This window comes from Camelina sativa, chromosome 20, assembly GCF_030686135.1.
Source record: "Camelina sativa cultivar CO46 ecotype springtype chromosome 20, ASM3068613v1".
NCBI classification, from domain to species: Eukaryota; Viridiplantae; Streptophyta; class Magnoliopsida; order Brassicales; family Brassicaceae; genus Camelina; species Camelina sativa.
The window spans coordinates 26,998,639-27,051,097 of record NC_141899.1 but is presented as its reverse complement, the minus strand read 5'-3'; the positions used below and the strand labels follow the sequence as shown (position 1 = coordinate 27,051,097).

Here is a 52,459-nt window from a genome sequence, read left to right as displayed (position 1 = left end):
GACATGCTTGATTGTCTCATCTTCTTGTCGACAGCGGGGACATGTAGTATCCATCTGTTTACCACGAGTGATCAATCTTGTCAAAGTAGCAATTGGCCATGAGAGGACTCTCCACATAAAATGTTTGATCTTTGGGAGTATTGGCAACTTCCAAACCTTGTTTTTTAAATCAACCGAGCCATGTGGGATGGTAGGCTGAATTCTTGTGTCAATAGCCAAAAACCAGAACGAACTGAGTAGACCCCCGACGCATTGTAGTCCCATATCAATTTATCTAGTTTTTCTACGCAGGCAAGATGGATAGAGTGAAGATACTCATGATCGGTAGGGTTAACGAGAGCATCTTTTTTGTTTTGTTCCAAGTTCTGGATGATCCGTTCCGTAAAAAAAAGGTTCTCCAGTGGAATGTTTTTGTCAATATGGGCTGTACTTAGAGGGCAAGGTGGATGGGAGCTAATGACGTTATCAACTCCTAAACATGTAGTTTTACCATCACCGACTATGTATCTTGTTCCTTTTTTGATAAGGTTAATGCCAGATAGCAACGATGCCCAGCCGTATGATTGGTTTTCCGCTCCTTTGCATCTAGGACTGAATCATCACGGAAATAACGTGCTTACATAATATGGGCAAACAGGGAGTTAGGAAGTTGTATTAATTTCCAGGCTTGTTTCGCAAGTAAAGCATCATTAAACTTGGTTAAATCTTTAAAACCAAGGCCTCCTTCCTTTTTTGAATATTGAAGCCTCTTCCAAGCTATCTAGGGAATACCTCTTTGACTTAAACCTTTCTCCCACCAGAACTTCATTAATAGAGACTCAATGTCTGAGATCAGTCCTTTGGGTAATTTAAAACAGGACATAGCATAGACTGGCATTGCAAGTGCTACCGACTTTAACATTATCTCTTTTCCTGCAAAAGACTAGGATCTTGTGTTCCATGAGAAAGTGTGGTTTTTAACCCGAGCAATGATGTAGTCAAACATTTTTTTTCTTTCTTCCAAATTATTCTGGTAGGCCTAGATATTTACCACCACCTCCATGATTTGGGATATCCAACATTTGTTTTAAGCAATTTTGAGTATCAGCATATACTCGGGATCTAAAGGTGATCATTGATTTGGTTGTATTTATTTTTTGGCTCGAATAATATTCATAAACATTGAAAACGACCTTGAGTGCTTGACAATTCCTCTTGTTTGCTTGGCAAAAGAAGAGGGAGTCATTTGCAAACTCCAGATGTGTAATGCTTGGAACTCCATTACCGATTCTAATTCCCCTTATATCTCCATCTGTAGCTCTGGATGTAATGAGATGACTAAGGACATCTGAACAAAGAATGAAGAGATATTGATATGCTCAAATTTACCCTAGAGCTACTCTCTCAAATTAAGAGGTCAATGTAGTATTTAGGGATCGAATCCACAAGAACTCTAGACTCACACAATAGATTTAATAATCTTTTAATTATGCTAAACCAAAATTGTAATTTAAATAGCAATGCAAAAACAGAAAATAAGAGAGTTGTAAATCAATAGGAACAAATGCTAGAGCTAGGGAAATTCTCATGAAATCATGGAAAATCAGATCAATTAATTAAGTAAGCAGGATTCAATAATTAAGCACCGTTCTTGAATTCTAAACACAATTATAAAATAAATCAGTTCTCACTGCAAATATTATCTAAGTTTAAAGAAACAATTACTGAAATGTTATCCAAAAGTTGGTTTATTATTCATATCTATAAATCTTTTGAAAATTACTAGAATGTTTAGTGTCTTGGTTGTAATTACAATTTAACCCTTGGGTTTTGTTTTTCAAATTTGAGTAAAAAATTAAAAAAAAATACACATCAACAAATTAAAATACACATCAGATATGATTTAACACATCATTATGCATTTTTCTTAGATCCACAGTTTTGTTTTCTCTTGTTTATATCAACAGTTTCCACTGTTCATAACCAAAAAAAAACCTCTCTCTTCTCGCCGAAACTAGCGATACTCTATTTTTGTCCACTCTCTCGCCGTCAAACAAATCGTATTAAAACCTGAAACCCTAGATAAGATGAGATCAGAGAACAGATCAAACACTGAGTCCACCGTCAGAATTAGAATCATCGTCGCCGACTATTGAACCAGACGTGCCGGACCTTATTTGCCAGCTCGATAATGTTCAAGGAATGGTCGATGCACTCACTTGCGTACGATGGAAACGCCACCAGGTATCTCCCTTCTTTGGATAAATCCATCTAGGGTTTTTTTAATTTCATCGATCGTCCCTTCACTGATCTCTCTGTGAAAACTGTGCGAATCCAGGATGCATTAGTGGAGTTATATGAACACGGAATAGTATTAATCGTGGAGGAATCAGGTTGTCTTCAAGCCAAGGTTTATCTTCAACGCGAGGTATCGATTTCTCAGTTCCCCCAAAAAAAAATTCGATTTCACCATGTTTGTCAAATTGTGGAATCTGAAATGTTTTGAGGTTTAATCGGAGAAAGCTATTCACGAAATACGAGTATGGGTCTCAAGGGAGACCGAGATTTGGAATTAGCTTAGGTCTTTTTGTGGATTGCTTGAACACGTTTTCATCACCTGGACATTCGAATACTATAGAGATGAAGTATCCGGGTCCTGATATGGAGCTTCTTCTCAAGTATGAACTTATGATCCTCTGCTTTTGTTATTTCAGAAATATCTGATGCTAATTTCACTTCCAGTTTTGTGAATATTACTGATTGAGTTAGCTGATGTGTGTGTGTGTGTGTATGTTAGATCTGTGGATACACTAAACGCTTGCATCTACTCTGAGATAAGAACGAGAATCCCAGAAACCGTCACATGGGACTATAACTTTGAGCAGGCAGGAAGTGTGCCACTTACTTTTACCGTTAAGGTTGTAGTAACATAGTTTAGTATTGCTGTTCACTGAACATTTTTATATCCTCTTTCGCAGATAGACTTCATTACATTTGATATATCCTCTTTCGCAGATAGACTTCATGTATTATGCCAACACAGATCTTCTCCTTGCCTTTCATTGTGATACCGTAGTCTCCTACGGGTAACAATGAACTCAATTCATTCTAGTTGATCAAAAGAAGCTTTACTAATCAAGAATTGTAGCCAGGTTGTGTCAATTCTTCATATATTCATAGAGAGAATGAGAGAGAGAGAGAGACACTGACGTTAGGGCTATGAGAAGGAGAAGAGGCAGTGTCTTCAAGATCATGATGACGACCAAAAGGAATCTCTCTATTTCTTGTCCTCTTGATGTTCATGGAATAATTAGACCCTTCTTGCTTAGACACGTGGAGAGTCTTCTTAGTGGCGACAAACGACGCTGCGTCGGAGATGGAGGAAGAGCTGCAATCTCCGGCTTGCACTATGCTTGAAGAAGCCTCGAAGAAATCCTCAAAGTACATAGTCCAGCTGCTTTCCTCCGGAGTTTGGTCGCCTGAAAACGCCGTTGTTTCATGTTTGCTCATAATGAAAGCATTGTTCATTGAACTCTCCATGAATAATTTGGAAGAGAAAAAGAGAGAAGGAAGAAATGAGATGAGAGTTCTCTTTGTATTGTTAGTTGATTTGTGATTGAATCGTTTTACAGTATATTTGTTAATATGTTAATCACAGCTATATTTGCTGTTGTTGCCTTCAGAAACTTGTATTTGTACCTATTAGTTGTGTGCCTATACAACATTAATTTAACTTTTTACTCTAGGGATCCTAAATTGCCTCCATATATCATCATCATGCTAGTTGTGCTTGTATAGAGTATGTATAAAACTATAAATTAATTAAGAAACACAGCTTATACAAATTGCCATCTTTCTATATAACATTGAATTGACCATATGATACACATTAAATTGAGGCCATATGATACATATCTCTGTGTATTATTAAATAAACATATATGTTATGGCTGAGTTATTTATTTCGTACGGCTGAGTTATGTACTTTGTATGGCTGAGTTATGTACTTGGTACGGCTTCGTTTGGTCTTTCGTGTCGTGCCTCGATATTACAAAAAGTATTGTTGGGAAAACCCAACAATAATTTTGTGCCTGCTCAGATCCACACGCGTAATAAATTTATAAAGTTAGTTTTTTCACAATATATTATACAAAATAATTAAAAAACTGAATTCAAAATTCAAATAAAAAATAAAAAAATTCCGACGAAGTGACTAAGTGATAGCTGAGTTATTGACTTACACGGCTGACTTATGAAATATTTGTAAATTTATATTATTAAAACTCAATATTTAAATGTACAATTGAAATAAGAATATTACAATTATTATAATCAATAAAAAGTAATAATTATAGAAAATATCGATTTTTACACATTCTCACCAGAATGTGTTAAACATACAACACATGACGTTTAGGGGTTAAGGTTAGGGTTGGGGTTTAGGGTTTGAGATGTAGGGTTTAGATGAGTAACATTTTTTGTTTTTTGGTTTTGGTTCTAATGTGTTCTAATGTATTTGGTTTAAGGTGGTAAATGGATATACTAATATTATTACCATTTGAATATATTTTTAAAAAATCAAAACAAAATTTGGTTATTTCCGGTTATGGGTCGGTTAGATTAAAATATAACCATAAATAACTCAAAATATATTGTAATTAAGTAGATTAGCCTAATATAACCAAAAGTAAGCCGAATATAACCGAAATTAACCAAACATACCAATTCAAAAATACCAAATTGGAAAAATTATTTTTTTCGGTTCGGTTCAGTTTGGTCGGTTATTTAGTCATTCTAATTTGAGGGTTGGCTGAGTTATGGTAAAGTTATGGCTGAGTTATGCAACGGATATATTAATTTATTATATACCTTCTCGAAAATACAAAAAGTGTTGTTGGGGAGACACAAACAATAATTATGTTTATTGTTAAGAACCACACACGTAATAAATGAGATTTTAGCGATTTTTTATTTAAAAGGAATTCAAAATTTGAATTTGAATTTTTTTAATTTTTTTAATAAAAGTATTTCTCAAACAATTGACTGATATGGCTGAGTTATCGACATAAACGGCTGACTTATGAAATATTTGTAAATTAGAATTATTATAACTCAAAATTAAAATATAGAATGAAAAAATGAATATTACAATCATTATAAGCAATAAAAAGTAATAATTATAGACAAAGATTGATTTTTACACAGTCTGATCAAAATGTGTAAAACATTCAAAACATGACATTTAGGGGTTAGGGTTAGGGTTAGGGTTTGAGGTGTAGGGTTCATATTTCCAACATTATGGGTTTTAATATAACAATTTGGTTTTGGTTATATTGTGTTTGGTTTAAAGTGGTAATTTGGATATACTAATATGATAACCATTTGAAAATTTAAAAAATTTTGAAATTACTTTTTGGTTATTTCCGGTTATGGGTCGGTTAGTTGAATATATAACCATAAATAATCCAAATGTTACCCAAATTAGGTCGATTAACATAATATAACCGATAGCAAGCCGAATATAATCGTAATTAACCGAAAAATAATGGAAAAAAGAGTTTTCGGTTCGGTTCGGTTTGGTAGGTTATTTAGTCATTCTAATTTGAGGGTTGGCTGAGTTATGGCTGAGTTATCGTTTAGGGTCTTCTCAATAATATGAAAACGTATTCTTCTTTCATGGGTCTTTGTTCTGTCAGATAACTAATAAGTATTAAAACGTCTCTCGATATTACAAAAAGTGTTGATAGGGAAGCGCGAAAAATCACTAATTCTGTGCCTGCTCAAATCCACACGCATAATAAATTCATAAAGTGAGCTTTTTATCACAAGATATTATTGCAAATAATTAAATAATTATTATTCGAATTTAGAATTTTATTTTTCTAAAAGTATTAAAACGTCTCTCGATATTACAAAAAGTGTTGTTAGGGAAACGCAAAAAATCACTAATTCTGTGATGCTCAAATCCACACGGGTAATAAATTCATAAAGTGAGCTTTTTATCACAAAATATTATTGCAAATAATTAAATAATTATTATTCGAATTTAGAATTTTATATTCCTAAAAGTATTTCTCTAACAATTGAATATTAAAATTATTATAACTCAAAATTTAAATTTAGAATGGAAATATGTCTATTATTAGGTTAACTGATGGTTTCCCGCCAAAATATCAATTTACGGCTGAGTTATGAAAAACGGAAAAACGAAAGGTCATGTGACGGCTGAGTTATAGTGAGTTATGGCTTAGTTATCACAAGAAACAATCTGAAAGTAAATGGATGATATATATGACTTTACGGCTGAGTTATAATATTTAGGGGAAAACGAAAGGTTATGTGACGGCTGAGTTATAGTGAGTTATGGCTGAGTTATCACAAGAAAAATCTGAAAGTAAATAGAAGATATATATGACTTTACGGCTGAGTTATAATATTTACAGGAAAACGAAAAGTCATGTGACGGCTGAGTTATAGTGAGTTATGGCTGAGTTATCAAAAAAATTATTTTTTTCGTTTTTATTTAATTCATATATCAAGAAAAAATAATTTTTACTGTTTTTCTTTTATTTAATAACTTTTTTAATTAGTTATTTTATATCTCCTAAATTATTATTTTTTATTATCATTTGAAATGAAAATAGACATAGACCTAAATTTTATTCAAAAATGTTACCAATCACTAACAAAACTAATTTTTTTGAAGTTGAGTTTGAATAATCATGTGTTATGGTTGATGTACAAGTTTGAGGTATATCCTTTGTAAAATTGTTAACTCAAAAGATTATTCAACATCATGGAAATTTTTATGAGTTAAAGATGTGGTAAGGTTAGTTATCTATTTTTTTAATTAAAAAAACGAAAATTCTGCTATATAATACAAAAAATATTTTTTCGTTTTTATTTATTTCATATATAAAGAAAAATATTTTTTACTGTTTTTCTTTTATTTAATAACTTTTTTAATTAGTTATTTTATTTCTCCTATTTGAGTTGAGTTATCAATTTTTTTTAATTAAAAAAACGAAAATTCATCTATATAATACAAAAAATTATTTTTTCGTTTTTATTTAATTTATATAGTAAAAAAATAATTTTTACTGTTTTTCTTTTATTTAATAACTTTTTTAAATTAATTATTTTATTTCTCCTAAATTATTATTTTTATTATCATTTGAAATGAAAATAGACATAGACCTAAATTTTATTCAAAAATGTTACCAATCACTAACAAAACTAATTTTTTTTAAGTTGAATTTGAATAATCATGTGTTATGGTTGATGTACAAGTTTGAGGTATATCATTTGTAAAATTGTTAACTCAAAAGATTATTCAACATCATGGAAATTTTCATGAGTTAAAGATGTGGTAAGTTGAGTTATCTATTTTTTTTAATTAAAAAAAACGAAAATTCAGTTATATAATACAAAAAAATTATTTTTTTCGTTTTTATTTGATTCATAGATCAAGAAAAATAATTTTTACTGTTTTTTTAATAACTTTTTTAATTAGTTATTTTATTTCTCCTAAATTATTATTTTTTATTATCATTTGAAATGAAAATAGACATAGACCTAAATCTGATAAGATTTTAAATATTATGGCATGCATGTAGTTAATTTTTTAATTTGCAATGTAACAAAGAAGTTTAGTTAACAATGTAACTCAGCCACAACATGAAAAACATTACAGTAATTAAAAAGCAAAAAAAATTGCTACCAAACTCAGCCGTATCGTTTGATAAGTCAGCCGTAACTGAATAACATTCTAGTAATTAATCTTTTGCTAATAAGTCAGCCGTCAAATGGCTCAGTTGTCAATAAGTCAGCCTGTGACAGCTGAGTTATAGTTTTTTTACCATAACTCATCCGTAACAGCATCTCATAAGTCAGCCGTTTTTCATAACTCAGCCAGGCGGAAAATGGTAATTCAGTTGTGTCGTAGTGATAACTCAGCCAAAATTTTGACAACTCAGCCGTGTCGTTGTGATAACTCAGCCAAAATTTTGACAACTCAACCATCGGGTGAAAACTCAGCCGTAACTACAGCTGAGTTATGCGCATAACTCAACCAGATTTAATAAGTCAGCCGTAACCCTTGGCTGACTTATGAGCATAACTCAGCCAGATTTTCATAAGTCAGTCATCCGCTCTTACTCAAATGTTTTTCCGATAACTCAGCCATACCATACCTATAACTCAGACGCAACATACTCTGTAACGCGTTATGGCTGAGTTATGGTTACACGTCAGCGATTTCTGACGTGGCGTCTGACGTGGCAATGGTATTTTTGTAATAACGTTTTTTCCGGTAACATAAAACAGGGGCACGCTGGGTATTTTGAAAATACCCGAAACATTCTAGTAATAAAAAAGTTTTTTTGTAGATTATGGTAATATTGAAACGACCGACCTTTTTTTTTTAATAATAAATAATAATAATATAATAAATAAACTACAACTAGTGGTCCCATACCCACTAGCCACCTAACCACCACACACTCAACAGCGGAAATAACCAACCAATATTCAATAATATTTCAATAATAAAATATAACCATAATTCCAACGTCAACAATATCCAAACATCAAGAATCAAAGAACCAGCAACCTAGCAATGTTCTAATGACCCAACTCTAGCAACCTAGCAATGCCAGACAACATCAAACCGAGTCCCTAGAACATCCTCCTCTTCATTGCCGGGATTCCACGATCACACTTTGCCTTTACCTGCACCACAAACACAAATTGCAATGCATGAGTATTTTATAAACACTCAGTAAGGCAATCCTCCCATCTACTGGGCTATACACACAAGCAATAGAGTATCTTTAACCATCAAACAACAAGCAATAAACAACAATCGACCAACCAGGACAGTGCATCGACCGATGCCACACATGCATCGATCGACTCACCAAGGGGTTGCATCGACCGATACAGAAGCTGCATCGACCGATGCAAGTGTAACTTGCATCGACCGATACCCAATCTGCATCGACCGACGCATGCTCGACGCACACGAAAAACCCTAGAGTTTTTACGCGCCGTCCTCGCACTTGCATCGACCGACGCAAGATATGCATCGACCGATGCATCGTCGAGCACCGTGTTTTCCCCAAAGCTTCTCGCCGGATCTTCGTTCCTGAAACCACAAAACTCGATCCCAAGCCACAAGAAAGCTTCCTAACGTCCATAACAATGATCTAAACAGCCTAACAACACCAAACAAGCAGATTAAAGGGTTCTCTAGCTTAGATCAGCAATGGTCCTGCACTTACCTTTGCCAAGACGAATCTGAACCATAAAGAAGCAAGAAAACGCTCCTAGGAAGCTCCTATCACGATCCCAGCTACAGATCTCTATAGGAACGCCCCAAATCTCCAAGAAAACACCAAGAACTTTCAAGAACTCTTTTCTCTCCTTTCTTTCTCTCAAAAATCGGCTATCCACGACTAATGAGACCAAAAACACGACTTAAGGGTTTTCCTTCCCTTTTGTCCAAAACGCAGAGAATTGCACTTGCATCAACCGATGCACCATCTGCATAGACCGATGCAACTCCCAAACCGGGATTCCGGTTCACGGATGTTACAAATATTAACTAAAATGAGTAACATTTGAGTAATTCACCCAAGTTTAAAACCAGAAAATCCAAATCTCTTTGCAAAATTCAAGTTAAAAACCAGCAATAAAATCAGGTTTAGATAAGTTCACAAAATCACTAATCCAAATCTCTTTGCAAAAAATAATTTTGCTCACCAAAGGTCTTATCAGGAAAATCAATTATATTCTCATATCAATCAATAATCCTAAGATCTAAATCCAGATGACTAATCAAAGATCTTGCATTAAAAACAACCTATGGTGAAGAATAAGAAAGATAATGAATCCTAAATTAACAGATCTAACAATCCATGAAATCCCTAATGAGAAACCCTAAACCTAACAAGTAGATCTACTCAGACATAATCAATGAAACACAAAACATCTTCTGAATAAATTGCATTAAGAAATAGATTACAGAAGAAGTAAAGGAGTTCTGAATCTTCTCTCCAAAAGCTCTCTAAAAATCTCTCAGGGTTTTGCTCTCAAAAGTTGCAGGGAAAAATAAAGCTTAGGTCTAAAACAATGACCAAAAATCCTATTTATATTCCTAAAAACGTCCAGGGACTAATGATGCAAATATGGAAAACTCTGGGGCCGATTTGTAAATCTTCAAAACTGTTGGGAAAACTTCCAATTTCTTCTTTGGCTCTGCATCGACCGATGCTGATGTTGTGTCGATCGATGCATCCTCTGAATTCGCCTCCCAACTTCGTAGCTCAGCCTCAATGCTTGATTAAGCTCCAAATCTTCCTATTTAGCTCCATTATCCTACAAAGACTCAAAAAAACTCTAAAAATACCAAAAAGATTCTATAGATAAGACTTATATCATGGCTAAAGACACCTAAAAACCATGATATATTAGATATAGCGATAAAGGATCCCCTTGTCGAATGCCACGTTCTGGTTTAATATTTCAATGAGAGACTCCATTGATCAAAACAATGTATTTGTCAGAACGAACCAATGCCATTATCCAGCTTATCCATTTCTCACAAAAACCAAACAGCCTCAATGTTGTTTCCAAGAAATTTTACTCAACCCGGTATGACATTGTCTTGAATTATCCTTCCTGGAATGAAAGCCGCTTGAGCATCAGAGACTATCTCATTTAAATGAATCTTTAAATGTTTCACCAAACATTTTGAATAATTTTATAAAGAACATTGCAAAGTGCAATATGTCTATAGTAGGAAAGAGTCGAAGGATTTGTGATTTTTGAGATCATACAAATGTTAGTATGATTTTTGTCTGGTATTAGAAAGGATGTTTCAAAAAAGGATATGACTTCTTTGACCACATCTCTCCCAACAATATCCCAACATTGTTTGTAAAATCTAGCTGTTAAGTCATCTGGTCATGGTGCTCTATCATCTCCAATTTGGCATATATGGCATCATAAATTTCTTCATCGGTAAAGTCTCGGGTAATGTCTTCATTGATGGTGTGGGTGACAGTCCGTTTAAGGTATGGCAGGCGAGAAAAAAGAGTTAGCAAAAGTGACATTTGTTATAAAGATTGGTACCGTACATGACATAATTGATAAAATTCTCAACGTTTTAAACAAGGCAATAAAAGATATTATGTAGGAGACATAGTGACACTGGCCTCCAAAGGGAAGTGTTGTGAAAGTCAACAAAAGAGACAACGCAAAAACTCATGGTTCAAATCGTTTGTTGTTTATTGTTTTGTGTGAAGCCCACCATTACTATGCACATAGTAAATTGTTTATTTACTTCTATATAAACGATCGAATTCATTTGTTGTAAACCACAAAAATATTGCAAACTTCAATTATAAAGAAGTAAAAATTCTCTCTAGTTTTTCTTTTATTATTCAGTATCCCGATCTTTCTGCGGGTATAAATTTTCCTCATCATAAACAACAAATAAACACGAGATTTTTCTGTATGCCTATTTGAGTTGTTAAGAATATTACAGAACAATATTCAGTTTATAAAGGAGATATATACAGAAATAAATGTATTTTTTGCTTCCAAAGTTATATATTTGCTAAAATTTGATTTTCTTAATTTGGGTTATCGTGTTTATAAATGTTATCTTCGTCATAAGTATAATTGAGAATGTAATCTTTTGTTTCTCAAAATCCCTCGATTTACATTCAACTATCATAAAGATGTATTAAAATATTAAAATAAGTTTTGAGCATTTATTCTCGATCTCTTAAATGATGGTGTCATGCTGTGTATGGCAATAAGCGTAAATAAATTTGATCGATTAATATAGTTCCATTAATTGAGTTAAGTAGAAATGTTATTTTAAGAAAATCTGTAGGGGTTAATTAAGTAGAAATGTTATTTTAGGAAAATATGTAGGGGTTAATGTTGCAAAAAAAAAATTAAATAAGATAAACTTCAAGGGCATAAACCAAAATGTACTTCAAAAATGTTAATATAGATACTGTAATTGAGAAAAATTTATACCCGCAGAAAGATCGGGATACTGAATAATAAAAGAAAAACTAGAGAGAATTTTTACTTCTTTATAATTGAAGTTTGCAATATTTTTGTGGTTTACAACAAATGAATTCGATCGTTTATATAGAAGTAAATAAACAATTTACTATGTGCATAGTAATGGTGGGCTTCACACAAAACAATAAACAACAAACGATTTGAACCATGAGTTTTTGCGTTGTCTCTTTTGTTGACTTTCATAACACTTCCCTTTGGAGGCCAGTGTCACTATGTCTCCTACATAATATCTTTTATTGCCTTGTTTAAAACGTTGAGAATTTTATCAATTATGTCATGTACGGTACCAATCTTTATAACAAATGTCACTTTTGCTAACTCTTTTTTCTCGCCTGCCATACCTTAAACGGACTGTCACCCACACCATCAATGAAGACATTACCCGAGACTTTACCGATGAAGAAATTTATGATGCCATATATGCCAAATTGGAGATGATAGAGCACCATGACCAGATGACTTAACAGCTAGATTTTACAAACAATGTTGGGATATTGTTGGGAGAGATGTGGTCAAAGAAGTCATATCCTTTTTTGAAACATCCTTTCTAATACCAGACAAAAATCATACTAACATTTGTATGATCTCAAAAATCACAAATCCTTCGACTCTTTCCTACTATAGACATATTGCACTTTGCAATGTTCTTTATAAAATTATTCAAAATGTTTGGTGAAACATTTAAAGATTCATTTAAATGAGATAGTCTCTGATGCTCAAGCGGCTTTCATTCCAGGAAGGATAATTCAAGACAATGTCATACCGGGTTGAGTAAAATTTCTTGGAAACAACATTGAGGCTGTTTGGTTTTTGTGAGAAATGGATAAGCTGGATAATGGCATTGGTTCGTTCTGACAAATACATTGTTTTGATCAATGGAGTCTCTCATTGAAATATTAAACCAGAACGTGGCATTCGACAAGGGGATCCTTTATCGCTATATCTAATATATCATGGTTTTTAGGTGTCTTTAGCCATGAATAAGTCTTATCTATAGAATCTTTTTGGTATTTTTAGAGTTTTTTGAGTCTTTGTAGGATAATGGAGCTAAATAGGAAGATTTGGAGCTTAATCAAGCATTGAGGCTGAGCTACGAAGTTGGGAGGCGAAATCAGAGGATGCATCGATCGACACAACATCAGCATCACTCGATGCAGAGCCAAAGAAGAAATTGGAAGTTTTCCCAACAGTTTTGAAGATTTACAAATCGGCCCCAGAGTTTTCCATATTTGCATCATTAGTCCCTGGACGTTTTTAGGAATATAAATAGGATTTTTGGTCATTGTTTTTGACCTAAGCTTTATTTTTCCCTGCAACTTTTGAGAGCAAAACCCTGAGAGATTTTTAGAGAGCTTTTGGAGAGAAGATTCAGAACTCCTTTACTTCTTCTGTAATCTCTTTCTTAATGCAATTTATTCAGAAGATGTTTTGTGTTTCATTGATTATGTCTGAGTAGATCTACTTGTTAGGTTTAGGGTTTCTCATTAGGGATTTCATGGATTGTTAGATCTGTTAATTTAGGATTCATTATCTTTCTTGTTCTTCACCATAGGTTGTTTTTAATGCAAGATCTTTGATTAGTCATCTGGATTTAGATCTTAGGATTATTGATTGATATGAGAATATAATTGATTTTCCTGATAAGACCTTTGGTGAGCAAAATTATTTTTTGCAAAGAGATTTGGATTAGTGATTTTGTGAATTTATCTAAACCTGATTTTATTGCTGGTTTTTAACTTGAATTTTGCAAAAAGATTTGGATTTTCTGGTTTTAAACTTGGGTGAATTACTCAAATGTTACTCATTTAAGTTAATATTACCATAATCTACAAAAAAAACTTTTTTATTACTAGAATGTTTCGGGTATTTTCAAAATACCCAGCGTGCCCCTGTTTTATGTTACCGGAAAAAACGTTATTACAAAAATGTCATTGCCACGTCAGACGCCACGTCAGAAATCGCTGACGTGTAACCATAACTCAGCCGTAACGCGTTACAGAGTATGTTGCGGCTGAGTTATAGGTATGGTATGGCTGAGTTATCGGAAAAACATTTGAGTAAGAGCGGATGGCTGACTTATGAAAATCTGGCTGAGTTATGCTCATAAGTCAGCCAAGGGTTACGGCTGACTTATTAAATCTGGTTGAGTTATGCGCATAACTCAGCTGTAGTTACGGCTGAGTTTTCACCCGATAGTTGAGTTGTCAAAATTTTGGCTGAGTTATCACAACGACACGGCTGAGTTGTCAAAATTTTGGCTAAGTTATCACTACGACACAACTGAGTTACCATTTTCCGCCTGGCTGAGTTATGAAAAACGGCTGACTTATGAGATGCTGTTACGGCTGAGTTATGGTAAAAAAACTATAACTATGCTGTCACAGGCTGACTTATTGACAACTGAGCCATTTGACGGCTGACTTATTAGCAAAAGATTAATTACTAGAATGTTATTCAGTTACGGCTGACTTATCAAACGATACGGCTGAGTTTGGTAGCAATATTTTTTTGCTTTTTAATTACTGTAATGTTTAAAATACATGCATGCCATAATATTTAAAATCTTATCATATTTAGGTCTATGTCTATTTTCATTTCAAATGATAATAAAAAATAATAATTTAGGAGAAATAAAATAACTAATTAAAAAAATTATTAAATAAAAGAATAACAGTAAAAATTATTTTTCTTGATCTATGAATCAAATAAAAACTAAAAAAATAATTTTTTTGTATTATATAACTGAATTTTCGTTTTTTTAATTAAAAAAAATAGATAACTCAACTTACCACATCTTTAACTCATGAAAATTTCTATGATGTTGAATAATATTTTGAGTTAACAATTTTACAAAGGATATATCTCAAACTTGTACATCAACCATAACACATGATTATTCAAACTCAACTTCAAAAAAATTAGTTTTGTTAGTGATTGGTAACATTTTTGAATAAAATTTAGGTTTATGTCTATTTTCATTTCAAATAATAATAAAAAATAATAATTTAGGAGAAATAAAATAACTAACTAAAAAAGTTATTAAATAAAAGAAAAACAGTAAAAATTATTTTTCTTGATATATGAATTAAATAAAAACGAAAAAATAATTTTTTTGTATTATATAACTGAATTTTCGTCTTTTTTAATTAAAAAATAGATAACTCAACTTACCACATCTTTAAATCATGAAAATTTCCATGATGTTGAATAATCTTTTGAGTTAACAATTTTACAAATGATATACCTCAAACTTGTACATCAACCATAACACATAATTATTCAAATGTATGAATTACTCAAACTTGGGTGAATTACTCAAATGTTACTCATTTTAGTTAATATTACCATAATCTACAAAAAAACTTTTTTATTACTAGAATGTTTCAGGTATTTTCAAAATACCCAGCGTGCCCCTGTTTTATGTTATCGGAAAAAACGTTATTACAAAAATGCCATTGCCACGTCAGACGCCACGTCAGAAATCGCTGACGTGTAACCATAACTCAGCCGTAACGAGTTACAGAGTATGTTGCGGCTGAGTTATAGGTATGGTATGGCTGAGTTATCGGAAAAACATTTGAGTAAGAGCGGATGGCTGACTTATGAAAATCTGGCTGAGTTATGCTCATAAGTCAGCCAAGGGTTACGGCTGACTTATTAAATCTGGTTGAGTTATGCGCATAACTCAGCTGTAGTTACGGCTGAGTTTTCACCCGATGGTTGAGTTGTCAAAATTTTGGCTGAGTTATCACAACGACACGGCTGAGTTGTCAAAATTTTGGCTGAGTTATCACTACGACACAACTGAGTTACCATTTTCCGCCTGGCTGAGTTATGAAAAACGGCTGACTTATGAGATGCTGTTACGGCTGACTTATGGTAAAAAAAAACTATAACTCAGCTGTCACAGGCTGACTTATTGACAACTGAGCCATTTGACGGCTGACTTATTAGCAAAAGATTAATTACTAGAATGTTATTCAGTTACGGCTGACTTATCAAACGATACGGCTGAGTTACATATTTTCAGTTGATGAAGCGGCTGAGTTTGGTAGCAATTTTTTTTGCTTTTTAATTACTGTAATGTTTTTCATGTTGTGGCTGAGTTACATTGTTAACTAAACTTCTTTGTTACATTGCAAATTAAAAGATTAACTACATGCATGCCATAATATTTAAAATCTTATCATATTTAGGTCTATGTCTATTTTCATTTCAAATGATAATAAAAAATAATAATTTAGAAGAAATAAAATAACTAATTAAAAAAGTTATTAAATAAAAGAATAATAGTAAAAATTATTTTTCTTGATCTATGAATCAAATAAAAACGAAAAAAATAATTTTTTTGTATTATATAACTGAATTTTCGTTTTTTTAATTAAAAAAAATAGATAACTCAACTTACCACATCTTTAACTCATGAAAATTTCCATGATGTTGAATAATATTTTGAGTTAACAATTTTACAAAGGATATACCTCAAACTTGTACATCAACCATAACACATGATTATTCAAACTCAACTTCAAAAAAATTAGTTTTGTTAGTGATTGGTAACATTTTTGAATAAAATTTAGGTTTATGTCTATTTTCATTTCAAATAATAATAAAAAATAATAATTTAGGAGAAATAAAATAACTAATTAAAAAAGTTATTAAATAAAAGAAAAACAGTAAAAATTATTTTTCTTGATATATGAATTAAATAAAAACGAAAAAATAATTTTTTTGTATTATATAACTGAATTTTCGTTTTTTAATTAAAAAAATAGATAACTCAACTTACCACATCTTTAACTCATGAAAATTTCCTTGATGTTGAATAATCTTTTGAGTTAACAATTTTACAAATGATATACCTCAAACTTGTACATCAACCATAACACATAATTATTCAAACTCAACTTCAAAAAAATTAGTTTTGCTAGTGATTGGTAACATTTTTGAATAAAATTTAGGTTTATGTCTATTTTCATTTCAAATGATAATAAAAAATAATAATTTAGGAGAAATAAAATAACTAATTAAAAAATAAAATAACTAATTAAAAAAGTTATTAAAAAAAACAGTAAAAATTATTTTTTCTTGATATATGAATTAAATAAAAATGAAAAAAATAATTTTTTTGTATTATATAACTGAATTTTCGTTTTTTTTTAATTAAAAAAAAATAGATAACTCAACTTACCACATCTTTATCTCATGAAAATTTCCATGATGTTGAATAATCTTTTGAGTTAACAATTTTACAAATGATATACCTCAAACTTGTACATCAACCATAACACATGATTATTCAAACTCAACTTCAAAAAAATTAGTTTTGTTAGTGATTGGTAACATTTTTGAATAAAATTTAGGTCTATGTCTATTTTCATTTCAAATGATAATAAAAAATAATAATTTAGGAGAAATAAAATAACTAATTTAAAAAAGTTATTAAATAAAAGAAAAACAGTAAAAATTATTTTTTTTACTATATAAATTAAATAAAAACGAAAAAATAATTTTTTGTATTATATAGATGAATTTTCGTTTTTTTAATTAAAAAAAAAATAGATAACTCAACTCAAATAGGAGAAATAAAATAACTAATTAAAAAAGTTATTAAATAAAAGAAAAACAGTAAAAATTATTTTTCTTTATATATGAAATAAATAAAAACGAAAAAATATTTTTTTGTTTTATATAACTGAATTTTTGTTTTTTTAATTAAAAAAAAAATAGATAACTCAACTTACCACATCTTTAACTCATAAAAATTTCCATGATGTTGAATAATCTTTTGAGTTAACAATTTTACAAAGGATATACCTCAAACTTGTACATCAACCATAACACATGATTATTCAAACTCAACTTCAAAAAAATTAGTTTTGTTAGTGATTGGTAACATTTTTGAATAAAATTTAGGTCTATGTCTATTTTCATTTCAAATGATAATAAAAAATAATAATTTAGGAGATATAAAATAACTAATTAAAAAAGTTATTAAATAAAAGAAAAACAGTAAAAATTATTTTTTCTTGATATATGAATTAAATAAAAACGAAAAAATAATTTTTTTGATAACTCAGCCATAACTCACTATAACTCAGCCGTCACATGACTTTTCGTTTTTCCGTAAATATTATAACTCAGCCGTAAAGTCATATATATCTTCTATTTACTTTCAGATTTTTCTTGTGATAACTCAGCCATAACTCACTATAACTCAGCCGTCACATGACCTTTCGTTTTCCCGTAAATATTATAACTCAGCCGTAAAGTCATATATATCATCCATTTACTTTCAGATTGTTTCTTGTGATAACTAAGCCATAACTCACTATAACTAAGCCGTCACATGACCTTTCGTTTTTCCATTTTTCATAACTCAGCCGTAAATTGATATTTTAGCGGGAAACCATCAGTTAACCTAATAATAGACATATTTCCATTCTAAATTTAAATTTTGAGTTATAATAATTTTAATATTCAATTGTTAGAGAAATACTTTTAGGAAAATAAAATTCTAAATTCGAATAATAATTATTTAATTATTTGCAATAATATCTTGTGATAAAAAGCTCACTTTATGAATTTATTACCCGTGTGGATTTGAGCATCTTAGAATTAGTGATTTTTTGCGTTTCCCTAACAACACTTTTTGTAATATCGAGAGACGTTTTAATACTTTGCGAAAAATAAAATTCTAAATTCGAATAATAATTATTTAATTATTTGCAATAATATCTTGTGATAAAAAGCTCACTTTATGAATTTATTATGCGTGTGGATTTGAGCAGGCACAGAATTAGTGATTTTTCGCGCTTCCCTATCAACACTTTTTGTAATATCGAGAGACGTTTTAATACTTATTAGGAATCTGACAGAACAAAAGACCCATGAAAGAAGAATACGTTTTCATATTATTAGAAGACCCTAAACGATAACTCAGCCATAACTCAGCCAACCCTCAAATTAGAATGACTAAATAACCTACCAAACCGAACCGAACCGGAAACTCTTTTTCCATTATTTTTCGGTTAATTACGATTATATTCGGCTTGCTATCGGTTATATTATGTTAATCGACCTAATTTGGGTAACATTTGGATTATTTATGGTTATATATTCAACTAACCGACCCATAACCGGAAATAACCAAAAAGTAATTTCAAAAAATTTTAAATTTTCAAATGGTTATCATATTAGTATATCCAAATTACCACCTTAAACCAAACACAATATAACCAAAACCAAATTGTTATATTAAAACCCATAATGTTGGAAATATGAACCCTACACCTCAAACCCTAACCCTAGCCCTAACCATAACCCCTAAATGTCATGTTTTGAATGTTTTACACATTTTGATCAGACTGTGTAAAAATCAATCTTTGTCTATAATTATTACTTTTTATTGCTTATAATGATTGTAATATTCATTTTTTCATTCTATATTTTAATTTTGAGTTATAATAATTCTAATTTACAAATATTTCATAAGTCAGCCGTTTATGTCGATAACTCAGCCATATCAGTCAATTGTTTGAGAAATACTTTTATTAAAAAAAAAATTAAAAAAATTCAAATTCAAATTTTGAATTCCTTTTAAATAAAAAATCGCTAAAATCTCATTTAGTACGTGTGTGGTTCTTAACAATAAACATAATTATTGTTTGTGTCTCCCCAACAACACTTTTTGTATTTTCGAGAAGGTATATAATAAATTAATATATCCGTTGCATAACTCAGCCATAACTTTACCGTAACTCAGCCAACCCTCAAATTAGAATGACTAAATAATCGACCAAACTGAACCGAACCGAAAAAAATAATTTTTCCAATTTGGTATTTTTGAATTGGTATGTTTGGTTAATTTCGGTTATATTCGGCTTACTTTTGGTTATATTAGGCTAATCTACTTAATTACAATATATTTTGATTTATTTATGGTTATATTTTAATCTAACCGACCCATAACCGGAAATAACCAAATTTTGTTTTGATTTTTTAAAAATATATTCAAATGGTAATAATATTAGTATATCCATTTACCACCTTAAACCAAATACATTAGAACACATTAGAACCAAAACCAAAAAACAAAAAATGTTACTCATCTAAACCCTACATCTCAAACCCTAAACCCCAACCCTAACCTTAACCCCTAAACGTCATGTGTTGTATGTTTAACACATTCTGGTGAGAATGTGTAAAAATCGATATTTTCTATAATTATTACTTTTTATTGATTATAATAATTGTAATATTCTTATTTCAATTGTACATTTAAATATTGAGTTATAATAATATAAATTTACAAATATTTCATAAGTCAGCCGTGTAAGTCAATAACTCAGCTATCACTTAGTCACTTCGTCGGAATTTTTTTATTTTTTATTTGAATTTTGAATTCAGTTTTTTAATTATTTTGTATAATATATTGTGAAAAAACTAACTTTATAAATTTATTACGCGTGTGGATCTGAGCAGGCACAAAATTATTGTTGGGTTTTCCCAACAATACTTTTTGTAATATCGAGGCACGACACGAAAGACCAAACGAAGCCGTACCAAGTACATAACTCAGCCATACAAAGTACATAACTCAGCCGTACGAAATAAATAACTCAGCCATAACATATATGTTTATTTAATAATACACAGAGATATGTATCATATGGCCTCAATTTAATGTGTATCATATGGTCAATTCAATGTTATATAGAAAGATGGCAATTTGTATAAGCTGTGTTTCTTAATTAATTTATAGTTTTATACATACTCTATACAAGCACAACTAGCATGATGATGATATATGGAGGCAATTTAGGATCCCTAGAGTAAAAAGTTAAATTAATGTTGTATAGGCACACAACTAATAGGTACAAATACAAGTTTCTGAAGGCAACAACAGCAAATATAGCTGTGATTAACATATTAACAAATATACTGTAAAACGATTCAATCACAAATCAACTAACAATACAAAGAGAACTCTCATCTCATTTCTTCCTTCTCTCTTTTTCTCTTCCAAATTATTCATGGAGAGTTCAATGAACAATGCTTTCATTATGAGCAAACATGAAACAACGGCGTTTTCAGGCGACCAAACTCCGGAGGAAAGCAGCTGGACTATGTACTTTGAGGATTTCTTCGAGGCTTCTTCAAGCATAGTGCAAGCCGGAGATTGCAGCTCTTCCTCCATCTCCGACGCAGCGTCGTTTGTCGCCACTAAGAAGACTCTCCACGTGTCTAAGCAAGAAGGGTCTAATTATTCCATGAACATCAAGAGGACAAGAAATAGAGAGATTCCTTTTGGTCGTCATCATGATCTTGAAGACACTGCCTCTTCTCCTTCTCATAGCCCTAACGTCAGTGTCTCTCTCTCTCTCTCATTCTCTCTATGAATATATGAAGAATTGACACAACCTGGCTACAATTCTTGATTAGTAAAGCTTCTTTTGATCAACTAGAATGAATTGAGTTCATTGTTACCCGTAGGAGACTACGGTATCACAATGAAAGGCAAGGAGAAGATCTGTGTTGGCATAATACATGAAGTCTATCTGCGAAAGAGGATATATCAAATGTAATGAAGTCTATCTGCGAAAGAGGATATAAAAATGTTCAGTGAACAGCAATACTAAACTATGTTACTACAACCTTAACGGTAAAAGTAAGTGGCACACTTCCTGCCTGCTCAAAGTTATAGTCCCATGTGACGGTTTCTGGGATTCTCGTTCTTATCTCAGAGTAGATGCAAGCGTTTAGTGTATCCACAGATCTAACATACACACACACACACACATCAGCTAACTCAATCAGTAATATTCACAAAACTGGAAGTGAAATTAGCATCAGATATTTCTGAAATAACAAAAGCAGAGGATCATAAGTTCATACTTGAGAAGAAGCTCCATATCAGGACCCGGATACTTCATCTCTATAGTATTCGAATGTCCAGGTGATGAAAACGTGTTCAAGCAATCCACAAAAAGACCTAAGCTAATTCCAAATCTCGGTCTCCCTTGAGACCCATACTCGTATTTCGTGAATAGCTTTCTCCGATTAAACCTCAAAACATTTCAGATTCCACAATTTGACAAACATGGTGAAATCGAATTTTTTTTTGGGGGAACTGAGAAATCGATACCTCGCGTTGAAGATAAACCTTGGCTTGAAGACAACCTGATTCCTCCACGATTAATACTATTCCGTGTTCATATAACTCCACTAATGCATCCTGGATTCGCACAGTTTTCACAGAGAGATCAGTGAAGGGACGATCGATGAAATTAAAAAAACCCTAGATGGATTTATCCAAAGAAGGGAGATACCTGGTGGCGTTTCCATCGTACGCAAGTGAGTGCATCGACCATTCCTTGAACATTATCGAGCTGGCAAATAAGGTCCGGCACGTCTGGTTCAATAGTCGGCGACGATGATTCTAATTCTGACGGTGGACTCAGTGTTTGATCTGTTCTCTGATCTCATCTTATCTAGGGTTTCAGGTTTTAATACGATTTGTTTGACGGCGAGAGAGTGGACAAAAATAGAGTATCGCTAGTTTCGGCGAGAAGAGAGAGGTTTTTTTTTGGTTATGAACAGTGGAAACTGTTGATATAAACAAGAGAAAACAAAACTGTGGATCTAAGAAAAATGCATAATGATGTGTTAAATCATATCTGATGTGTATTTTAATTTGTTGATGTGTATTTTTTTTTAATTTTTTACTCAAATTTGAAAAACAAAACCCAAGGGTTAAATTGTAATTACAACCAAGACACTAAACATTCTAGTAATTTTCAAAAGATTTATAGATATGAATAATAAACCAACTTTTGGATAACATTTCAGTAATTGTTTCTTTAAACTTAGATAATATTTGCAGTGAGAACTGATTTATTTTATAATTGTGTTTAGAATTCAAGAACGGTGCTTAATTATTGAATCCTGCTTACTTAATTAATTGATCTGATTTTCCATGATTTCATGAGAATTTCCCTAGCTCTAGCATTTGTTCCTATTGATTTACAACTCTCTTATTTTTTGTTTTTGCATTGCTATTTAAATTACAATTTTGGTTTAGCATAATTAAAAGATTATTAAATCTATTGTGTGAGTCTAGAGTTCTTGTGGATTCGATCCCTAAATACTACATTGACCTCTTAATTTGAGAGAGTAGCTCTAGGGTAAATTTGAGCATATCAATATCTCTTCATTCTTTGTTCAGATGTCCTTAGTCATCTCATTACATCCAGAGCTACAGATGGAGATATAAGGGGAATTAGAATCGGTAATGGAGTTCCAAGCATTACACATCTGGAGTTTGCAAATGACTCCCTCTTCTTTTGCCAAGCAAACAAGAGGAATTGTCAAGCACTCAAGGTCGTTTTCAATGTTTATGAATATTATTCGAGCCAAAAAATAAATACAACCAAATCAATGATCACCTTTAGATCCCGAGTATATGCTGATACTCAAAATTGCTTAAAACAAATGTTGGATATCCCAAATCATGGAGGTGGTGGTAAATATCTAGGCCTACCAGAATAATTTGGAAGAAAGAAAAAAAATGTTTGACTACATCATTGCTCGGGTTAAAAACCACACTTTCTCATGGAACACAAGATCCTAGTCTTTTGCAGGAAAAGAGATAATGTTAAAGTCGGTAGCACTTGCAATGCCAGTCTATGCTATGTCCTGTTTTAAATTACCCAAAGGACTGATCTCAGACATTGAGTCTCTATTAATGAAGTTCTGGTGGGAGAAAGGTTTAAGTCAAAGAGGTATTCCCTAGATAGCTTGGAAGAGGCTTCAATATTCAAAAAAGGAAGGAGGCCTTGGTTTTAAAGATTTAACCAAGTTTAATGATGCTTTACTTGCGAAACAAGCCTGGAAATTAATACAACTTCCTAACTCCCTGTTTGCCCATATTATGTAAGCACGTTATTTCCGTGATGATTCAGTCCTAGATGCAAAGGAGCGGAAAACCAATCATACGGCTGGGCATCGTTGCTATCTGGCATTAACCTTATCAAAAAAGGAACAAGATACATAGTCGGTGATGGTAAAACTACATGTTTAGGAGTTGATAACGTCATTAGCTCCCATCCACCTTGCCCTCTAAGTACAGCCCATATTGACAAAAACATTCCACTGGAGAACCTTTTTTTTACGGAACGGATCATCCAGAACTTGGAACAAAACAAAAAAGATGCTCTCGTTAACCCTACCGATCATGAGTATCTTCACTCTATCCATCTTGCCTGCGTAGAAAAACTAGATAAATTGATATGGGACTACAATGCGTCGGGGGTCTACTCAGTTCGTTCTGGTTTTTGGCTATTGACACAAGAATTCAGCCTACCATCCCACATGGCTCGGTTGATTTAAAAAACAAGGTTTGGAAGTTGCCAATACTCCCAAAGATCAAACATTTTATGTGGAGAGTCCTCTCATGGCCAATTGCTACTTTGACAAGATTGATCACTCGTGGTAAACAGATGGATACTACATGTCCCCGCTGTCGACAAGAAGATGAGACAATCAAGCATGTCCTCTTCACATGTCCTTTTGCAACCATGATTTGGCGAATGTCTAATACTCCATCCAATAACCAATGACATTGAAGGAAGAAACATCTCCAACATTCTCACTTTATATCAGAATCAATCCATGACAGATATCCAAAGGTTTCTCCCATTGTGGCTAATATGGCATATTTGGAAAGCTCAAAATGATTTCATCTTTAAGAATATATTGGGAAGCCCATCAATAACTATTCTATAAGCACAGACAGAAATGACGAACTGGATAAAGATCTCCACACAAACCTCCACAAGACAACTATCACGAATCCATTCTGATGAAGTTTCATGGTCGGCTCCATGTCCTCCTTTTGTTAAATGTAATTTTAATGCAGGCCTACATCTCCCAACCTTACAAGCAACATGCAGATGGATAATAAAGGACCACCAAACCCAAGCACTTTTCAGGGGCTCATCCTGTTTAAGTCATGTATTAACTCCCTTAGAAGCTGAAAGAAAAACACTTTTAGTGGCTATTCAACAATGTTGGATCCGGGGGTATACAAAAGTTCGTTTTGAAGGTGATTGTCAAAGTCCCATCAATATTACCAATGGTTTGACCTCAAATGCTGCAACATCAAATCTCATACAAGATATTCATTTCTGGTCCTCAAAGTTTAAGTCAGTAAATTTCTGTTTTACAAAAATAGTTTGTAATGGTGCTGCTCATTGTCTAGCAAAACTTGGTTGCCTTTCTTCTGATTTTAATTCTGATTCTATATCTCAGCCTTTGTGGCTAAAAGAACAATTGTAAATTGATTTGAGAAATTAAATACAACTCTATTTCGACGAAAAATAAAAAATGAGAGCCGACCCCATGCACAAGCTAGTGAAACATATGCTTGCGGTAAAGAATAAATATCTAGTTTTTCTGGCCTTTAATTTAAAGTAAAGTTTCGTAAGCGTACTGGTAAAAATCAATTAAAAAATACATGAGATCTCGTGCTCGAGGGTGATGTGACTTCCGTGAGACAAACATGACCATAATCTCGCTCTCGCATATTAAGAGAAATGTCATATGAAAACTTTTTCAAATCTATATTTACATTTTAAAGTACATTTTGTGTTCTACCTTTTAAGTTATACTTATTTACAAAGTTAATTTCTAAAAAATTGCATAGAAAAACAAAATCAATTAGATTCCTAAAATGTCTCTACCAATTTGGTTTATAATTTCCTAAAATAATTTACATTTACAAATTTATTACACTTAATAACATATGCCAAAAATATCTATACAATATTTTTTTCCTTTAAAAACTCTAATATTCAATAATAACTATATTTTTTATATGAACAATTGAAATCTTTAATGGTTATTAATATGCTGATAAAAAAATGTAAAAATAATTATTTCACAGATTAAATCTAATAAATTGGAGTATTTATAGTATAATTTAATCTACGGTATACTGCATAATAACTTTCATGGATATAATTCTTTCACGGGTTAAATCTAAACTTACATGTTAAATTTAAAAAAACTAAAATTTTTAAAATATAATAATACAAGGATAATTATTTCACGGATTAAATCTAAAAAGTACTAAAAATTTAAATTTTATGACCATAAGAAATTCGATAAGGCAAAAATGTAACATTATTATAAATAAAACTAAATAATTGTCCGTCATGTATGCGGTATACATATGGTCAAATTTTAATAAAAATTTTTGACAAAAAGTTTTTCACGCCAAAAAAAATTTACAAGGTTTTTAAAAGGTTTTATAAGGTAGAAACCTTGTAAAAGCCTTGTAAACGCTTATACAAGATTTTTAAAAGAGTTTTAAAAGGTTTTAAAAGGTTTTTAAAAAGTTTTTTAAACACCTTGTAAACGCTTTTACAAGGTATTTATATGGTTTTTAAAAGGTTTTTAAAAAATTTTCAAAATGTTTTTAAAAAGGTTTTTAAATGATATAACATTACTTTATAAGTTTATTTGAATTAAAATTATTTATTTTAATTACAATTTTGTTTTAAATATTTAAATAAAATTCTGTTTTTACCCTTACTATATCAATTAATAATTAATTTTAAATGATATGACATTAATTTATAAGTTTATTTGAATTAGAATTAATTTTATTTTAAAAATTTTATTTTAAATATTTAAATAAACTTCCATTTTTACCCTTACTATATCAATTAATAATTAATTTTAAATGATATGACATTAATTTATAAGTTTATTTGGATTAAAATTAATTTTATTTTAATTAATTTATAAGTGTATTTGAATTAAAATTAATTTTATTTTATGTTAAATGATATGACCAAGTCTGTGAAAGCGAGAGAGGAGAATAAACATGAATTAGAGTTTGATGAAGATGATTGTATTTTTTTGTAAAACAAAATTGTAATTAAAATAAATAATAATTCAAATAAACTTATAAATTAATGTCATATTATTTAAAATTAATTATTATTTGATATAGTAAGGGTAAAAACGGAATTATATTTTTGTCAAAAAAGCGTAGGTATGAAACTAACAAAATTTATTAGTTTAGGTATTAAATCGCATCTTTTAATTAAATGATGTATTTTTCTTCCAACCAAAAAAAACGAGGTATTAAACGTCCAAATAAAAAATAGATGAGGTATTTTTAAGCAGGCCCCAAGCTACACCTTGTATATGGAAAAAAGGCCTTACTAAAACCTTGTATATGGAAATTGGGCTCCATGGTAACTTTTTTGCCCCACAGTTTGATTAATAGCAGCCCATTTTATAAAATAAAATAAATTATTTAAATTTGCAAATGACAAAAAGAAAGAAAACAAAATCAACTAGATTTTAACCAGAACATTCTCAAAAATATCCTTTTTCATGTCCCTCATATCCCTTTTCTTAAATACTCATCCATATTGACCATTTTTAAAACTACACTTCTTTATGTACAAAATGACCAAATTACCTTTCTTTAAATGACAACAATAATGTACACTCACCAAAATCAAAAAAAATTCCCGCAAAAAATAAAAAAATTTCCCGACAAAAACGATTTTTCTGCCAAAATTTTTGAAATTTATATCTTATAAAAATATTGTAAACGTTTTTAAAAACCTTGTAAAAGCGTTTACAAAGTGTTTAAAAACCTTATAAATGCTTTTAAAAACCTTGTAAAAGCGTTTACAAGGTGTCTAAAAACTTTTTAAAAACCTTTTAAAAACTTTATAAAAAACCTTGTAAAAGCGTTTACAACGCTTTTAAAAACCTTGTAAAACGTTTACAAGGTGTTTAAAAACCTTTTAAAAACCTTTTTAAAAACATTTTGAAAATTTTTTAAAAACCTTTTAAAAACCATATAAATACCTTGTAAAAGCGTTTACAAGGTGTTTAAAAAACTTTTTAAAAACCTTTTAAAACCTTTTAAAACTCTTTTAAAAATCTTGTATAAGCGTTTACAAGGCTTTTACAAGGTTTCTACCTTATAAAACCTTTTAAAAACCTTGTAAATTTTTTTTGGCGTGAAAAACTTTTTGTCAAAAATTTTTATTAAAATTTGACCATATGTATACCGCATACATGACGGACAATTATTTAGTTTTATTTATAATAATGTTACATTTTTGCCTTATCGAATTTCTTATGGTCATAAAATTTAAATTTTTAGTACTTTTTAGATTTAATCCGTGAAATAATTATCCTTGTATTATTATATTTTAAAAATTTTAGTTTTTTTAAATTTAACATGTAAGTTTAGATTTAACCCGTGAAAGAATTATATCCATGAAAATATAAAGAGAACTCTCATCTCATTTCTTCCTTCTCTCTTTTTCTCTTCCAAATTATTCATGGAGAGTTCAATGAACAATGCTTTCATTATGAGCAAACATGAAACAACGGCGTTTTCAGGCGACCAAACTCCGGAGGAAAGCAGCTGGACTATGTACTTTGAGGATTTCTTCGAGGCTTCTTCAAGCATAGTGCAAGCCGGAGATTGCAGCTCTTCCTCCATCTCCGACGCAGCGTCGTTTGTCGCCACTAAGAAGACTCTCCACGTGTCTAAGCAAGAAGGGTCTAATTATTCCATGAACATCAAGAGGACAAGAAATAGAGAGATTCCTTTTGGTCGTCATCATGATCTTGAAGACACTGCCTCTTCTCCTTCTCATAGCCCTAACGTCAGTGTCTCTCTCTCTCTCTCATTCTCTCTATGAATATATGAAGAATTGACACAACCTGGCTACAATTCTTGATTAGTAAAGCTTCTTTTGATCAACTAGAATGAATTGAGTTCATTGTTACCCGTAGGAGACTACGGTATCACAATGAAAGGCAAGGAGAAGATCTGTGTTGGCATAATACATGAAGTCTATCTGCGAAAGAGGATATATCAAATGTAATGAAGTCTATCTGCGAAAGAGGATATAAAAATGTTCAGTGAACAGCAATACTAAACTATGTTACTACAACCTTAACGGTAAAAGTAAGTGGCACACTTCCTGCCTGCTCAAAGTTATAGTCCCATGTGACGGTTTCTGGGATTCTCGTTCTTATCTCAGAGTAGATGCAAGCGTTTAGTGTATCCACAGATCTAACATACACACACACACACACATCAGCTAACTCAATCAGTAATATTCACAAAACTGGAAGTGAAATTAGCATCAGATATTTCTGAAATAACAAAAGCAGAGGATCATAAGTTCATACTTGAGAAGAAGCTCCATATCAGGACCCGGATACTTCATCTCTATAGTATTCGAATGTCCAGGTGATGAAAACGTGTTCAAGCAATCCACAAAAAGACCTAAGCTAATTCCAAATCTCGGTCTCCCTTGAGACCCATACTCGTATTTCGTGAATAGCTTTCTCCGATTAAACCTCAAAACATTTCAGATTCCACAATTTGACAAACATGGTGAAATCGAATTTTTTTTTGGGGGAACTGAGAAATCGATACCTCGCGTTGAAGATAAACCTTGGCTTGAAGACAACCTGATTCCTCCACGATTAATACTATTCCGTGTTCATATAACTCCACTAATGCATCCTGGATTCGCACAGTTTTCACAGAGAGATCAGTGAAGGGACGATCGATGAAATTAAAAAAACCCTAGATGGATTTATCCAAAGAAGGGAGATACCTGGTGGCGTTTCCATCGTACGCAAGTGAGTGCATCGACCATTCCTTGAACATTATCGAGCTGGCAAATAAGGTCCGGCACGTCTGGTTCAATAGTCGGCGACGATGATTCTAATTCTGACGGTGGACTCAGTGTTTGATCTGTTCTCTGATCTCATCTTATCTAGGGTTTCAGGTTTTAATACGATTTGTTTGACGGCGAGAGAGTGGACAAAAATAGAGTATCGCTAGTTTCGGCGAGAAGAGAGAGGTTTTTTTTTGGTTATGAACAGTGGAAACTGTTGATATAAACAAGAGAAAACAAAACTGTGGATCTAAGAAAAATGCATAATGATGTGTTAAATCATATCTGATGTGTATTTTAATTTGTTGATGTGTATTTTTTTTTAATTTTTTACTCAAATTTGAAAAACAAAACCCAAGGGTTAAATTGTAATTACAACCAAGACACTAAACATTCTAGTAATTTTCAAAAGATTTATAGATATGAATAATAAACCAACTTTTGGATAACATTTCAGTAATTGTTTCTTTAAACTTAGATAATATTTGCAGTGAGAACTGATTTATTTTATAATTGTGTTTAGAATTCAAGAACGGTGCTTAATTATTGAATCCTGCTTACTTAATTAATTGATCTGATTTTCCATGATTTCATGAGAATTTCCCTAGCTCTAGCATTTGTTCCTATTGATTTACAACTCTCTTATTTTTTGTTTTTGCATTGCTATTTAAATTACAATTTTGGTTTAGCATAATTAAAAGATTATTAAATCTATTGTGTGAGTCTAGAGTTCTTGTGGATTCGATCCCTAAATACTACATTGACCTCTTAATTTGAGAGAGTAGCTCTAGGGTAAATTTGAGCATATCAATATCTCTTCATTCTTTGTTCAGATGTCCTTAGTCATCTCATTACATCCAGAGCTACAGATGGAGATATAAGGGGAATTAGAATCGGTAATGGAGTTCCAAGCATTACACATCTGGAGTTTGCAAATGACTCCCTCTTCTTTTGCCAAGCAAACAAGAGGAATTGTCAAGCACTCAAGGTCGTTTTCAATGTTTATGAATATTATTCGAGCCAAAAAATAAATACAACCAAATCAATGATCACCTTTAGATCCCGAGTATATGCTGATACTCAAAATTGCTTAAAACAAATGTTGGATATCCCAAATCATGGAGGTGGTGGTAAATATCTAGGCCTACCAGAATAATTTGGAAGAAAGAAAAAAAATGTTTGACTACATCATTGCTCGGGTTAAAAACCACACTTTCTCATGGAACACAAGATCCTAGTCTTTTGCAGGAAAAGAGATAATGTTAAAGTCGGTAGCACTTGCAATGCCAGTCTATGCTATGTCCTGTTTTAAATTACCCAAAGGACTGATCTCAGACATTGAGTCTCTATTAATGAAGTTCTGGTGGGAGAAAGGTTTAAGTCAAAGAGGTATTCCCTAGATAGCTTGGAAGAGGCTTCAATATTCAAAAAAGGAAGGAGGCCTTGGTTTTAAAGATTTAACCAAGTTTAATGATGCTTTACTTGCGAAACAAGCCTGGAAATTAATACAACTTCCTAACTCCCTGTTTGCCCATATTATGTAAGCACGTTATTTCCGTGATGATTCAGTCCTAGATGCAAAGGAGCGGAAAACCAATCATACGGCTGGGCATCGTTGCTATCTGGCATTAATCTTATCAAAAAAGGAACAAGATACATAGTCGGTGATGGTAAAACTACATGTTTAGGAGTTGATAACGTCATTAGCTCCCATCCACCTTGCCCTCTAAGTACAGCCCATATTGACAAAAACATTCCACTGGAGAACCTTTTTTTTACGGAACGGATCATCCAGAACTTGGAACAAAACAAAAAAGATGCTCTCGTTAACCCTACCGATCATGAGTATCTTCACTCTATCCATCTTGCCTGCGTAGAAAAACTAGATAAATTGATATGGGACTACAATGCGTCGGGGGTCTACTCAGTTCGTTCTGGTTTTTGGCTATTGACACAAGAATTCAGCCTACCATCCCACATGGCTCGGTTGATTTAAAAAACAAGGTTTGGAAGTTGCCAATACTCCCAAAGATCAAACATTTTATGTGGAGAGTCCTCTCATGGCCAATTGCTACTTTGACAAGATTGATCACTCGTGGTAAACAGATGGATACTACATGTCCCCGCTGTCGACAAGAAGATGAGACAATCAAGCATGTCCTCTTCACATGTCCTTTTGCAACCATGATTTGGCGAATGTCTAATACTCCATCCAATAACCAATGACATTGAAGGAAGAAACATCTCCAACATTCTCACTTTATATCAGAATCAATCCATGACAGATATCCAAAGGTTTCTCCCATTGTGGCTAATATGGCATATTTGGAAAGCTCAAAATGATTTCATCTTTAAGAATATATTGGGAAGCCCATCAATAACTATTCTATAAGCACAGACAGAAATGACGAACTGGATAAAGATCTCCACACAAACCTCCACAAGACAACTATCACGAATCCATTCTGATGAAGTTTCATGGTCGGCTCCATGTCCTCCTTTTGTTAAATGTAATTTTAATGCAGGCCTACATCTCCCAACCTTACAAGCAACATGCAGATGGATAATAAAGGACCACCAAACCCAAGCACTTTTCAGGGGCTCATCCTGTTTAAGTCATGTATTAACTCCCTTAGAAGCTGAAAGAAAAACACTTTTAGTGGCTATTCAACAATGTTGGATCCGGGGGTATACAAAAGTTCGTTTTGAAGGTGATTGTCAAAGTCCCATCAATATTACCAATGGTTTGACCTCAAATGCTGCAACATCAAATCTCATACAAGATATTCATTTCTGGTCCTCAAAGTTTAAGTCAGTAAATTTCTGTTTTACAAAAATAGTTTGTAATGGTGCTGCTCATTGTCTAGCAAAACTTGGTTGCCTTTCTTCTGATTTTAATTCTGATTCTATATCTCAGCCTTTGTGGCTAAAAGAACAATTGTAAATTGATTTGAGAAATTAAATACAACTCTATTTCGACGAAAAATAAAAAATGAGAGCCGACCCCATGCACAAGCTAGTGAAACATATGCTTGCGGTAAAGAATAAATATCTAGTTTTTCTGGCCTTTAATTTAAAGTAAAGTTTCGTAAGCGTACTGGTAAAAATCAATTAAAAAATACATGAGATCTCGTGCTCGAGGGTGATGTGACTTCCGTGAGACAAACATGACCATAATCTCGCTCTCGCATATTAAGAGAAATGTCATATGAAAACTTTTTCAAATCTATATTTACATTTTAAAGTACATTTTGTGTTCTACCTTTTAAGTTATACTTATTTACAAAGTTAATTTCTAAAAAATTGCATAGAAAAACAAAATCAATTAGATTCCTAAAATGTCTCTACCAATTTGGTTTATAATTTCCTAAAATAATTTACATTTACAAATTTATTACACTTAATAACATATGCCAAAAATATCTATACAATATTTTTTTCCTTTAAAAACTCTAATATTCAATAATAACTATATTTTTTATATGAACAATTGAAATCTTTAATGGTTATTAATATGCTGATAAAAAAATGTAAAAATAATTATTTCACAGATTAAATATAATAAATTGGAGTATTTATAGTATAATTTAATCTACGGTATACTGCATAATAACTTTCATGGATATAATTCTTTCACGGGTTAAATCTAAACTTACATGTTAAATTTAAAAAAACTAAAATTTTTAAAATATAATAATACAAGGATAATTATTTCACGGATTAAATCTAAAAAGTACTAAAAATTTAAATTTTATGACCATAAGAAATTCGATAAGGCAAAAATGTAACATTATTATAAATAAAACTAAATAATTGTCCGTCATGTATGCGGTATACATATGGTCAAATTTTAATAAAAATTTTTGACAAAAAGTTTTTCACGCCAAAAAAAATTTACAAGGTTTTTAAAAGGTTTTATAAGGTAGAAACCTTGTAAAAGCCTTGTAAACGCTTATACAAGATTTTTAAAAGAGTTTTAAAAGGTTTTAAAAGGTTTTTAAAAAGTTTTTTAAACACCTTGTAAACGCTTTTACAAGGTATTTATATGGTTTTTAAAAGGTTTTTAAAAATTTTTCAAAATGTTTTTAAAAAGGTTTTTAAAAGCGTTGTAAACGCTTTTACAAGGTTTTTTATAAAGTTTTTAAAAGGTTTTTAAAAAGTTTTTAGACACCTTGTAAACGCTTTTACAAGGTTTTTAAAAGCATTTATAAGGTGTTTCCATTTGCTATATTTTATGATTCTGTTCAACATTATTATATATCAAATCTAAGTTTTCGATTAAAAGTGTTTCCATATTAAGAAATCAAAATCTTGAGAGAATAATATGGTTTATGTAAAAGATAAAATCAGTTAGTAAATATTAATACATAATTTTTCAAATATCGACATTGAATGTGTAAGATATTATTATTTCCATTTTTAAAATCTAAACTATTCAAATCTTTTAATTTAAAAGGAAAATAAAAATTGATGGTACAGATAATTTAAGAACTAATTAATTTTTTGATATTTAAGGTATATTATTAGTGCAATCGAAATTTATTTTCCATATTTTTCTTACTGATTTTTTGCAAATATGTAGGGATCAATTTTGTAAATAAAAATTTTAAATAAACAAAAGTAAAAGGGTATAACACAAAATGTACTTCAAAAATGTATATATAGATAATATGGTTTATGTAAAAGATAAAATCAGTTAGTAAATATTAATACATAATTTTTCAAATATCGACATTGAATGTGTAAGATATTATTATTTCCATTTTTAAAATCTAAACTATTCAAATCTTTTAATTTAAAAGGAAAATAAAAATTGATGGTAGAGATAATTTAAGAACTAATTAATTTTTTGATATTTAAGGTATATTATTAGTGCAATCGAAATTTATTTTCCATATTTTTCTTACTGATTTTTTTGCAAATATGTAGGGATCAATTTTGTAAATAAAAATTTTAAATAAACAAAAGTAAAAGGGTATAACACAAAATGTACTTCAAAAATGTATATATAGATAATATGGTTTATGTAAAAGATAAAATCAGTTAGTAAATATTAATACATAATTTTTCAAATATCGACATTGAATGTGTAAGATATTATTATTTCCATTTTTAAAATCTAAACTATTCAAATCTTTTAATTTAAAAGGAAAATAAAAATTGATGGTAGAGATGATTAAGAACTAATTAATTTTTTGATATTTAAGGTATATTATTAGTGCAATCGAAATTTATTTTCCATATTTTACTTACTGATTTTTTGCAAATATGTAGGGATCAATTTTGTAAATAAAAATTTTACATAAACAAAAGTAAAAGGGTATAACACAAAATGTACTTAAAAAATGTATATATAGATTGATTTTGTTTTTTTTGTGCAAAGAGATTAAGTAACATATCAATTTTTGTGCAAAGAGATTAAATTTTTGGGTACACATCTATGGGACTAATACCAACCCGTCCCACCAAAATCAAAATTGTTTAAAAAAAATTATTTTACTCATATCTATAAACAAAATTATTTTGCACCAAAATCAACATTTTTGTGCAAAGAGATTAAACACTTTTAAATTTTTTGTACAAAGTTTTAAAAAATATTAAACTTATGGGTTAAATTTAAAAATACTAAAAGTTTTAAAATATAATAATATAAAAATAGTTCTTTTACGGGTTAAATCTAAAAAAACACTAAAAATATAAATTTTTAGAGCCATAAAAAATTCAATAAGGTAAAAATGTAATATTATTATACAGGTGGTCAAATTTTAGAATTAACCATCAAAATACAATTATACAATCTTAAACACTAAACAAATACAATATTTAAAAAATTTAGTTTTTTTGTTATAAAAATATTGTCGTGTACCGCGGGTTAAAATCTAGTTTATATATATATTCGCGGCAAAATCAAATACCTTTTATAACAAAGATGGTTTTCTTATCAAGAAAAAAAACAAAACACGTTCAGCCCCAAAAAAATAATATATATACAACTTTTGTCTAGCTTGCAAAATCATCCTACTATATTAATTGGGAAGTACAAATATGAAACTAACCTTAAATGTGTAAAAAAAGTACATTCAATTGCCATTAGAAATTTTTAATTAAGCTTAATTAATTAATTTAAATAAATATAATTAACTAAAAATAAAAAATAAAACTCACAGATCAAATATTAAAAAATCTAAATAATAAAAAAAAAATCTCTCTCTAATAAATTATGGACAAAATTAGTAAATATTTTTAAAAAAAAAAAAATATAAACCAATCAGTTTTAAAAACTAAGATTTTATATCCAAGTATACAATATAATTATATTTAATAACTAAATTTGAAGATTTCAAATTATGATTCTCCTATCATCTTTATTTTATTTTATTTACAAATTGTTTGGAATTTTCATATAATACTTATCATTAATAAAATGCAAAATTTTTTCTGCATATGTTGTGATTTGAATTTTTAAAAACGAAGATATACCACTCAATCTATGAAAAATGTGTGTTTTAATTTCCACATTGGCGGGTTGGTAAAACTAAATTTATATAGATGATAAATTATAATTTTTAGTTTCTCACAATTATAATAATAAAATTACTATTTTATATTTCACAAAATAATGCTGCAAATACAACAAACAAACAATAGAAAACTGAAATAATACGTCAAAAAATAAAATACTATAATATTCTAAAATAATAAGTATTCAAATAGACTAATAGATTTACAGAATAATTAATAATAAATATTATTTCAAACAAAATAATATTTTTTTAAAAATATAACAATAACTTTTATTATTATATTATAAATTTTTTTTAAAATGTTGATCCGTGCTTTAAGCACGAGATATCTCGTAGTATAATAGTATTTGGACGGTTACATACATATGTATTAAGAACCTTCATGACGGTTAACAGTTAACAACTTTGAAAGAAAAATCAAAACATTTGAGAACTAAAAACACGTGTCCACACATCGTACACTCAATCAAAGTCAAGTACTGCTTAATCTATATGTTGTCCATATTACATCACAATATACGTAACGTAGGGGAAGCTACATCTCATTATTACGAAACTACCCTTAGTCGTTGTCAACTTGACCTTTCCTCACCATCACTCATTGCGGAGGAAACTTCCCGGCCACCACCGCGCAACCGCCTCTAGCTTTAAATAATTCTCCAAAGTTTTCAAACCCGTGTTTTAACCGTCGGACAATCAAGAATCTCCCCACCTATACACAAACACGCATTCACATATTCATCTTTATATATAACCTACCATTTTTAAAAGAATCTTTATCGAACCATTTAGTATTCAAGATTTGTATTCAAATCAAGAAATGAGTCTTTCTAAGAACCAGAAATCTCCATTGTCAAGGTTGTACAAGAAATATTCCAAGAAGAAGTCAGAATCTTCAAGAACGCTTGAAGATGAAGCAAGAACCAGCAGCAGTAGCGGTAGCAGCTCGTTAAACGTGGACGAGCTGAGAACCGTGTTTGACTATATGGATCGGTAAAATCTCCGGGGAGGAGCTACAGAGCTGCGTTAGTATCTTAGGCGGCTCGTTGTCCTCACGTGAGGCAGAGGAGGTGGTGATGATTTCTGACGTTGACGGAGACGGGTTTATTGACTTTGGTGAGTTTTTGAAGCTTATGGAAGGTGATGATGGTAGTGATGAAGAGAGGAGGAAGGAGCTGGGAGAAGCGTTTGGGATGTATGTGATGGAGGGAGAAGAGTTTATCACGGCGGCGAGTTTACAGAGGACATTAAGTCGGCTCGGCGAGTCGTGTACCGTTGATGCTTGTAAGGGTATGATTCGTGGGTATGATCAGAATGGTGATGGAGTTCTCAGTTTCGACGAGTTTGTTCTGATGATGCGTTGAGATGATTGATATATGGGGGTTTGGACATTTCTTTCTTTCTTTTATCTAGTTAATTGCTTACTTCAAATTCTTTTCATATAATTATTTTTATTCTTTTGAGTTCTTCTTATTCCTTTGTATATTTGTGTCTCACCTGATCCATCTATAGTATTTTTTTTCTTCTCTTTTATTTTATTTTTAAGATTCTTTTGTTGTTATGTAGATTTCTTTGTATTTTTCTTCATTTCAAACATATATATAATTCATTTAAATTACATACTTCAAATATCTATATTAACATTTTTGAATTATATTTTGTGTAAATTTTCATGCAAAAATGCCAAAAATCGATATTAAAAAAATATTCAAATTCTCACAAACAAACCCTAGCTATATTGTACAATATAAATTATATATAACTAAAAATATAGGTCCCCGATATACCGCGGGTTAAAATCTAGTACATAAATATTTATGACTCATCATGTCCGGAGCTACAATTGTTCGGAAATAATTTTAAAAAATTTATGCTAAACAAAAACTGTTTTAACTGATCCTTTTTTAATATCATACTAGCTACTAACCCGCGGTAAACCGCGGTCATAAGTTTTTATATATGTAAATTTGTAATCACTTATTTTGTTATTTTGTTATTATGTTATTTATAATCATTTGTGATTATAAATTCATCTTGCTTATATTATACTTTTTATATTTTAAAAATGTTTATTGAAAAACTTTGTCAATAAAACATTTTTTTTTATTTTTGGTTATGAAAATATTATGAGTATAATCTTATTGTGGTTAGTAATTTATTTTATTGTTAAGAGTATTTAGATTTGGTAAATCTAAGCTGTTAAACGATTGATTGACATGTTACCTGCGATTTTTTCTGCTTACTTAGATAATTAGGCTTGATTAATTATTAATTATCAATATTACCCTTAATGATTCTATCTTTTATTTAACTATTTTTAATGGCATTTGAATGTAAATTTTAACACTTTTTAAGGTTAGTTTCTTTTTTGTACTTCTCAATTAATATAGTAGGATATTGTATAAAATACATACTATTTTTAAAAAAAATATCTTATAATATATATAGTAGATTTTTTTTTTCAACTTCACATTAAATAATTAAAATAAAACTCTTCGATTGGTTGCCCAAACTGGAGGAAAAAAGTTTACAAAAAAAGATTCTGAAACTAAGTCTCTGGAAGAACGAACTAAGCAATCAGCCTTCACATTGGACGTCCTTGGGATCTTGATAAGGGTGAAGGAAGGCATTGAAGCACTAAGACCAAGTTTATTGGTAGTATGTTAGTAGGGGGTTGTTAAATTTAATATGAATTAATTGTGTGTTTTTTAAAAAATAAGAACCCATGATCTCTTAGATAAAATTTTCTTATTTATTGATAGGTTCTTATTTTGGGTCTCTTATTTTTAAAATTTTTTTTAAAAAAAATTTAATTAGAATAGAAGTGATATAAATGTGTAAACATTTAAGATTTTATTAAATTAGAAAATAATGCATTTTAATTAATTTTCAAACATACAAAACATAATAAAAACATTAATACATATTACAACAGAAGTGCAATTTATAAATGGAGAGAATGATTAATTTTAATACTGATTTGCTCCAAATTTTGCCCAAATATTTTCAATCAAATCATCTTGCAAGCATTTATTTTTCTCTTTATCACGAACATCATTTCGATTCTTGAGCATAGTAGCGACACATGAAGGCATGGGTGTTGGAAGCGTGTAGTCAACTTCTGAAGCACTTGACTCCCTTTGTGTGAATTCAGTTTGATCAAACAGATTGTACCCATTTCGTTCGTCCTCCACTATCATATTGTGCAGTATGATACACGCTCTCATTATTTTCCCAATTTTTACTATATCCCAAATAAGAGCCGGGTTTTTGACTATGGCAAATCGAGCCTGCAAAACTCCAAAAGCACGCTCTACATCTTTACGCACAGCTTCTTGTTGTCTCGCAAATAAAGCGTCTTTTGGAGTTTGTGGCAGTGGAATAGATTGGATAAAAGTAGCCCATTTTGGATAGATACCATCTGTCAGATAGTAAGCCAATTTATACTCATGGCCGTTGACACTGTATTTCACTTTAGGAGCTCGACCATGCAAAATATCATCAAAGACTGGAGATCGGTCAAGAATATTGATATCATTTAATGTACCTGGTAGTCCAAAGAAAGCATGCCATATCCAGAGATCATATGAAGCCACCGCCTCTAAAACAATTGTGGGCTTTCCTGTTCCGCGGGTGTATTGACCTTTCCATGCGGTAGGACAATTCTTCCACTCCCAATGCATACAATCGATGCTTCCTATCATGCCGGGAAATCCGCGATACTCGCCAACGTCGAGTAGTCTTTGAAGATCTGCTGGTGTGGGTCTTCTCAAGTACTCATCTCCAAATAAATTTACGACTGAATCTGTAAATTTGTCCAAGCATGCTAGCGCCACGTTTGGAGAAAGTCGGAGGTATTCGTCAAACGCATCAGCTGCAGAACCATATGCCATCATACGAATTGCTGTTGTACACTTCTGCAATGTAGACAGACCCAATCTTCCGGTAGCATCTCTTCTTTGTTGAAAATAGGGGACTTCATTTGCAAGCTTATCGACAATACGCATGAATAATGGCTTGTTCATTCTAAAACGGCGATGGAAAATGTTGGGAGGGTAAGTAGGAGCATCACTGAAATAATCATTCCACAAGTGGTCATGACCGACTTCTCGATTTCTTTCAATGTGAATTTGCTTTTTTCTTGGTTTAGGTGGTGGTTGACTTTGGATTGGTGGAGTAAGAAGATTTTGCCATACATGATTGGTGATTTGATCGCATGTTTGATTAAAACATTCATCAAGTATATCATCAACATCATCATTATGGGAAGAAGAAGAAGCCATATTGGAGCTTTTGGAAATAAAGGAAAAGTGTTTTGGTGTTTAGAATTTAGAGATGGAGTTATGTTTTCATTGGTTTGGTGTGAATATTTTGTGTGCTAGTAGTGGACATATATAGGAAATTTTGGGACAGTCGAAACTATAAATATGTGGATAGAAAATATTGAATACAATTTGTGGTCTTAAATGAAAAGATAACTTGTGGTAGATGTACAAAAATACAAAAACCCTCGTAAAAACATGTGGTGAAAGTACATAATTATACAAAAGTGAATCCTATTGCTCTTCACATGGTGTCACGGGGATGAAAACATGTGGTGAAAATACATAATCTTGACCGAATCCATCACATGTTTCCTTCTTTTGGTGTCACATTTGCTGTTCTTTTGGTGTCACATGATGACATAATCTTGCTGTTCTTTTGGTGTCACGAAGCATCACTGAAACAAAAACACAAACACAAACAAAATTGAATCAAAACACAAATAAAACTGAGTCAAACTAAGTAAAACATAAACTAAGTAAAACATAAACTAAGTAAAACATAAACTAAGTAGAACATAAACTGAATCAAACTGAAACATAAACTGAATCAAACTGAAACATAAACTAAGTAAAACATAAACTGAATCAAACTGAAACATAAACTGAATCAAACTGAAACATAAACTAAGTAAAACATAAACTAAGTAGAAACAATTCGATTACACCAAAACAAGAAACACTTGGATTACATAAAGCTTGTCCGATTACAAAAAAACACAAGCTTGTCCGATTACAACCAAATACTTAGAACACAAAAAACACAAACATATTTAGAACACAACAATATTCGAAACTACAACAACCAAATACATAGAACACTAAAAACACAAGCGTAATTCGGATTCAACTTGATGACATCATGTCATCAATTAGCTTGTCCTTCAGAGCTTTCTCGGATTCAGATAGTGAATCCTTCTTAGCAATCAGATTTTCAAGCATAACATGCTTCATATGCTCCTTCTTCATAGCGAACTCTTTCTCCTTCAAGGTGAAATCTTTCTGTTTCATCTCATACATCCTCTCTACACGTTCCAACTGAAGCTCCAAGAAATCGCCTCCATCTTCCTCCACAGCCGGTTGTGTACTAGTGCTCTTTTTCGACTTCCCCTTTGCAGCCTTAACACCAGGAGGACGTGGCTGTGATCCATCGATGTCATTCACCGGATGTGCATCCTCCCTTCCCCTCTTCACTCCATTGCCTTTAGTAGATATGGATGCACACCATTTTTGATCATACCTTAAGTCTCGCCAAGCATGCTCCAAGGTAAACCAATGTCCTTGATCATTGGAGAATATTTTGTGTGCTACCTTCATCACGTCATCTTCACTCTGCCCACTCGACTTCTCTCTTGTAGCAGTCTCGTAACAACCAACGAACTTGCACACCAAGTCATTGATCCTCCCCCACCTCTGCTTACAATGACTCGCCTCCCTCTTTGGCCGACCTACAGCATTCAGACACTTTCCAACATAGTCTGCAATCCTTCCCCAAAAAGCACCGCGTCTTTGCTGATTAGAAGTTACCGGATCCTTGCTGGTGTTGAGCCAACCAGAGACAAGCATCTTATCATCAGCTGGTAACCAAGCATGCCTTAACTTGCGGCTTTCTTGAGGTGATGCAGGTTCAGATGGAGTTTCAGAACATGGACTTAGAGAAGGACTGTCGAGGTTTTGAGTTTCAAGCTGACTTTGTAACAGATTCATATAGCTAGAGGAGGGATGATATGGATTCATGTAGTCGTCAGAATCCATATCACAGGGGTTGAAGGAGAATAAAAAGATTCAAAGAAGTTTATAAGAAAGACTATGAACGAGACTGAAAGGTGTTAAAGGGTTTAGAAGAGATTCATTTGCGAGTTTATAAGGAAGACTATGAACGAAGATTCAAAGGTGTTAAAGGAGAAAAAAGAGATTCAAAGAGACTAGTTGGTGTAAGTTACTAGTTACTATGAAGAGGAAGACAATGAATTTATAAGGTGTAAGTTATTTTTACTTTTACAACTAGTTGGTTTAAATTTTGTAATTAAGTCTTCCCTAAACTACAACAACCAAACATTAAACATCTTCACAACCAACTCACACACACTTCAAATAATAACATCAATAATGATTGACTAGACTAATACCTACACTAACAAGTACTAAACACATTTATCACAACCAACCAACAAACATCAATGACTCACTATCATACTTTAACTAGCATTAAATAAAGTGTGTGTGAGGTAAAGAGTAACAAGGACTCTACCGTTGGTTTGTAGGATTCTCCAACTTTCTCGGGTTTCAAACTTTACCTTTGGGAAATGGGAGATGATTAACTGCTTCAGTAAGAGACGCTCACTCCCTTCTTGTTGTTGCTTCCATTGCTGATACGCCAATAGCTTTGCACAGTCCCTGTTTCATACAAAAGAATCAATATCCAACCACATATACAAAACCCATATGAAGAAATTGACAGAGGTTTGTTTACTTACATGAGCTGAGTCTCGGAATAGCCAGTGTGATGCTTGAGAGTGTTGGTCCAAATGGGACTTTGGTGTAGAGCAGATCTTGCTGCGTAGATTGCAGAAGCAGCTAGCATAGATGGACTGAACATTATCGTAGTATCGTAATGCATCACACTTAACTCCGCCAAATAGTGTACCATATTCTCCATCTGAAGACAAAAAGAGACCTGTTGAAATGTTATATATAGTGTAATGTAAAACCATGGAAGAAACTCTAAAACCATTGTCTTACCACTCGAGAGTAGACAATATAGTCTTCTCCATCACCAGAATCTGTTTGTGACTGTATGCATGGTCTGCAATATCAGCTAAGTCCGACACCTGCAAAAAAAATTATAATTCAGAAGCTGAAGACAAGAAGAATCATAATCAGAAGCTACAAATGATTTAAGAGTTATCTGTTTCTATTACATGTGGTGGCCAGATCTCTTCGTATTTGGAAGACATGAGAAGAGCACTGAGACCAACTAGCTGCAGTTCTTTTCTAGGTACTGTCTTAACTGACAAGAACCGATCGAGAATGTTAACAGTGAGGTAAAACTTCTCTGGGTTTAGCTCGAATCGGACATGTACATCTATCAACCACTCCACCAGAATCAACTCATCTTTTCATTAATCTCAGGTTGTGAATGCATGTAATCTCGTGGTCTCCATTCACTCTGCCAATCCAAATGAGAACTTTAAATAAAACAAGTTCACTCTACAAGGAAAGATTCATGATTTATATAAGACTAAATAGTATACTAACCTCAACAGACTTGTAGTAACGGTAGATCTCTTCCACATATTCCACAGCTGCAAGGTCATTCTTAGCATCAGCAGAATCGATATCAACAATCACTTCTTTCTGTTTCTTCTCTATACCACAAGCAGCCTGAAAAATCAAAAGAAAGAAACAAAAAGAGATAATTTAGAACAGACCAAACATCTTCTTACTTTCAAAACCAAGAATCATCACTTCACAAAGCAAAATTAATACCTTGCTTCTAGCGGTAAGAACAGATGTGTAAGTGGTTGATTTCTTCTTAGTAGCCTTCTTCTTTCGGACAAGAACTAAACTATGTTCTTCATCACTGTCTGAGCTTATCTCAATCACCTCTACAACCTTTGATTCCAGAACTGAAAGAACTCACAGGCATTCCAATGTAAACTCGTGTGCCTTCAATCCTCTGAAACGAGAGGATTCTGCAATACGAAGAAGAAGAAGAAAAATTAGAATTGAAAGACGAAGAAGAAACCTGGAAATAAGGAGTATGAATTACGATATCAGTCAAACATAGAACAAAGAACCCTAATTTTTGAACAAAGAACAAAGAACCCTAATTTTCGAACAAGGAACAAAGAACCCTAATTTCAAGCAAACAAAATCAAATCAACCTAACAGTTTACCTAAAATCATACTAATGCCCTGATAAACTTACCCTCTCAATCGAATTGATTATTGGTGTTCCGATTGCATCGCATACTCCGTCAATTCACCACCGCTACAATCTCCACGACGATTCAAATCGCCACCGCTACCGTCACGATGATGACATCTCCGCCGATTCAACTTGCCTCAATCTGTAGCCTGCGATTAAACCAGCTCTTCCTTTGGCGGATCGACACTTTGATCGGGAGAGAAAGAGAGAACGAGAGAAAGAGAGAAAGAAAGAAAGAAATTGAAAGAAAGAAATCGTGGAAAAAAAAAATTTATTCCCTTCTCTATTTTTCTCTTGGACCAACAATAAATGGACACATTGCGTCTCTTAAGATTAATTTCAGTATGTTATATAAGAGAGTCTCTACTCTATTTTCTTTACTTTTGATTTATTTTTAACCTACCAAAAATCTAAAAACCCCCCCTAACAACCCCCAATAATCATGCCCTAAGTACCTGAAACTCCTCCAGAAGCGTTGAGAAGGCCGGCCACTCCTCCAGAACTTGCACCATTGCTAACAACTCTGCAGAACCTGTCTCGAATCTCCGGCAATCAATCCCTCTGGATCGGATACACTCCATCGCCCATAATAATGCTTCTAACTCTGAATGAAGTGGAGATGCACTGCGACGATGACATTTGGCACCCATTACCAAATATATATAGTAGATATTTGTTATTCAAAAAAATTATGTATTTATAAAAATCTAAACTATTGCACATGTTAACAAATCTACAATTCTATTTTGATAAGACCTTATGAGATTTTTTTCATTTTTTTTTTCTTGCAAAGAGATTTATTCAAAGATACGTTTTCAATTATTTTGCATCACCCATAAAGAAGATTGACATCTCCCAGAAGACAGAAAATTCATAGGAGCAAAATAAGTAATGGTATTTTAATTTAATGTAAGCTAAGGTATCAGAAGAAACTAGAAAAATTCTGTGAAAACCTAAAAAGTTACCAAGTTTAATTTAGTATCAAAATTCCCAACGGTAACTGGAAAAACGCCGGAATTGAATCCGGGGCGAGGCACAAAACTTGAAGATTCATTCCTCTTTCCATGGTTGCTTTCTAGGGTTCTCTACTCTATTCCCAAATCCCACCACGTCGTCATGAACCCCCTCTCCTCCTTGTGGTTATTTTCGTTGCTCTTTACGACCGCGATTGCAGCACAAGAGTCTCCAATCACTCGAATCGCTTTCGGTTCATGTGCTAATCAAAGCGCTCCACAGGTAAACCAATCGTACAATTCTCTCTGGATTCGCAATTTTATTATGTGTTAGGACAGTTCTGTAAGTGAAACTCGAATTGGAGATTATATTTTAGTAAGTATTCCCAATTTTGTGTTAGGACTGTGTTGCGTTTCGCCTGGTATGTAAGATTCGATTTTTTGTTCGATCTCATGATTTTTTTTTTTTTTTATATATGGTTTTTGCTACATTTAGCCAGTATGGGATGCAATAAACAAGTTTAATCCACAACTGTTCATTTGGTTGGGTGATAACATCTATGGAGATATCAAAAGACCACTTAAGGTTTTTGGGAAAGAGAGAACCTTTGGGCCGTGGAGGAACACACCGAGGTTTATACCTTCTTCAGAGGAAGAAATGAAATCAAGATACGCCAAAGCCAAGGCTACTCCTGGCTATTCTCGTCTTCATAGAAATGCCAAGGTTATTGGCACTTGGGATGATCATGATTACGGCTTGAATGACGCTGGAAAAGAGTTTGATCATAAAGTCCGTAACCAAAAACTAATGCTTGATTTCTTGGATGAGCCTCTTGATAGTCCTAGGAGAAAGCAAGCTGGTGTTTATGCATCTTATACTTATGGTCCACCTAACCGTAAAGTCAAGGTTCCTCCTGTCTTCTTTTTGTAAAGATTTTAGTGAAGAGTTTTTTGTATGTAAGTCTACTGAAAATTTTCTTCTGCAGGTTATAGTTTTAGATACTAGGTACCATAGAGACCCTTTGCCAAGTGATGGAAGTATCTTGGGTGAAACTCAGTGGGGATGGCTCGAAAAAGAATTGAGAGGTCCGCGGAGCGAAATCACTATAATAGGATCTTCCGTTCAGGTATTCTGTATCTTGTTTTAGTTGATGAAGCTGAGTGTCTTATTCCATCTAGCATTGGTCATCCAATCCAATAAAATGGTTTCTTGACTTGTCCAGGTGATATCAAATATATCTGCTACCACTGGACCTCTCTTTTATATGGAATCATGGGCCCGTTTTCCAAAGGAAAGAAAACGTCTTTTCCAACTGATATCCGACACTAAGGTACGGGACTGTCGGACAGTAATTTTTTTTTTCCCAACTGTCAGTTTTCTTTTTTCCTCGTTCGCGCTAATTCTTTGCTGCTTTGACGTTAACAGAGGAATGGAGTTATATTCATCAGTGGAGATGTGCATTTTGGAGAAATCACTAGATATGATTGTTCTGTTGGGTACCCATTATATGATGTTACCTCTAGTGGTCTAGTACAATATGTTGAGAAAGTTATCCCTCACCCCTTGCGCCCCATCGTTAGGCTTCTTTTCTGGTATACACCAAGCACGATGAGAGTTATCAATGAAAATTGCAAATTCAAATCATGTACATACGGTATTATTCTCAACTTATTCCGTTACTCTTTTCTTTTCTGAACAATCATCTTACATTGCTATCCAAAAGTTCTATTTATAAGCAAAGAGTCTACTATACAAAAAGCACAGCTGCTGAAACCTTAACTAGCCTAGGACTGAATATAACAGATTGTAGCTGTTGTGAGTAGGTTTGAAAGCAGCTTCGTTAGCTGCTTTCATGGTTGGGTGAATTGCAACGAGGATAGTGTTTTCATGTATTGGTTATTATCATCTATCCAGTCGATTTACGTTTAACTAATAACAGACTGAAAACATTGCACATTATCATTGTAGCTGTTGTTTATATAACATGGCACTCCCTTGGAGGATTACATTTGTCACAATATCTTAAAATTACTTGCAGGGCAACAAAACTTTGGAGCAATATCGATAGATTGGAATGCAAATCCGGTTACCATAAGGCTCGAGGTCAGGGATGTCAACGGACACGCAGTACTAGGCACAAATGTTTCTTTACCTGAGCTACAACCACGAGGGCCAAATATCTTGACAGATCCAACCGCAAAGGGAAAGTCCCAACGACATTGCACGCTCGAGATCGATTTACCAGGAACAACCAGATACCGATTGGCAGTTCTCATCTACTTCACCATTGCTGGTATGTCATTCTTCCTTACTGGTATTATTACTCTTGTTCGGGTGAAAGAAATGCTGCAGAGTACTGATATATACACTGTTTGGTTGGATTCAACAGTCTTGGCAATGGCGTTATTAGGATTGATCATTGGTGTTGTACTGACCATAACAGCTTGCGTTTATAAATGCAAGGTTGACTGATTGTTGGTTTGTTTCGGTAAACCTTTTCTCATTTTTTTCGTCACTGAGCTTTTAACACCTTTTGCTCCAACAAAACAGTATGTACATCTTTATACCTTATAAACTGTATCAGTCTATGAAGCACGGGCTAGGCTATTTCGTGATTATTTTGCAAGTAGATTATAATGTTTATGGAGACATTGGTTTTGATCAAACCCCACATAAAAGAAATAATTATTTAAAAATGCAATTAGACATGAATTTTGATCATGTTAATCTTTGTCATGTTTGTTTTTTGTTTGCGTTTGAATGTAATTGTTTTTGTTTGCTTGCTTTCGCATATAAAATTGAAATGAGTATGTGAACTAATGAGAAAGATGGAATGTTTTGTGCTATTTATATCTCTACTGACTTCCATGGAAATTACTTCAATGACCTTATGTTTTTTTTTTACTATGTGACATATAAATAACTTATATGAGATGAGTATTTTGAGAATTTTGGATATTTTTGAAAATATTTTGAGAGGTTTTGAGAAATATAATTCTCACTAACTATATAAATTAAATACTCAAATAAAGACTTTATATATATAGTGAAGTAACGGCGTGAAGTAACTAGCCACTTTGGAATGGGTACTTTCTGAATTTTGGTATTTCTTAAAAAGTAGTTAGATAGTTTCTTAAAATTATAATTCTTTTTGGATAATTTCAACTAACTAAATAAAAATTAAATATTCAAGAAGAATTCGAGTATCTATCTAAATTTCTTACCTAATCTCTATTAAAAATATTAACTAACAAATTATTTAAAAGAGAACGATCACAAGAACCAAATTGAAGTCTAATATTTGGATTTCGTACAAATATTGTAAAAATATTTAAATTATATATTTAAAATATACAATTATAGAAAATATTTTGCGCGTGCAATAGCACGGGTCACTAACTAGTTACTTTACTATTATGACAGCAAACAAAAGAGTATATTCCATTTTGGTCACAAAATACTCAATGTAATAGATACTTACTAATTAGCCGATTATCCAACATAAAACCAAAAAGACAAAAGGAGCAAATGCATTTTAGATTAGATTATGTCTCTCTCTAGTCATATTCTCTAGTCATATTAAAATCTCAGCCTTTAGCAAGAAGCATTTCATCTCATTAGCTTTCAATAAGTAGAAAAGCTCCTCAAGTCTTTTCTTTGTCTTGACAGGAACCAACCTCAATTTTGCTTTTATAGCTTCTTCATCAACTGTCACACCACCCAAATTTGTAAGCACCCCAAGGAGAAAAGATTGTTCCAACCAATCACCATCATCATCAACCATCATCTCATCAGTAGTTCCCCAAATCTCCTTAGCATGTGCCAAACACATGAGGTCATGAGGCTTTGTAAACGAGGCCTCACCACCGTTCTTCATTTTCTGGATATATTTATAACTAAAATACTTATTAGTATTTTCATGATTTTGGTATTTTATATATAATAACTATCAATCGATCCGCGCTATGCGCGGTAGTTAGATTAAGGTGTATTCCGAGTTTTGTTGTGTATATTTTTTTTGGTTTTTGTAAATTCATCTCACGTTTATTTTTATATTTAATTTTAGTTGCTTATGTTGTTTTGTTGGATATTTTAATAAAAATATGTTTTGCAGTAAGTATAATTTAGTTTGCTGTTTTTAAAGGAAAAATTGAGATCATCTTGTATATTTATAATGCTTTAAAAAAAATATTATTAGAAGTTAATATTGTTTAGTTGAAGTTGTTATTTTGCTGTAGTTGTTAGTTGTCATTAATTTATTATTATTTTCCATTTTGTGGTTGGATTGTTATTTAATATTTTCATATGTATTTTGTAAACTGTTGGAGTAATTCTTTTGTCAATGTTTTAGTGTTTGAAGTGAAAAGATTGTGGATTTTATTAAGAAAAATAAATAAAATAAATAACTTATATTCCTCTTTTCTGGGCTATTTTTATTTGTTTCATTCGGGCCCAATTTTTCTGTAAAGCTTATAATTTGTAAGTTTATTGGGCTATTATTTGTATGTTATTGAGTTGTGTGGGGGTATTGGACATGGGAATTTGAAAGAATTTAATAGAATTATGAATTCCAGTGTTATTCTATCAAACGTTTTATAAGTTCTTTTAAAGTCTTGTGTTATTGGACTATGTAGATTTAACCATTCTTTCAAAATCCCCCTTTTATTAAAAAGGGAAGTACACAACTTAGTTTTTGTAGACTTTATAAAAAATATAAATGGTTACAAAACGCATAAAAATAAAAATAGGTTATATATAGGATATACATTGACACTATACTCTTCATAAGATAACTCTTCATATATAGATAATAAATGATAAATGATAAATGATATCCATAAATCATGGAGCAAGATTTGGTTATAATATATATGAAGATCTTCCTTTCGTATGTTTGTATCAAATCGTAGACTTTATAAAAAATAGAAATAGTTACAAATGCATAAAAATAAAAATAGGTTATATATAGGATATACACTGACCCTATACTCTTCATAAGATAACTCTTCATATATAGATAATATATAATAAATGATAATATCCCTTTTTTAATAAAATGGAAGTACATAACATTGTTTTGGTAGACTTTATAATTTTAATAAATGGTTATAAATGGTTACAAATAGGTTATAGATTAATCTATATATTAATTAGTTACAAGTTGATAGTTCATATATTACTGGTAACAAATAAAACCTTAATTGTAACTGAAAATCTTAAACGAGATATTCCAAATTGATAGTTCATAGATATTCCAAACTTTATTTTCGGAATATCACGTTGTTTCCAAAGATCTACAATCACAATATTACCAATTTATTTTCCTAAGATTTTATTGATAGACCACAACGTTAACCAAGTTATTAAAGGGGATAAAAATATACTCTCAATCATAAAAAGAAAGTATACAACTTTTTTTTTTTGTATAATAAAACGGAAGTACACAACTTTTTTTTGTAGAATATATAATTTTTATAAGTTGGTTACAAAATAGATAATATATTAAATATAGGTTGGTTACAAAAAAAAAAGTTTTAGATGAAATCCGTGGGCTATATGAAATTATAAATACACTTAAGAATATCTTAAAGAATCCTCTTATAGATAATATTCCAATGATTTATATAATTTCCAAAAAAAAAATCTTAATGATTTCATATATTGTTACCATATATAGTGTTAGGCACAAAAATATACTGTTAGGCGTAAAAAAGAATAAAATCTTGGCAATTAATCACACTTAATCGTCATTTCCGATATTTTATGTGGATTTCAAAATAAAATCTGACCTAACATCATTCCAAGCTTTTAATATAAATCAATGTCTTTAAAACCGGACCGGAAGGTGAACCGAAAGTCTTTCGGGTCACTGGGTCAACAAGTCGGACCGATTGAATTACAGGTCAATTAGTTTATTAGTTTGATTATATTTTATGAATATAACATCTACTTTTCTATAAATATATAAATAAAACATACATAGTTAGGTACTAAATAACTAAAATTAAACTTTTAAATGATTAGACTAAATAACTAAAATTAAACTTTTAACTGATTCTTTTATAAATAACAACATTTATTTTAATTTGGTTTGAGTTTAAAGTGTGACCAAAATAAAATATTTTAATTTGAGACCGACAACCCGGTCCGACCCTCCAGTTCAACCACCGGTTCACAGGTTTTTAGTGGGTTTTTCTATTTTTTGTGGGTTTAATTTGTTAGGTTTTTAGAGGTTACCATGACCGAAATACCTATCGGGTTGTGGTTGGATCGAACCGACCGGTCGGTCCAGTCCTGATTAAAAAACATTGATATAAATCATTCAGATCTCCATTCACCACCATATTCATACAAAAAAAATAAAATAATAACAATCGTTTCTCAGTTTAAAATGCTAAACCGTCTTATAAATTATATTTTATTTTGAAATTATAATACAGATAAAAGAAATTATAATCCGTGCTCTAACACGGGTCCAAATCTAGTCTTTTAGATTATAGTGTTATTCAAGTTGTTATTTTTTTAACTCTATTAAATTCAAGTGTTATTGGATGTTATCTAATTTTAAACAACATACTTATTTAGCGAGAATGCAAGAGAACTGTTAGTAAAAAATGTGAAGAACAGATTCTGAGCTTTTATGGTCAGATTTGGATAGATAAAAAAAACATATACTCTTGACGAACTCATCATTAGTCCTCGACGGCAACTATCGCGCAAGTCCCCCAGCTATCAAAACGTCTTGCATTTATCTTCTCTCAAATTCTCATTTCCTTCAAAAACAAATTTTCATGGGTCATAGATTCATCGAGCCAGAAGCTCTCCATTAAAATTAAGCTCTCCATTAAGATTCTCCTAGAATCGAACCAGAAGCTCTCCCTCATGGAAGAGTGACTTCAAGATTGAAACGAA

At 31.7% G+C, this 52,459-nt stretch overlaps 4 protein-coding genes, 1 non-coding gene and 4 pseudogenes across 12 annotated transcripts; 5 read left to right on the top strand and 4 right to left on the bottom strand.

The window, feature by feature from the left end:
* Positions 1–1,908: 1,908 nt before the first annotated feature.
* Positions 1,909–3,719, top strand: LOC109130032 (uncharacterized). 2 transcript variants are annotated; one of them, XM_087505685.1, is made up of 5 exons: positions 1,909–2,223; positions 2,318–2,407; positions 2,503–2,657; positions 2,777–2,897; positions 2,995–3,719. In XM_087505685.1, exons 1-5 carry the CDS (start codon positions 2,182–2,184, stop codon positions 3,067–3,069), a joined length of 483 nt encoding a protein of 160 aa, XP_087361811.1. In that variant the 5' UTR covers positions 1,909–2,181; the 3' UTR covers positions 3,070–3,719. The 2 variants fall into 2 exon arrangements, with proteins under 2 accessions (XP_087361811.1, XP_087361812.1); XM_087505686.1 differs by having other exon boundaries at positions 1,910–2,223; positions 2,777–2,864; positions 2,958–3,719.
* On the bottom strand, positions 3,154–3,519 carry LOC104758138 (vascular-related unknown protein 4). The gene has a single exon (XR_015592292.1). It is a non-coding gene; the product is annotated as a vascular-related unknown protein 4 (transcript).
* Positions 3,720–20,916: 17,197 nt separating the features above from the next.
* On the bottom strand, positions 20,917–22,743 carry LOC147919434 (uncharacterized). Of its 2 annotated transcripts, none has more exons than XM_087505683.1 (5): positions 22,413–22,743; positions 22,229–22,318; positions 21,979–22,133; positions 21,739–21,859; positions 20,917–21,641 (listed from the first exon to the last, which is right to left on the bottom strand). In XM_087505683.1, the coding sequence occupies exons 1-5, from the start codon at positions 22,452–22,454 to the stop codon at positions 21,567–21,569; spliced, it is 483 nt and encodes a 160-aa protein (XP_087361809.1). In that variant the 5' UTR covers positions 22,455–22,743; the 3' UTR covers positions 20,917–21,566. The 2 variants fall into 2 exon arrangements, with proteins under 2 accessions (XP_087361809.1, XP_087361810.1); XM_087505684.1 differs by having other exon boundaries at positions 20,917–21,678; positions 21,772–21,859; positions 22,413–22,727.
* Positions 21,117–21,482, top strand: LOC147919435 (vascular-related unknown protein 4 pseudogene; annotated as a pseudogene).
* Positions 22,744–28,401: 5,658 nt separating the features above from the next.
* On the bottom strand, positions 28,402–30,054 carry LOC147919432 (uncharacterized). Of its 2 annotated transcripts, none has more exons than XM_087504207.1 (5): positions 29,754–30,054; positions 29,570–29,659; positions 29,320–29,474; positions 29,080–29,200; positions 28,402–28,982 (listed from the first exon to the last, which is right to left on the bottom strand). In XM_087504207.1, the coding sequence occupies exons 1-5, from the start codon at positions 29,793–29,795 to the stop codon at positions 28,908–28,910; spliced, it is 483 nt and encodes a 160-aa protein (XP_087360333.1). In that variant the 5' UTR covers positions 29,796–30,054; the 3' UTR covers positions 28,402–28,907. The 2 variants fall into 2 exon arrangements, with proteins under 2 accessions (XP_087360333.1, XP_087360334.1); XM_087504208.1 differs by having other exon boundaries at positions 28,402–29,019; positions 29,113–29,200.
* LOC147919433 (vascular-related unknown protein 4 pseudogene) lies at positions 28,458–28,823 on the top strand (annotated as a pseudogene). Its single transcript, XR_015592330.1, has one exon. The product of XR_015592330.1 is annotated as a vascular-related unknown protein 4 pseudogene (transcript).
* A 6,955-nt stretch (positions 30,055–37,009) lies between the features above and the next one.
* On the top strand, positions 37,010–37,962 carry LOC104771355 (calcium-binding protein CML37 pseudogene; annotated as a pseudogene). Its single transcript, XR_015593958.1, has one exon. The product of XR_015593958.1 is annotated as a calcium-binding protein CML37 pseudogene (transcript).
* A 3,011-nt stretch (positions 37,963–40,973) lies between these two features.
* Positions 40,974–45,243, bottom strand: LOC104772714 (cyclin-B1-1-like; annotated as a pseudogene). Its single transcript, XR_015592290.1, has 8 exons — positions 45,049–45,243; positions 44,997–45,003; positions 44,152–44,300; positions 43,921–44,046; positions 43,584–43,831; positions 43,140–43,493; positions 42,960–43,059; positions 40,974–41,060 (listed from the first exon to the last, which is right to left on the bottom strand). The product of XR_015592290.1 is annotated as a cyclin-B1-1-like (transcript).
* Positions 45,244–45,314: 71 nt separating this feature from the next.
* LOC104771354 (uncharacterized) lies at positions 45,315–48,243 on the top strand. Of its 2 annotated transcripts, none has more exons than XM_010495872.3 (7): positions 45,315–45,829; positions 46,043–46,453; positions 46,533–46,673; positions 46,770–46,877; positions 46,973–47,201; positions 47,586–47,840; positions 47,937–48,243. In XM_010495872.3, exons 1-7 carry the CDS (start codon positions 45,710–45,712, stop codon positions 48,017–48,019), a joined length of 1,347 nt encoding a protein of 448 aa, XP_010494174.1. In that variant the 5' UTR covers positions 45,315–45,709; the 3' UTR covers positions 48,020–48,243. The 2 variants fall into 2 exon arrangements, with proteins under 2 accessions (XP_010494174.1, XP_087359484.1); XM_087503358.1 differs by having other exon boundaries at positions 45,463–45,829; positions 46,047–46,453.
* Positions 48,244–52,459: the final 4,216 nt, after the last annotated feature.

Excerpts from the sequence above, each read along its gene's own strand:
- LOC109130032 (XM_087505685.1), top strand. The coding sequence starts at position 2,182 with ATGGTCGATGCACTCACTTGCGTACGATGGAAACGCCACCAG. Across the intron at positions 2,224-2,317 it reads TACGATGGAAACGCCACCAG|GATGCATTAGTGGAGTTATA; the intron begins GTATCTCCCTTC and ends GTGCGAATCCAG. Across the intron at positions 2,408-2,502 it reads AGGTTTATCTTCAACGCGAG|CTATTCACGAAATACGAGTA; the intron begins GTATCGATTTCT and ends AATCGGAGAAAG.
- LOC147919434 (XM_087505683.1), bottom strand. The coding sequence starts at position 22,454 with ATGGTCGATGCACTCACTTGCGTACGATGGAAACGCCACCAG. Across the intron at positions 22,319-22,412 it reads TACGATGGAAACGCCACCAG|GATGCATTAGTGGAGTTATA; the intron begins GTATCTCCCTTC and ends GTGCGAATCCAG. Across the intron at positions 21,642-21,738 it reads CACTTACTTTTACCGTTAAG|ATAGACTTCATGTATTATGC; the intron begins GTTGTAGTAACA and ends CCTCTTTCGCAG.
- LOC147919432 (XM_087504207.1), bottom strand. The coding sequence starts at position 29,795 with ATGGTCGATGCACTCACTTGCGTACGATGGAAACGCCACCAG. Across the intron at positions 29,475-29,569 it reads AGGTTTATCTTCAACGCGAG|CTATTCACGAAATACGAGTA; the intron begins GTATCGATTTCT and ends AATCGGAGAAAG. Across the intron at positions 29,201-29,319 it reads GATATGGAGCTTCTTCTCAA|ATCTGTGGATACACTAAACG; the intron begins GTATGAACTTAT and ends TGTGTATGTTAG.
- LOC104771354 (XM_010495872.3), top strand. The coding sequence starts at position 45,710 with ATGAACCCCCTCTCCTCCTTGTGGTTATTTTCGTTGCTCTTTACGACC. Across the intron at positions 45,830-46,042 it reads CTAATCAAAGCGCTCCACAG|CCAGTATGGGATGCAATAAA; the intron begins GTAAACCAATCG and ends TGCTACATTTAG. Across the intron at positions 46,674-46,769 it reads TAATAGGATCTTCCGTTCAG|GTGATATCAAATATATCTGC; the intron begins GTATTCTGTATC and ends TGACTTGTCCAG.